This window comes from Triticum aestivum, chromosome 1B (assembly GCF_018294505.1).
Source record: "Triticum aestivum cultivar Chinese Spring chromosome 1B, IWGSC CS RefSeq v2.1, whole genome shotgun sequence".
Classification (NCBI taxonomy): domain Eukaryota; kingdom Viridiplantae; phylum Streptophyta; class Magnoliopsida; order Poales; family Poaceae; genus Triticum; species Triticum aestivum.
This window is the reverse complement of record NC_057795.1, coordinates 43,250,980-43,323,068: the sequence shown is the minus strand read 5'-3', so window position 1 is coordinate 43,323,068 and position 72,089 is coordinate 43,250,980. Positions and strand designations below refer to the sequence as shown.

Genomic DNA, 72,089 nt, shown 5'->3' with positions numbered 1-72,089 from the left:
AAGAGGCAGCTAGAGGAAAGTCAAGGTACGTAATACCCTGCCTGTATACTTATAAAGGATGAAAAATTTCTGCTGATAAAAGCGTTATAAACTTTTATAGGGGCCACGACCGAAGTGGCGGCCCTTAAGAAGGCGCTGGCCGAGGCCGAAGACAAAGCAGCCAAGGAACGCGCCGCGTGCAAGAAGCAAGAGGCCCGGGTCAGCGAGGTCCAGCAAGAGCTCCAGGATTTCGTCCAGAAGTATGAGTCCTTGGAGCGTGACTCTAAGACTCAAGAGTCCGAGCTTGCAAAGGCCCTTTAGAGCGCACAAGACGCCAAAGCCGAAGCCCAGAGGGCCCTCCAGGAGATCCAGATGGCCAAGAAGATTGCGGCGGGTAAGGCATTTGTTATGCAAAGCAAGCATGCGAAGGAGACATTCTTTTTACTTACCCGAATTTGGAGTTCTCCAGGAGCGTTTGCGGATCTGCCGCGCAGCATATCAGATGCCGCAGAGTTCTACCAAGCTGAAGAAGGGAGCTCAACAGAGAAGTTGTTCTGGTCTCAATATCTTGGGACAGAACATCCGATGCCCTTGAGCGACCAGCTGAAGCAACTGGTCGAGCTACACAAGGCAACCGAACTGGCCATGAAGGACTTCATAGGCTGACTGTGGCCTGCCAAGCCTATGCCCAGCAGCTACTTCAGTCTCGTGAAGCGGCTTGTGAGTGCCTGCCCACGACTTGAAGTCATAAAGTGATCGGTTTGCATTGAAGGTGTGTGGATGGCCTTTGCCCGTGCAAAGACGCATTGGGCGAAGATGGATGCCATGGCGCTGATGACCGAGGGGCCACCGAAGGGAAAGGAGCACCGCCGACCCGAATATTATTATGACAGTGTCCTGAAGGGCTCCCGCCTTGTGGCAGAGCAATGTACCAAGGATGTAATCTTTGAATGAATACATTCATTTTATCCTGTAATATGAAACAAGTTCATTTGCGCAATATAATGCTTGTTGATTTAAAATTTTACCTCCTGTGCGGCCGTTTATAAAATCTGAGAGTTGGCCAGTCGTCGGCTTATGCCCCCATGTAACTAGTACAGGGGTGTTCAGGATAAATCTAAACACTCATTATCCAAGTTTTTAGTCCTTTAAGGAGGTGTCTAGCGCAACGAACAAGGCAATCGGACTATACAGCTTTATCACCCTCACTTAGCCATAGAAGTTCTATAATTTTAAATTTTGGTGTAGCCCCTGGTATTCGGAAGGCTGAACTTGGGGCGCTATACATGCCTAAATTGGACAAAGACCGATTCCTCGCACAAAGCAGAAAAAATCTTTAAGGATTTGAGACCTCTCGAACAGCGACCAGCTCTCGCCGCATCATGACAGTCAGTTTTCGGCTTTCTTTACTGAGGTGCTCGTCCAGAAGAACCGGGACACAATTGCAGTAGTTCTCCCTTTACTACCCTAGCCGATATAGTGGAACGTAGGGTAGCAAGCACAGGAGACGGGCAACCCAACTATTGACCCAAGACATGATTCAGAGCTGATGCATATAATGCTATAAGTTTGGGGTGCCGCACTGTCAAAAGTGTTCGGACTTTCCTGCCGTGTTATGGGGTACACTGAAGCCCCTGGCAAACTAAATGTACCAGAATGTACGGGTGCAATTTTTTAATAAATAAACGGTCAAGGAAAAGAAATGAAATAATAAGCCGACGCTGTAAATTGTTTTCCATTGTTATTTGAATGATACGTCAAGGCATATGTATACAAGAAGTGTGATAAGAAAGTGGGGCTATTTGACATGCCCTTACCAAGAGTGAGCTGCGTGTGGGTATGTAAAATAGGTATAATGATCATTAGCAGAGACCACCTGGTGATTCCCTTGTACGTAAAAGCTCCTTGATTCCTTGGAGTATCCGTCCCGCAATGGGTCCGATGATCAGGTTATCGAAAGAGCCTCACGAAGAAAAGAACCTGAAAGAAATAAAAAAGGTGAAGGTATGCGGACCCCGGGGCGGTTGAGCCGCATTGTGGACCGAGGTCTAGTTGTGCCTCCGTCTATGCCCATGGTATTTTAAGTGCGTAATTATGTACTAGCGGCACGAATTTCACCACTTGACTGGGACTAGGACAGAGGCCGAATTGCTAGGCGAGCTTTGGATGGTCCGGACGATCCTGTTGCAGAGTACTTCGGACTCGCTTGACGGTGTCCGAGGGCTTTATTACTGAATTGAGAGTCTGCCCAAGGAGGCTGCTCTATACTTTTGCTGCAAGGGTCACGGTGTGTTACTCTGTACGGAGGGAGCGCTCGGTATTTCCATTGACTGTTATAACACCGCGAGGTCCGGGCATCTTGAGCTTGAGGTAGGCTAGTGTGGCACCGCATTGAATCGAGCGAATGCGGTTCGTCCAAGCAGTGCATGATAACTACTGCGGAAAGGGACGATATCGAAGATTAACTCCTTGCTTCGGAAGTTGTCCGGGGATCCGAAGACCACTTCCAGTGTGATTGAGCCTGTACAACAGGCCTCTACACCTGGTATGACACCATTGGAGGTGGTTTTGGTGGGTTTGATCCTCGAGGGATCAATGCCCATTTTGTGCACTGTATCCTGATAAAGTAGGTTCAGGCTGCTGCCACCGTCCATAAGGACTCGTGTAAGGTGGAATCCGTTAATGATAGGGTCAAGGACCAGTGTGGCTGAGCTGCCATGACGAATACTGGTCGGATGGTCCCTGCGATCAAAGGTGATCGGACAGGAAGACCATGGGTTGAACTTTGGGGCGACTGGCTCCATCGCGTAGACGTCCCTTAGTGCGCGCTTCTGCTCCCGCTTGGGAATATGGGTGGCGTATATCATATTTACCATTTTTACTTGGGGAGGAAATTTCTTTTGTCCCCCTGTGTTTGGTGGCGGGGGCTCCTCGTCGTCATCACTATGTGACCCTTTTCCTTGTTTTCGGTATTTAGCTTGCCGGCCTGTTTAAATACCCAACATTCTCTGTTGGTGTGGTTGGCTGGTTTATTGGGGGTGTCGTGGATTTGACATGAGCGATCGAGTATGCGGTCTAGACTGGATGGACCCGGATTGTTTCTTTTAAATGGCCTTTTCCGTTAACCGGACTTGGAGCCATTGAATCCGGCATTGACGGTTGTGTCTTGGGCGTTATTGCCATTATTGCAACGCTAGTGTCTATTGCGTCGGGGCTTGCCGTTGCTATCTCTGGCGTCTGAAGTGCCAGGATTTCTTTATGTGCTGTTGCTACGAGCCAACCAGCTATGCTCGCCCGCACAAAAGCGGGTCATGAGTGTCGTGAGAGTTGCCATGGATTTTGGCTTCTCTTGGCCAAGGTATCGGGCGAGCCACTCGTCATGGATGTTATGCTTAAAGGCTGCTAGAGCTTCTGCATCCGGACAGTCGATGATTTGGTTCTTTCTAGTTAAGAACCGATTCTAGAATTTCTTGGTTGACTCTCCGGGCTGTTGGTTTATGTGACTTCGGTCATCAGCGTCTAGTGGTCGCACATAAGTGCCCTGAAATTTGTCGAGGAATGCATCTTCTAGGTTCTCCCAACTGCCAATGGAGTTTTCTGGCAGACTATTCAGCCAATGCCGAGCTGGTCCCTTGAGTTTTAGTGGGAGATACTTGATTGCATGGAGATCATCGCCGCAGGCCATGTGAATGTGGAGAAGGAAATCTGCAATCCATACCGCAGGGTCTGTTGTCCATCATATGGTTTGATGTTTACAGGTTTAAACCCTTCTGGGAATTCATGCTCTATTACTTCGTCAGTGAAGCATAGGGAGTGTGCGGCGCCTCTATGCCGGGCTACATCGCGACATAGTTCGGATGAACCTGGTATGCGGTATTCGTCTCGGAAGGATTTGTATTTAGTATATCCGGCATGGCGGTCATCGTCACATGTTGGGGGGCGCCCCCGCGATCTGTAGATCGATCTTGACTGTCTTGCTTTGTTTTCCAACTTGTCTCGCAGGTCATGCGTGTAGCCCCGGGCCTTTGTGTTTTTGTTTGTTCGGCAACGGGGTGCAGGCTGGTGTTTGGACTGATAAGCCGCTTTGTCTCGGCCACGAGATGGTCGGTCAGCTGCATCCTGCGCTGGTAGTATAGGCTCTAGTGCCTCGTCCTCGAATTGAGGTAACAACCTGTGCCTCGGGTAACTTTTGGTTGGGCGCTCGAGTATGTATTCCTCGGCCACCAGGACCTCGGTCCATCTATTAGTGAGCAGATCTTGATCAGCTTGAAGCTGTTGCTGTTTATTCCTCAGGCTTTTTGCAGTGGCTATAAGCCGGCGCTTGAAGCGCTCCTTCTAGACGGGATCCTTGGGCATGATAAATTCTTCGTCGCCGAGGCTCACCTCATCTTCGGAGAGGGGCATGTAATTTTCATCCTCCGAGTCTTCATTCATTGTCTGTTCATCATGGCTAGCTTGCCCGTCCTCCCGTCCGGCCTGTTCGAAGCTTGGCTGGGCGGGATTGTTTTCGTCTTCGGCATCATCCGGAGTGCTATTGTCTCTTGTGCCGGTATCGCTGCTTTTGCTATGGCGTGGTTTAGAGCGGTGCCGCTGACGTCTGCGCTTTGGTTGCTTCTCAAGAGGATTATCGTCCTTTGCATCCTTTTGATCCTCGCCATTGTTTTCTTTGGGTGTGTCCACCATATATATGTCATATTATGAGGTGGATGTCCAGCGCCCTGTGGGCGGTGGTTCCTGTTCTTCTCCGGCATCATCGTCCATATCGTCGATGTCTTCGGAGTCGAAATCAAGCATGTCAGTTAAGTCGTCGACAGTGGCTATTAAGTGGGTGGTGGGTGGGTAACGAATTCCTTCGTCGTCTGCTTCCCACTCAAGCCGGACATAGTTTGGCCGAGAGTCTCCTGACAAGGAGAGAGATTTTAATGAGTTTAGCATGTCGCCCAAGGGCGAGTGCTGAAAGATATCTGTGGAGCTAAACTCCATGATCGGTGCCCAATCAGATCCGATGGGCACAGATGCACGCGGTTCGGAGCCTATGGCCGGAAACAAGTCCGAGGGTCCGATGACACAGACCTCATTGGAAGTGAAATTTGTGTTTGGCGCTACCGCCGTTGAGTGTGCGGCTTCCATGGCAGGGTCCATCCTCCTGTCCTCGGATGACACAATCTGCGCTAGATTTAAAGCCAGGGCAGCTGCAGGCGTGATCTCCTGAACACCGTCCGATGACAGATCTAGGTCTTGCTCATCATGACTGTGGGGTGTACCTGTCATGGGCTCGAATCCGTCGAAGATCAAATCTCCATGGATGTCGATAGTGTAGTTCAGGCTTCCAAAACCTGACCTGATGGCCAGGGGCGTAGCTATCGATCTGCTCCAGAAGGCCAAGCGAGTTGGCCTGCAGTGCGAATCCGCCAAATACGAAGATCTGTCTGGGGAGGAAAACCTCACCCTGGACCGCATCGTTGTAGATGATTGAAGGAGCCATCAAGCCTTATGGTGACGACACAATGGAACTATCAATGAAAGCACCAATGTCAGTGTCAAAACCGGCGGATCTCAGTTAGGGGGTCCCGAACTGTGTGTCTAAGGCTAATGGTAACAGGAGGCGGGGGACACGATGTTTACCCAGGTTCGGGCCCTCTCTATGGAGGTGGTAATACCCTACTTCCTGCTTGATTGATCTTGATGATATGAGTATTACAAGAGTAGATCTACCATGAGATCGTAGAGGCTAAACCCTAGAAGCTAGCCTATGATTATGATTGTTGTTGTCCTACGGACTAAACTCTCTAGTTTATATAGACACGAAGGGGCTAGGGTTACACAGAGTCGGTTACAGAGAAGGGAATCTACATATCCGAATTGCCAAGCTTGCCTTCCACGCAAAGGAGAGTCCCACCCGGACACGGGACAAAGTCTTCAATCTCGTATCTTCATAGTCCAACAGTCCGGCATAGGCATATGCTATGTCTTGAGCTAGCGTTGGTTTTCCCCGAAGAGGAGAGGGTGATGCAACAAGTGTAGCGTAAGTATTTCCCTCAGTTTTTGAGAACCAAGGTATCAATCCAGTAGGAGGCTCCTCAAAAGTCCCACAAACCTACATAAACAAAACGAGAACTCGCAACCAACGCAATAAAGGGGTTGTCAATCCCTTCACGGCCACTTGCGAAAGTGAGATCTAATAGAGATAGTATGATAAGATAAATATATTTTTGGTATTTTATGATATAGATGCAAGAAAAGTAAAGATGCAAATAAAAGTAGATTGAAAGAAAATATGATAAGAGATAGACCCGGGGGGCATAGGTTTCACTAGAGGCTTCTCTCGAGAGCATGGGTATTACGGTGGGTGAACAAATTACTGTCAACCAATTGATAGAAATGCGAATAATTATGACGTTATCTAGGCATGATCATGTATATAGGCATCACATCCAAAACAAGTAGACCGACTCCTGCCTGCATCTACTACTATTACTCCACACATCAACTGCTATCCAGCATGCATCTAGAGTATTATGTTCATAAGAATGAAGTAACGCATTAAGCAAGATGATATGATGTAGAGGGATAAACTCATGCAATATGATATAAACCCCATCTTGTTATCCTCGATGGCAACAATACAATACGTGTCTTGCAACCCTTTCTGTCACTGGGTAAGAACACCGCAAGATTGAACCCAAAGCTAAGCACTTCTCCCATGGCAAGAAAGATCAATCTAGTAGGCCAAACCAAACTGATAATTCGAAGAGACTTGCAAAGATAACTCAATCATACATAAAAGAATTTAGAGAAGATTCAATTAATAACCATAGATAAATCTGAACATAAACTCACAATTCATCGGATCTTGACAAACACACCGCAAAAAGAGATTACATCGAATAGATCTCCACAAGAGAGGGGGAGATCATTGTATTGAGATCCAAAAAGAGAGAAGAAGCCATCTAGCTAATAACTATGGACTCGTAGGTCTGTGGTAAACTACTCACAACTCATAGGAGGGGCAAGGATGTTGATGTAGAGGCCCTCCATGGTCGATTCCCCCTCCGGCAGAGTGCCGGCGAAGGCTCCAAGATGGGATCTCGCGGATACAGAAGGTAACGGTGGTGGAAATTGTGTTTCGTGGTGCCCCTGGATGTTTTCGGGGTTCGTAGGTATATATAGGAGGAAGAAGTACGTCGGTGGACGCCCGAGGGGCCCACGAGACAAGGGGCACGCCCTCCTATCTCGTGGGGCCCTTGGAGCTTTCTTGACTTGCACTCCAGGCTCCCCAGATCAGATTTGTTCCAAAAATAACGCTCCTGAAGGTTCCATTCCGTTTGGACTCCGTTTGATATTCCTTTTCTTCGAAATACTGAAATAGGCAAAAAACAGCAATATGGGCTGGGCCTCCAGTTAGTAGGTTAGTCCCAAAAATGATATAAATATGTAGAATAAAGCCCATAAGCATCCAAAACAGGTAATATAATAGCATGGAACAATCAAAAATTATAGATACGTTGGAGACGTATCAAGCATCCCCAAGCTTAATTCCTGCTCGTCCTCGAGTAGGTAAATGATAAAAAGAGAATTTTTGATGTGGAATGCTACCTAGCATAATTCATAATGTAATTTTCTTTTATTGTGGCATGAATGTTCAGATCCAAGTAATACAAAATAAAAGTTCATATTGATATAAGAAATAATAATACTTCAAGCATACTAAGCAAGTAATCATGTCTTCTCAAAATAGCATGGCCAAAAGAAAGTTATCCCTACAAAATCATATAGTCTGGCTATGCTCTATCTTCATCACACAAAGTATTTAATCGTGCACAACCCCGATGACGAGCCAAGCAATTGTTTCATACTTTAATAATCTCAAACTTTTTCAATTTTCACGCAATACATGAGCGTGAGCCATGGATATAGCACTATATGTGGAATAGGACGGTGGTTGTGGAGAAGACAAAAAAAGAGAAGATAGTGTCACATCAACTAGGCGTATCAACGGGCTATGGAGATGCCCATTAATAGATATCAATGTGAGTGAGTAGGGATTGCCATGCAATGGATGCACTAGAGCTATAAATATATGAAAGCTCAACAAAAGAAAACTAGTGGGGTGCATCCAACTTGCTTGCTCACGAAGACCTAGGGCATTTTGAGGAAGCCCATCATTGGAATATACAAGCCAAGTTCTATAATGAAAAATTCCCACTAGTAAATGGAAGTGACAACATATGAGAATCTCTATCATGAAGATCATGGTGCTACTTTGAAGCACAAGTGTGGTAAAGGATAGTAGCATTGTCCCTTCTCTCTTTTCCTCTCATTTTTTTATTTGGGCCTTTTCTCTTTTTTATGGCCTCTTTTTTTATTTATTTTTTTTATATTTCATCCGGAGTCTCATCCGGAATTATGGGGGAATCATAGTCTCCATCATCCTTTCCTCACTGGGATAATGCTCTAATAATGAAGATCATCACACTTTTATTTTTTTACAACTCAACAATTACAACTCAATACTTAGAACAAAACATGACTCTATATGAATGCCTCCGGCGGTATACCGGGATATGCAATTAATCAAGAGTGACATGTATGAAAGAATTATGAACGGTGGCTTTGCCACAAATACAATGTCAACTACATGTTCATGCAAAAAGCAATATGACAAAAGTAATGTGTGTCATATGAACGGAACGGTGGAAAGTTGCATGGAAATATATCTCGGAATGGCTATGGAAATGCCATAATAGGTAGGTATGGTGGCTATTTTGAGGAAGGAGTTTGATAGGTGTATGGTACCGGCGAAAGTTGCACGATACAAGAGAGGCTAGCAATAATGGAGGGTGAAAGGAGTGCGTATAATCCATGGACTCAACATTAGTCAAAAGAATTCATATACTTGTTGTAAAAAAATTAGAAGTCTCAAAAACCAAAGCACTACACGCATGCTCATAGGGGGATAGATTGGTAGGAAAAGACCATCGCTCGTCCCCAACTGCCACTCATAAGGAAGACAATCAATAAATAAAATTGTGCTCCAACTTCATCACAAAGCGGTTCACCATACGTGCATGCTACGGGAATCACAAACTTCAACTCAAGCATTCTTTAAATACATAATCACCCAACTAGCATGACTTTAATATTACTACCTTCATATCTCAAAACAATTATCAAGCATCAAATTGATCATAGCATCCAATTCACTTCCTATGATAGTTTTTATTATACCCAACTTGGATGCTCATCATTCTAGGACCAACTTTGTAACAAAAGCAAATACCATGCTTTTCTAAGATACTCTCAAAATAATATAAGTGAAGCATGAGAGACTAGCAATTTCTATAAAATTAATCCACCACCATGCTCTAAAAGATATAAGTGAAGCACTAGAGCAAAAACTATCAAGCTCAAAAGATATAAGTGAAGCACATAGAGTATTCTAGCAAATTCTAATCAAATAGGCTTCTCCAAAAAGGTGTATTACAGCAAGGATGATTGTGGTAAACTAACAAGCAAGGGCCAATATAATACATGACGCTCCAAGCAAAACACATATCATGTAAAGAATAAAAATATAGCTCCAAGTAAAGTTACCAATGAACGAAGACGAAAGAGGGGATGCCTTCCCGGGGCATCCCCAAGCTTAGGCTTTTAGCTATTCTTGAATATATTGGGGTGCCATAAGCATCCTCAAGCTTAGGCTCTTGCCACTCTTTATTCCATAGTCCATAAAAGCTTTACCCAAAACTTGAAAAATTCACAACACAAAACTCAACAGGAAATCTTTAAGCTCCGTTAGTGAAAGAAAACAAAACCACCACATAAGGTACTCCAATGAACTCATTCTTTATTTATTTTTGTGTTAAACCTACTGTATTCCAACTTCCTTATGGTTTATAAACTAATTTATTAGCCATAGATGCATTGAAATAAGCAAACAACACACAAAAAACAGAATTTGTCAAAAACAGAACAGTCTGTATCAATCTATAACTAACGCAAACTTATGGAACTCTAAAAATCCTACCAAAATAGGACGTACTGGAAAATTTGTTTATTGATCCTCAGCAAAAATAATCAAAGCAAACTCTCTTTTCTGTGATTTATTAAAAAAATTCTCGTGAGCGCAAAGTTTCTGTTTTTCAGCAGAATCAAATCAACCATCATCATAGTTTATCCTATAGGTTCTACTTGGCACAAACACTAAACAAAAGATAAAAACACATCTAAACAGAAAGTAGAAACAAAATTTAACACTAAACAGGAACAAAAACAAAGAACATAAAGAAAATTGGGTTGCCTCCCAACTAGCGCTATCGTTTAACGCCCCTGGCTAGGCATAAAAGTAAGGATAGATCTAACGAGTGCCATCTTTGGCACTTGATTCATAGGTAGCACGCATGATAGATTCATAAGGTAATTTGACTCTATTTATTGGAAAGTGCTCCATGCCTTTCTTTAAAGGAAATTGGAATCTACTGTTCCCTTCCTTCATATCAATAATCGCACCAATTGTTCTAAGGAAAGGTCTACCAAGAATAATAGGGCAAGAAAGATTGCAATCTATATCAAGAATGATAAAATCTACGGGCACCAAATTTCTATTAGCAACAATAAGAACATCATTGATCCTTCGCATAGGCTTTTTAATGGTGGAATCCGCAAGGTGCAAATTTAAAGAGCAATCATCAAGATCATGGAAGTCTAGAATATCGCATAAAGTTTTCGGAATTGTGGAAACACTAGCACCCAAATCACACAAAGCAAAACACTCAAAATCTTTAATTCTAATCTTTATAGTAGGTTCCCACTCATCATTAAGTTTTCTAGGTATAGAAACTTCCAAATTAAGTTTTTCATCATAAGATTGCATCAAGGCATCAACAATATGTTTGGTAAAAGCTTTGTTTTGACTATAAGCATGAGGAGAATTAACAACGGATTGCAACAAGGAAATACAACCTTTTAAAGAGCAATTATCATAATCAAATTCCTTGAAATCCGAGATAGTAGGTTCAACATTATTAGAAGTTGAGGATTCTTCGATCTCTCTTTTACCAAATTTAGCATTGAGATCTAAAGACTCCGAATTTTTGGGACGCCTTCTAGGCAAAGTTGATTCATCATCAGTCCCATAATCATAAAAATTCATATTGCAAAACATAGATCTAATAGGAGATGTATCAATAACTTTAAGATCCTCATCATTATTTTCATGTAATTTTTCTGGTTTAGCGGCCATCTTATTGACTAAGGTGGCTTGCTTGTCAGAAATTTTGGCTATAGCATTTTCAAGTCGAGTAATTTGAGCGTTAACACCATAGAATTCTTTATTCATATCATCAAGCTCTTTGTTCATAAATTCCAAAAAACTTCTTTGTTCCTTAAGCTCTTTCCTAAAGAAATTATTGTGCTCAAATTGCAAATTCATAAAACTTATAATATTCAATTCAATCTCATCCATCCTTCTGAGAAGGTGTTCAGGCCCCTTAGGCGTAGCCATAAGCTCAAACAGCAAATAAGCACACAAAAGGAGGCAAGTGAAAAAGAGGGGAGAAGATTGGGAAAGAGATGGCAAATAAAACGGCAAGGGTGAAGTGGGGGAGAGGAAAACGGGAGGCAAATGGCAAATAATGTAAATGCGAGGGAGATGGGTTTGTGATGGGTACTTGGTATGTCTTGACTTGAGCGAAGACCTGCCCGGCAACGGCGCCAGAAATCCTTCTTGCTACGTCTTGAGCTAGCGTTGGTTTTCCCCGAAGAGGAGAGGGTGATGCAGCAAGTGTAGCGTAAGTATTTCCCTCAGTTTTTGAGAACCAAGGTATCAATCCAGTAGGAGGCTCCTCAAAAGTCCCACAAACCTACACAAACAAACTGAGAACTCGCAACCAACGCAATAAAGGGGTTGCCAATCCCTTCACGGCCACTTGCGAAAGTGAGATCTAATAGAGATAGTATGATAAGATAAATATATTTTTGGTATTTTATGATATAGATGCAAGAAAAAGTAAAGATGCAAATAAAAGTAGATTGAAAGCAAATATGATAAGAGATAAACCCGGGGGCCATAGGTTTCACTAGAGGCTTCTCTCGAGAGCATAGGTATTACGGTGGGTGAACAAATTACTGTCAAGCAATTGATAGAAAAGCAAATAATTATGACGTTATCTAGGCATGATCATGTATATAGGCATCACATCCAAAACAAGTAGACCGACTCCTGCCTGCATCTACTACTATTACTCCACACATCGACCGCTATCCAGCATGCATCTAGAGTATTATGTTCACAAGAATGGAGTAACGCATTAAGCAAGATGATATGATGTAGAGGGATAAACTCATGCAATATGATATAAACCCCATCTTGTTATCCTCGATGGCAACAATACAATACGTGTCTTGCAACCCTTTCTGTCACTGGGTAAGAACACCGCAAGATTGAACCCAAAGCTAAGCACTTCTCCCATGGCAAGAAAGATCAATCTAGTAGGCCAAACCAAACCGATAATTCGAAGAGACTTGCAAAGATAACTCAATCATACATAAAAGAATTCAGAGAAGATTCAATTAATAACCATAGATAAATCTGAACATAAACTCACAATTCATCAGATCTTGACAAACACATCGCAAAAAGAGATTACATCGAATAGATCTCCACAAGAGAGGGGGAGATCATTGTATTGAGATCCAAAAAGAGAGAAGAAGCCATCTAGCTAATAACTATGGACCCGTAGGTCTGTGGTAAACTACTCACAACTCATAGGAGGGGCAAGGATGTTGATGTAGAGGCCCTCCATGGTCGATTCCCCCTCCGGCAGAGTGCTGGCGAAGGCTCCAAGATGGGATCTCGCGGATACAGAAGGTTACGGTGGTGGAAATTGTGTTTCGTGGTGCCCTTGGATGTTTTCGGGGTCCGTAGGTATATATAGGAGGAAGAAGTACGTCGGTGGACACCCGAGGGGCCCACGAGACAGGGGGCGCGCCCTACAGGGGGGCGCGCCCTCCTATCTCGTGGGGCCCTCGGAGCTTTCTTGACTTGCACTCCAAGCTCCCCAGACCAGATTTGTTCCAAAAACAACGCTCCCGAAGGTTTCATTCCGTTTGGGCTCCGTTTGATATTCCTTTTCTTCGAAATACTGAAATAGGCAAAAAAAACAGCAACATGGGCTGGGCCTCCGGTTAGTAGGTTAGTCCCAAGAATGATATAAATATGTAGAATAGAGCCCATAAGCATCCAAAACAGGTAATATAATAGCATGGAACAATCAAAAATTATAGATACGTTGGAGACGTATCAGCATATAGTCCGGCTGTCCGAGGACCCCCTAATCCAGGACTCCCTCAGTGGGCTCTATGATAGAGACAAACACAAAATGCCCACAAAAGTTAGATAAATGTGAAGCTTTTGAGCGCGTGAGAGGACCTGGTGCGTTGATGTCATCGATGATCTTCTTGATCTGCACTTCATTTGCAACGCAAGGATGTGCAGGTTGACGACTTTGCTTAGGTCCAGCATTTTCTTCAGGACCAGTTTCTTGAGCAACACCAGCGTGATTTTCTTCACGATCTGGAATGATTTCTTCAGCAGATTCTTCAGTTGGGATGATATCCTCATTAGCTTTGAACTTGATGGATTCCTCAGGTGACATTTCATCTAACACAGGAGGTAGGTGCTATCTTTGTGAGCCATTAGTTTCATCGAACCGCACGTCTACAGTTTCAACAATCTTGTGATGATTTAGATTGAAGACTCTGTAGTGAGTCCGCTCCGTAACTAAGCATAAAACCCGTGTGTGCTTTCGGTGCAAATTTAGAGTGATGGTGAGGATCTCTAATCCAGCATTTAGCACCGAAGACTTTGAAATAACTTGCATTGGGTTTCTTGTCAGTGAGGAGTTCGTACGAGGTCTTTTTGAAGAATTAGTGAAGATATACCCTGTTGATGATGTGGCACGCAGTATTGGTTGCTTCAGGCCAAAAACGCTGAGGCGTCTTGTATTCATCAAGCATAGTGCAAGCCATCTCAACAATAGTTCGATTCTTCTGCTCCACGACGCCATTCTGCTGAGGAGTATAAGGAGCAGATAACTCGTGAGTAATACCAAGTATATCAACATATTCATCAAGTCCAGTGTTCTTGAACTCAGTTCCATTATCACTCCTGATATGCTTGATCTTCACATCGAAGTTGGTGGAAGCCCTTGAGGAAAATCGTCTGAAGACTTCTTGCACTTCATTTTTGTAAGTGATGATATGCACCCATGTGTAATGAGAATAGTCATCAACTATGACAAAGCCATATAATGATGCAGAACTAGAAAATGTGGCATAGTGAGTAGGGCCAAAGAGATCCATATGAAGTAATTCAAAAGGACGAGAAGTGGTCATGATAGTCTTCGAGGGATGCTTGGCTCTGGTGATCTTTCCAGCCTCACAAGCCCCACAAAGATGATCTTTGAGGAATTTGACACCCTCGATGCCAATGGCATGCTTCTTCTTCACGAGAGTATGCAAGTTCCTCATCCCAGCATGACCAAGTCGCCGATGCCATAGCCAGCATTCTGAAGCTTTTGCAAGTAGACATGTGGCAGGTTGTGGTCCTGCAGAGAAATCAACAATATACAAGTCTCCTTTCCTAAAGCCTTCGAAGACTTTAGAGTTGTCAGATTCCATTAGCACAAAGCAACGAAATTTGCCAAAGACAACAACCATATCAAGATCACAAAGCATAGAGACAGACATAAGATTGAATCCTAAGGACTCAACAAGAATGACTTCGTCCATGTGTTTATCCTTTGAGATTGCAACCTTACCTAGACCCAATACCTTGCTTTTGCCTTTGTCAGTGTAGGTGATATGCTTCAGATGAGATGGTGACAAATCAATGTCCATCAACAAGTTCCTGTCACCAGTCATGTGATTTGTAAATCCACTGTCGAGGACCCACTCAGTAGCTTTGGGTTGCTCATCCTGCAGATGAATTAGTGCAACTTACGAACCCATATACTTCATCATTGAAGAATATGATATCAATTTCATCAACAGTAACAGATATAGCAATATGAGGATGTGAGAAATGAATGATTCATTTCTTCATGATTAGCTTGCGTCCTTTCAAGCACATTCAGGTCTCCAGCAAATTCTTTAGACGAGTAAGTTCATCTGGAGACCTGACTCTGCATAAGAGATTAATTCTTTTTCTTCACCACCCACATCTGGAGGGGTGGCAAAGAGTTCAACATTCGGCGAGCTCCATAAGAAAATGATGGCATAGAAGCCAGTGCACTTTGTTTCACAGAAGAGTGGTTAGGATAAGCATATGAATAAGCAGAGAAATTCTTTGAGGACTTATGAACATAATGGTTTGAAGAATAATGCACATATTCATGACCCTTAGACTTTCCCTGCGAAACAGAAGTGTTAGTACGATGATGTTCATATGAGGATTTTGATCCGCTTGAGGAATTTGATCCATATGAGGACTTGGATCCATAAGAAGAATTTGGTCCATATGAAGAATTTGATCTAGGGTTCCTATTCTTCATGGGTGGTGTCATGATGACATTTACCTGAAGACTTTCAAGGCATCTTTTAGGAACCCGGATTTTCTTCATAGGAGGACTGTTCCTGCAGTTAGTTCCAACATATCGAGCAAATACTTCACCGTTCTGATTCTTAAACAGTTTATAGTTGGAGTCAAATGACTCATCAGAGGAATATGAAGAATCAGAGAGGTAAAGCCAGATAAAGTGCATGGATCTACAGGAGGTCCTTTTGCAGCAACCCATGAGGTTTGGGGGTACTGCTCAGGTTTCCAGTAGGTCCCATCAGCATTGAGTTTCCTTTCAAATGCAATACCCTCTTTCCTAGGGTTCCTGTTCAAGATCTGCTTTTTGAGAACATCACATAGAGTCCGATGCCCTTTGAGGCTTTTGTAAATGCCTGTCACATACAATTCCTTCAGACCTGCATTATCGTCAGTGATACTTGTGGTATCCTCACATGAGGAATTTGTGACCACAGAGATAGTTGAAGAATTTGCAGCAATAGAAGCATTTGAACATTCAGGTGATGAATTAGCAGATTCTCGTTCAATGCATTTCAGACATGGTGGAATAAATTCTTCTTGAGCGGAACTGGTCTGTTGAGCAAGCAATGAATCATTTTCCTTCTGAAGATCTTCATAATTCACTCTTAACTTCTCAAGATCTTGCTTTCTCTGAAGAAATTAATAAGAAAGTTTCTCATGATCAGTTAAGAGAGTGTTATGATGATTTTGAAGGTTGTCAAACTTTGACTGAAGTTTTTGAATACTATCAGTTAAAGCCTTAGTTCGATCCAATTCCTCACCCAACATATCATCGCTTTCATCTAGCATGTTTTGAACTTTTTCAAGAGCTCTTTGTTGTTTAGTAACAAGGGAAGCAAGTTCGACAAAGTTGGTGCCAAATTCATCACCTGATTCATCATCACTAGGAGCCAGTTCTTTTGGCTCAATTGTGAAGAATTACTGCCTGGGGAATCAAAATTAAAAAAGAACTCATCTCTGCCTCAGGAATCATCCAAAATCATCTCAGAATTACAGTGCAATCTAGAATCACCTCAACTTGGCAATTCTCGTCATTCCCGCAAAGCAAAACGGTTCGCTTTGAACCAATACCCCTATTGGCAACTGTATTTACAGCCAGAATGCCACCAGGGAGGGCCAACCGAGCGAGGCAAAGAGCAGGGGATTTCTCACGAAGCGCTTCGTCCTCCCCGCACACCCGTCGTCTCCAGCCAAATCGAGCTAGGGTTTGGCTCGCACCAGCCAGCTCCCCGCCCCGGCATCGTCAGATCCGCCGGCGGGAGGCCCCTACGACGCCGCCCCAGGCCGGCCGCCCCTTCTCCTTCACTCCTCCTGGACCGGCCGCCCCTCCTCGACTCCTCCCCGCCCGCCCCGACGTCCATCCTCGCCCTACAGCAGATGCCCCCGGCCTCCGCCCGCCTGCCTGGCCCTCCCTTCCCTCCGCCCGACAGCAGGACGCGCCCGGCCTCCGCCCGGCCAGGATAGCTGGTGAGTGCCTCCACCACTGTCTCTCTTCTTCATCATGATTCCTCATTGTATTGCTGCTGCTACAGGAGGCAAAGCAGGGGAATCTTGTACGGTTTCTTGTTAGTTAATTTGTATGTTGCTTTGGATGATGCAAACATGTGATTGATGGCATGTACTGTAATTTAGCAAAAAACATTGTATGAAAATCTGCAAGGAATGTACTTCTATATGATTGATTGCTTACTTTTAATTTTGTGTTGGTATGGATTGATGTCTGCTTAGTAAAAAAGATTGTATATATTAAAACATTGACATGTGAATGTTGTAGATGGAAAAAGTGAAGGGTCCGAAAGAAATTTGGGATGCTGCGGCTCATTCCATTTATATGGATGTGTGCGTAGAGGAGGTGCGAGCCAATAACCGCGCTCCAGGACACACCACTTTGTCTGATGTAGGCCAAGTTAATTTGCTTACTAAGTTTAATGAGCGCTCCGGGAGAAATTATCCGCACCAACAATTAAGAAACCGGTGGGATGCATGTAGAAGTGATTATGCCATATGGAAGACATTGCTTCAAAAAGCTTCACGCATCGGAAGAGATCCTTATACAAAGACCATTGCTGCTACGGATGAGTGGTGTGCATTGGAGTTGAAGGTGCCTTTTTGTTTTGTCATTTTACCGAGTTATGTTGCTTCTTTTATTTCATTTCATTTAACATGGATACATGCTTTTTCATTGCAGGCACGTCCGCAGGCTACCAAGTATCGGCATGCTCCACTTGCAGAGGAGGACAAAATGGAGGAGGTGTTTGATGCTTGTTGTGTCACAAACGAGCATGCGAGAGTGCCAATTCCCACATATCAAGGTTCTACATCTCGAATCAATTTGGATGATGAGTCTGGTTGTGAAGGTGACAAAACTGAAGTTACACCTCGTGCGAATCGTGCAAAGGGTGGGAAGAAGAGGGCATTTCCTTATTCCCCAAGTCCTAAGGCAAATGAAAAGTGGGCAAGTGAGCAGGCAAAGAATGAGGCATTTGTTCGTATGGTGGACCTCTTTGATTCAAGGAACAAGAGAGATGAGACTCAAGTTTCAGCAAGAGAAGAGATTCATGAAATGATGGCCATGGTAGAAGCAGATGGTGGTGCACCTGGGAGTGATGTTCATTTCTATGCTTCACAACTATTCAAGGATTAGACAAATCATGATGTTTCCTCTGCCTTCAAGACTCACGAGCCTAGTGCGAGGCTGATATGGATAAACAAAGCATGGGAGTTCAACAATAAGTAGAACCTCTATGTTTCGAATGCTTTCAACTTGTATCATAGTGAACTATGTTCTGATTGCTTTCAACTTGTATCGTACTGTCCTATATTATTCGATTTGAACCCATGTAGTTCCTTTGAGGCTATTGCCGTCAGCCTTGTACCCTGAGATCATCCATCTGTTTGTAGTTTGCAACTCCCTTTTAACTTGTAATATAATGCAATATATGATATTTCCAACTCTGGTTCTAAATTGTAATGGTAAGCACTTTATGATATTTATTATATAGTTTATGAGATTTGCATCTCGTTTTTGTGTTCACATTACACATGAAACCGTCAGTAATAGCCAAGTATTACCAATTCAACACCCACTTGAATCTAAGGGCATTCCAGACATTTCAACAGACAACTCATAGAACAATCACAGGCTAGAATTACAGAAAAGAACTGGACAGATAATTCTGTGGGCAGACAATTCTGTGGGCAGCATCCCAGAATCATATTCTGGAGAATTATGAGGGGAAAAGAACTGGCCCTAGATTCAGAAAGGTAGCATTCTGTTACCTTGGCACCCTTTGCCATAAGGCATGGTGAAGAGGATGATGATTCAGGTGTGAAAGTCATCTCCTTGAGTAATTCCTTGAAATCCTCAAACCAAGGATCATGACGAGTACGATGGCCTTCGTAGACCTCAGAGAGTTGGTCCCAGATTAGCTTCGCATGGTTGAGATGCATGATGTTCCTGGACTGATTTTGGGATAAACAGGAGAAGATGACATCCTTCGCTGTGAGGTTGAGTAGAATGTACTTGCGAATGTCATCAGCCTCCGCCATCTTGCATAGATCGGTAAGACCAATCTCAGTGACGGTCCACAGTTCGTTGTTCATCGCCATGAGTCACTTTATCATCATGGCCTTCCACTTGGGATACTCATGACCATCAAAGATGGGGCAGGACACACTCCTCATTCCTGCAGTCGACATAACTAAAACTCCAGGCGGCTAAACCAAAATCAAACAGAACAAGGGAGTACCTTGCTCTAATACCAATTGAAAGTGCATTATGTTGACTAGAGGGGGGTGAATAGGTGATTTTTATGAATTCTTCACTGAGGAATTTCAGGGTGAGGTAATTCCTAAGTGAAGAACTACTTGCAGCGGAATAAGTACTCAGGTATAAGCATAACAGAGCAACATCATAGTCATCATGATGAAATGAAAGACAAACATAGAGTACAGAAAGCGTAAACACACGATAACAAGATGAAGACAAACGGACTGAAGAAATAGGATTGAGGAAATAGAGAAAGTCTTCAGTCAAAGTCTTCAAACAGTAATGATCAGGTTCATCAACACATAATTGAGGAAATGAAAGGGTTGGGGAAATAGAACCAGTAGGCTTGGTGAAGACAATGATTTGTTCGACCAGTTCTAATTGTTGTGACAGTTGTACGTCTGGTTGGAGTGGCTGAGTATTTAAACTCGAGGACACACAGCCCCGGACACACAGTCCTCACCATATTCTCCTTGATCTAAGATCACGCAAATCTCGCCCAATAGTAGTGGTAAGTCTTCATAGGTGACTTCCAAACCTTCACAAACTTGGTTACTCAGCAATCCACAATTCCTCTTGGATGCTCAGACCATGACGCCTAACCGTCTGGAGGATACACAGTCCTCAAAGGTAACAAGTGTCGGTTCCACACAGGAACAATCTCCTCAGTGATGCTCAATCACTTTGGGGTTTGTAGGTTTGGGTTTGGGATTTGGGTATTTCCTCACTTGATGATTTTCGCTCAAAGTCCTCGAAGGATGGGATGCTCTCAAATGACAAGTGTCAGTTTCTCTCGGAGCAGCCAACCAGCTAGTGGTTGTAGGGGGCGCCTATTTATAGCCTAGGGAGCAGCCCGACATGATAAGACATAAAATGCCCTTTGCTGATATGACCATTTGGTGGTAGATATTTTGGAATAGTTGGCGCGCGGCTCAGCAACGGTCGGATATTTGAGGTTCAGAATCCTCAGGGCTATCATGTTCCTCACTGTGTAGGCAATCCCACTGGTGAATTCCTAACTCCTCAGTCAGAACAAATTCCTCAGAGACCAAAAGATCTCCGTCTCTGTCACTGAAGAAATTGGCTGAACTGATATGAGATTTCCAATGGCTTCACTCGAAGGATTGGGTTGGTGTAGGATTTTGAGATGAGCATCACATGGAAATCAGTTTCCTTAGTATTACCTCGACCCCCTTTAACAGTACGGTGTTTCCTATGACTCAAGAAAGATAAAATGAAACTAGAAAAACAAAAGTCTTCACACTTCATATTCCTCGCATGAATATCCAAGTCTTCAAGGTCGCACCAATTTCTTCACTTTCAAAGTCTTCAGGAGAACCGAAGTCTTTAGCTGAAGACATTCATTTTTAGGGGCCGACTTTCACTATAAATATCAAACTCCTCATCAACTTATAGAGCCTGTGTACACTCACAAACATATTAGTCCCTTAACCTATAAGTCTTCAATACACCAAAATCAGTAAGGGAAACTAGATGCACTTACACTTTCCCTGAGCGATTTCATGTCAGTCGCGAGTCACCTCGCGGATCTCGCGTCTGTTAGTGTTGCTGCCGGCCAACTATAGGCGCGTACTTCAAGACTCCAGCATACCTGCCTGTGTCGGACAGAATTTTTTTGAGATACATCAGCAGGGACTGCACACAACACTAGGGAAGCACCAAATTGTCCATTTGATAACAATAGCCTAATACATGTACATATCTGCTCGCTTGATCTTGTAACTATGTATCATACTTTTTTGTAGAAAAGGAGGATGTACCCCCGGCCTCTGCATCTAGACGATGCATGCAGCTATATTATCAATTATTCACAAAGACCATACAAGGTCATACAGCAATAAGCCTGAAGCCACCATCTTGGCAACATCGTTGCTACTCCTATCCCCTTGATGAAGATGTGCCGAATGTCCCGGCCTAATACCAAACAGACATCGCATCAAAGCATAACATCTAAAGCCAGGTGTCCCATCCAAGCCACTAACTGGATTGGGTCCCACACTGGTCTGTCACACTCCCAGTAAGCACCGCACGCTGCAAGGGCCGTCACCTCCATCATCCCTCGATCCATCCTCAGAGCAAACTGAAGCACTGACCTCACCGGGCCTCTCTGCCATCAACCCACCATGACGCCAGACAGCTTCCTCCTCATGCGCGAGTCCATCTCCGCGCATCAGACGCCGAGTATCTAGAGCGCCACGCTGCCGAGATCCGCCACCATCAATGTGTAAGATGAAGCACCGCTCCACCAAAGTCGTCGTCCTTCGATCCCTCAAGCATGTGCGCACCTCCAAGAATGACGTCCCCAAGGGGGAAACAACACCAGAGAGCCGCCATCATCCAATCTATTGATCTAGGGTTTCCCCCAGAGGTAGCAGAGAGTGGCCTTGAACTTCTCCACAGCGATGCCTTCAGTAAGGGAACAACGTAGACAGCGTCGCTATCGCTGGCATTGGCAATATCCAATAGCAAGTTTTCACCCAGATCTGATCGAAGACCTCCATCTCTCGTGCACGGGTCGCCACCATCCTTGCCGGGATCTAGATGATCCAGGCCGCCGCTGCTAGATCTCAGCAAGGAGAAGTCCCCCCACTAAGACCCGCAGGCTGAGCAGGGGAGGCCGAGACCGCACCCGCAGGACCAGATCCGTGATGGATCCGTGCCCACGCCGCCGCCCCGAAGCCAACCCCGTGCGCAACCACCACGGCCTGGCCGCCCGCTCGCGCCCTCGCCGCATCAGCATCAAGACTCCGTCGCAGTGTCGCATCTCGCGCTACAGCCGCACGCCGGGAGGAGAAGAAGGGCCCCGCCGCCGCTGATGCGCATCGGGCTTCGCCCCTCGACGCCTTCTGACGGTAGCAAGGGGAGGGGATGGTGTAGGAGGTGGGCATATCATACTAATGACGATTATGACAGACTGAGCCCACTCCGTGGTAACATGGCGTAACAGTTCATGATAAACGGCATTAGACAGGGTCTTTTTGTCAAAAGCTCCTTAGCTTTCTAAAAAAATCTCTTTGCGTCCCGGATCCAGATCGGGATCCAAATCTCTCTCGTAGCAGCACTAGCTCCACCTGCTACTGCTGATGCCATGCTCGACCTGCCCAAGGCCGACGACGACACCGCCTGTCAGGACCCTGCTGCTCTACACTGCTTAACTGAAGAAATCGACAGTGATTCTGAAGCTATGGACAGCGAGACCGAATCGGTACTCACTTGGGAAATGGACGGCCGTGATGAAGCGAGCAGGCGATCAACGGCTACACTATCTTCCTGCTCACTGTCACGCCGTTGCCGCCACACTCTGGAAGGCTACAATAACAGAACGGCCGACGATGACGTCTCCACCAACCCCGCCAGCTATTAAACTCCTCCTCCATGTGTCTGGAGCTATCTTTTCCCCTTTCTACAAGTTGTAATACCTAGCGTAGCTCTAGAACCCTAGACTACTTGTAGAAATCCTGGATTTGATCCTTGATCTGTACCCTGTAACTATGATTCTTCCGTTAAATTTATCCAAGTCGGGGCTAGTTCGAGTACTGTGAATTTGTCTTATAATTTTATTCTTGTCAATTGGTATCATGAGCCAGTGAATCCTTGGAGGCGAATTGGATCTGACCATGATTTAGGGTTGGGATCTCTCGTAAAATCCCTCGATTCAGCGTCAGGTCCTGGCGACGGTGCAGACTACCAGATCGGAGGTGGCCTAGAGTAGGCATCGTTCGGCTACAAATTGGGGAGAAACTCGGTTGCATTCGGAACAATTCCACCGTGGTAAAATTCCATAGCGTATCCCTGATTCATGCAACATCGGAGGCGAGAGCGGCGTAAAGTTTTCTGGTGCTAGTGAGTGGTCACCGGCAAGGGTTTCAAACAAGTGCTGCTGTAAAAGTCCGGGGACATGGTGACCGCCATGCCTACTCGAACGAAGCACATGGAAGAGATCTCTGACAAGCTCGAGGCTCTGCAGACCGAGCTCTCAGCGCTTGGCCTGAAACAGGACAAGATGCAAGACCAAATCGACCAAGTCAATGCGCGGTTGCAGACAGTTGAGTCCCTGGAAAAGCAATTGGGCAAGGTCGAACTCCTAGTGGAGAACAACTCGAAGGTGCAGCAAGAGATTTTTTCCATCCTGCAAGAGATGAGATCAGGAAATCCCAACCCTCCCACCCCTGATTCTCCAGGATCTGTTTCCGTGGTGTTGCAACCAGATCCTTCCAAAGAGCAACAAGAACAGGGGGCACAAGCAACCAATCTCCAAGGGCAAACAACTGTTGTCCCACCTGTGCAGCAAAAGCAATTGCAGAACATTCCTCCTGAACGACCAGTAAACCAACCAACACAACTTCCAATCAGCAATGCTATGCAGTACCAAACTGACAGAGCAACACAGTTTATGAAAAGCATTTCCAAGGGCCCTAAGCTGGATTTTCCTACCTTCAATGGAGACAATCCTCTCGGCTAGATTCGATAAGTTAAAAAGTACTCCCGGCTTGCTCAAACTCCTGATGAATGCAAGGTGGATCTGGCTCTAACTCACATTATTGGGAGAGCTGACAACTGGGTTCAAAGTGCTCAAATGGATAACCACAAGTTGCCCCGGCCAGACTTTTGCAGAGCATTATGTGACAGATTTGCTGATTCTAGCATCTATGAAATTTTGGAGAAATTCCACAACCTGAAACAAAATACACTCTCTGTGGCTGCTTATACTGACAAGTTTGAGGAGATTATGGCAATAGTCAGAGATGAACATTCATACCTGCAAGAGAACTATTACATAGTGAGTTTTGTCAATGGCTTAAAACCAAGCATCAGGTGCAACTTAAGACCACAAAGACCAACCACCCCTAACCAAGCATATTGGCTACCAAGGGATTATGAAAGTGGATTACAAGCAAAATATCAATCATATATCAACCACCAAGACAAACAGTTACAAATACATGCTGGGCATCAAAAAAGTAGTGTACCTCCTGCCCCTAATTTGCAACTCCCTCCAGCAGCACCAACTATAAAAAAACCTGTCATTTGTTGGAGATGCAATGGACCTTGGGCCCCTAGACATAAATGCAAACAAGCACCAGCACTTCATGTCATTACTAGAGACAGTAATACTAATGAAATGTCACCTGAAGAAGAAGCTCAACTAGCAGTTTTAGCTGTTGAAGGCCAACTTTCTGAAGATCCTTCTGGATGTATGCACATATCTGCACAAGCAGTTGCAGGTAACACATCTGAGTCAACTCTAGCAGTGCATATTATAGTTGGGGGTAGAAAAGGAGTAGCCATGGTTGATACTAGAAGCAATAACACATTTATTAACATGAAGTTTGCTTTAATATCTGCTTGTCAACTGATCAACAACCCAACTCAAACAGTTAAGGTAGCTGGAGGTGGATCTTTAACTACTGGAGCACATGCCCCTGGCACAATCTTTAAGATTGGCAGTGAAAATTTCACCAATGATTGGTAGTCTTGGATCTGTAGGGATATGATGTGGTAATTGGCTGTGACATGCTCAAAAAGCATAATCCAATCTCCTTGAATTTTGATGCAAGAACGGTCACCATAACAAAAGATAAGGTGAAAGATGTTACATTCATAGACTGCACAATGTCAGATACTCCTAAATTAATTTCAGCAGAGAAATTGAACAAGTTGTGTGCTGAGGGAGCTGTAGGATTTGCTATGAGCTTAAACTTCATGACAGCTATTCCTAGCAACTTGGGACTTCCTTCTCAACCAACCAAAGAGATACAACAAGTGCTGGAACAGTATGATGTATTATTTGAAGAACCCACTACCCTCCCTCCTCCTAGAGAATGTGATCACTCTATTCCACTCAAGGAAAATTCAACACCCCCCAATGTCAGACCTTATAGAGTCCCTCACTTGTAGAAAAATGAGATGGAACAACAGATCAAGCTCTTAATGTCCAGACACATAATCCAACACAGCATAAGCCCTTATGCATCTCCTACCATACTAGTCAGAAAAAAAAGGAGGAACATGGAGACTGTGCATTGATTACAGGAAATTAAATGCACAAACAATCAAAAATAAATTTCCTATACCTATCATTGAGGACTTGTTGGATGAACTAAATGGAGCAGCAGTTTTCAGTAAATTGGACTTAAAATCAGGCTATCATCAAATCAGAATGAAACCTGAAGATGTCCATAAGACATCATTCAGAACTTACTTAGGTCACTATGAGTTTCTAGTTATGCCCTTTGGGCTAACTAATGCACCAGCCACATTTCAGGCCCTCATGAACAAACTCTTTGCCCCATACTTGAGAAAGTTTGTCCTGGTATTTTTTGATGATATCTTGATATTCAGCAGAAATCCAGAAGAGCACCAACAACACCTCACTTTAGTCTTGGAAATACTAAAGGCTAACAACCTTCTCCTGAACAGATCTAAATGCATTTTTGGCACCACTACTGTGGAATATCTAGGGCACATTTTGTCTGCAGAAGGTGTTGCAACAGATCCTGGAAAGATTGAGGCAGTGCAACAATGGAAGATACCAACAAACACTACTGAACTGAGAAGCTTCCTAGGTTTGGCTGGCTATTACAGAAGGTTTATCAAGGATTATGGGGTCATATGCAGGCCTCTACATGATCTCCTCAAAAAGGATTCCTTCCTATGGTCTGACAGCCAAACAACTGCATTTGATAAATTGAAATTCAGTTTAACACATGCACCAGTCCTAGCACTGCCAGACTTTACTATTCCTTTTGAACTGGAGTGTGATGCTTCTGGTACTGGCATTGGAGTTGTCCTCATGCAAAAGCACATACCTATAGCTTATTACAGCAAATCATTGGGCCCTAAAGCAGTTGCTCTATCAACATATGAAAAAGAAGTTGTGGCTATTCTGGAATCACTCAGGAAATGGAGATATTACTTCTTGGGGTCTTCTCTGATAATAAAAACTGGTCACCAAAGCCTGAAGTATATAACAGATCAAAGGATCTTTGAAGGTATTCAACACAAGTTGATGCTCAAGCTCCTGGAATTTACTTATACAATAGAATACAAAAAAGGGAAGGAAAAGAAAGCTGCAGATGCACTCTCCAAGAAACCACAACTCATGGAGATATCCATGGTAGTACCTAGTTGGACTGAGAAAATTGAAAGCTCTTACAACTCAGATAACAAGTGCAAAAATCTCATAGCACAGTTAGCTGCAAGCAGTACTACACTTCCTCTGTATAGTTACACAGTTGGTATACTCAGATATAAAGACAGAATTTATATTGGAACAGATACAGAGTTTCAACAACAGGTAATATCAACATTCCATTCTTCTCCCATTGGGGGCCACTCAGGAGTGAGAGCTACATATCACAGCATCAAGAGGATCTTTTATTGGACAAACATGAAAAAGGATATTGAAAAATTCATCCAGGAATGTCCTGTTTGTCAGAGAGTCAAGGGTGAACACTGCCACTACCCTGGGTTACTTGATCCTCTCCCTATACCAGACATGGCATGGAGACACATTTCCATGGATTTTGTGGAAGGCCTTCCTAAATCTCAAGGCAAGAATGTGATCTTGGTAGTTGTGGATCGATTCACCAAGTATTCCCACTTTATTGCTCTGTCACACCCCTTCACTGTCCACACTGTCCTTCAAGCATTCATTGACAATATATTCAAATTGCATGGGTTGCCAGTGTCAATAGTGACTAACAGAGATACAATATTCACCAGCAATTTTTGGCAGACATTGTTTAAATCCTTGGGAGTGAAACTTAACATGAGCACAGCTCATCATCCCCAGTCTGATGACCAAACAGAACGAGTGAACCAATGTATGGAAGCATACCTGAGGTGCATGGCTTTTAATGAACCGAAGAAATGGTATTCTTGGTTATCTATGACAGAGTGGTGGTTCAACACTTCCTACCACACGGCTACCAAATATACCACATTCCAATGCCTGTATGGATGTCCTCCACTCTTTGGAGAAGTTTCAATCCCTGGGCCAAAAGATGTGGATGCAGCTACATTCTTGCAACAGAGAGAGCAAATGCAGCAACAACTCAAACACAATTTATTGGTAGCCCAACAACGGATGAAGAAATATGCATATATGAATAGGACAGACAAGAAATTCCAGGAAGGAGAGATGGTTTATCTAAAAATGCAACCCTACCGTCTGGCAACCTTTGATATCCGCACAGGTCTCAAACTTGCAACTAAGTTATATGGGTCTTTCCGAATATTGGAGAAGATTGGCCATTCAGCTTACAAACTGCTCCTGCCAGAAGGTGTTCAAATCCATAATGTCTTTCATGCCAGCCAATTGAAATGCCATCTCGGCCCGAATGCTATACTAGCTCCTGGATTACCACTGGTGGATGAATCCGGCAGGATAAAAATAGCACCAGTCCTAGTTCTACAAACTCGAGCTATACCCAGACACCCTCATCTGGTCACACAATGGTTAGTTCAATGGCTCAGCATGTCCCCGGAAGAGGCCACTTGGGAAGACGCAGATTTCATCAAGCGCACATTCCCGGATTTCTTCAACAGCACCATTCGCTCCTGGTATCCATCGAAAGACCCTCGAGGGCAAGGATTGTCTTTAGAGGGAGGCAATTGTCTGGACACTGCTACCCTACACTGCTTAACTGAAGAAATCGACAGTGATTCTAAAGCTATGGACAGCGAGACCGAATCGGTACTCACTTGGGAAATGGACGACCGTGATGAAGCGAGTGGGCGATCAACGGCTACACTGTCTTCCTGTTCACTGTCACTCTGTTGCCGCCATACTCTGTAAAGCTACAGTAACAGAACGGCCGACAACGGCGTCGCCACCAACCCTGCCAGCTATTAAACTCCTCCTCCACGCGTTGGAGCTATCTTTTCCCCTTTCTACAAGCTGTAATACCTAGCGTAGCTCTAGAACCCATTTGATCCTCGATCTGTACCCTGTAACTGTGATTCTTCGGCTGAATTTATCCAAGTCGGGGCTAGTTCGAGTACTGTGAATTTGTCTTGCAATTCTGTTCTTGTCACCGCCCAACCGCCGCGCGCCCCGGTCGCGGCCGCCTCGCCGAGAGGGCTCGCTCTCGTGTGCGCCGACCTGCTGCACCGCACCTCGCCGAGAGGGCTCGTCCTTGCGTGCGCTCCTCCTACCGGTCGCGGGAACTGCTAGACCGGCCGCGGCGGCGTCCTGCGCTTGTCCTACGGCGAGTCCCCTCACTGCCCTCCTCCCACCGGTCGCAGGGTTGCCAGACCACGGCGGCATCCGCCTCCCTCTCCCCCCACCCCCCGCGATGCTGGCCGCAATGGCCGACGCGCAGACCTGCTCGTCGCCGGTGACCTGCTTGCCTTCGTGGCAGGCGTCGCGGTGCACGGGCATAAGCAGTTCTCCATGCCCAGCCTGGTGCTCGACCTCGACGCCGGCGAGGTCCATCTGCCGGCTTGGCCGCCGCCCCAAGCTGGCGACGAGAGCCCATGGGAGCCGTGCTGCAGGTTCTGTGCACGGGGTTTAATTGCGTTTTTGCTTTATGATTGAGGGGCGTCTATGTAAAATTTCAGGGACTAGTTTGTAATATTAGATCAGACGCCGTCTAATTGGAGCCGTTATGCCACAACATGAAATGTGAGCCCCACATGTCACAATTGAGGTTAAAATGACCAAAGCGACCGTTTAGTGTTTTCTGTTAAAAAGTTAGGCCAAAGATCAATGGTTTATGTCAGAGATTCATAAAACGGTGTTTTCTGTAAACCTAAACGTCAATGTAGTGGCTTTTTTGAGATTCACTCAACATGCTACCATAATGGTCTCGATGGTAGTGTTAGGTACAGTTCTTCCAACACCACTCCTCCAGATCGGTTGCTGCAATGTTTTGTTTTCAACAACACATTTTTGTGATAAGCAGTTAGTGTTATCTACTGCTCCCCCGTTCCAAACTAAATGTCTCAATTTTATATTAGCTTTAGTATAAACTTGTACTAAGCTCAAGACATTTAATTATGTTGGGACTCTGCTGGTATCTCAGCTGTCAAATACTATACCTGAAATATATAGATGCAAAATATTCATCAATCCATTGTCGTCCAGCCCGGTTAGGATACCTGGCTTTCACCCAGGCGACCCGGGTTCAAATCCCGGCAATGGAGCCTTTTTTTTTCTTAACTGCTGCAGCATTTCTTTTTCTTTTTATAAACTTCTGCAGTGTGCTCTGTTTTATTTTGAATATATACCCGATCCCGGCAGTGAAGCCTTTTTTTTCTTTTTATAAACTTCTGCGGTGTGCTGCGTTTTATTCTGAATATATACCCAAAAATTAGCCATTGCTAAGCTAAAAAAATATGTGGTTTGAACTTGTTATTTGTACGAGAAAACTTACATGGTTTAAACTTGTTACAATGGAGCATTTTTTTATAAACTTCTGTAGTGTGCTGTGTTTTATTTTGAATATATACCAGATCCCGGCAATGGAGCCTTTTTTTTTATTTTATAAACTTCTGCGGCGTGCTGAGTTTTATTTTGAATATATACCCAAAATATAGCCATTGCTAAGCTTAAAAAAATATGGTTTGAACTTGTTATTTGTACGAGAAAACTTACATGGTTTAAACTTGTTATTTGTACAAGAAAACTTGGCTGATTTTTATTGACTAGTAAGCTTACATGTGCAACATATGATAACGCATTAGAAAATTATTTTCTCATTCATCTAGTTATTATGTAGGACATTTACAAGCCAGACCCGCAAACCTCCCGCAACCGTTAAAGACAGCGTTGCCCGAACAGGGGAAGCCATCCAATGCGGGTTTGTATCGGTCCGCGAAGCGGTCCAGATGCGTTTTATTCCGCAAACCGGAGACAAACGTGGGGGAGGTTTGCGCGAGTCGGAATCGATCCCAAGTCCGCTTCTGACCGTCCTGACCCACCAAAGCACCTCCTTCCGCGCCCACGCGCGTTCCTGCCCGATGCCAACAGCCCACATTCATGCCGCTGTAGAGCGCGCCGCTCCACATTGAGCGGATGCAACCTCTCACTGGCGCCAGCGTTGAAGTGGCTCGTCGGCCCAGGGCGCCGCCCGCGACGCGTCTCCGGTGTCCGCGCTTGTTCAATGCCAGAGACGTGTGACTGGACGAGACGGAACGGATGTCTACCACCCCCGTCCAATGCCCCGTCCGTCTGTATGCCGCCATTAAACAGGCCCGCCGGCCGAGAAACTCACTCCGCCGCCCCGCATGGATGCACCCAGACGCCTGGCCTCACCGGAATCTGCTATTTATGCACGGCCAAACCCGGCTGTCTCCACATCACAACACATCCATCCCACATCCTCCTACTTTCCTTCACATCCGCCATTACCGCCAGCAGGAAAGCACTGTGGGACAGTCTGTCGTCGGAGATGAAGCATGTGGTAGCCGCCCTTGCCGCTGCCATGGCATTGCCGTCGTGCTAGGCGGATCGAGGCCGACTTACCGGGCAGCTCACCCGAGGTCTCCGACAACGAGGATGACACAACGATGGAGACGGTCTCCGATGACTCCACCCCGGCTCCCGCGCCTACTGCGCACGCCGGCTTCACCATGGAGCAGGCGCACTTTAATGCTGCCATGGTGGAGGTGCTGCTGTTGCCGCCGATGCATTTATCAGCGTTCCAGCAGGCGCAGGAGGAACAATGGTACAACATGTTCCTCCTGGAGCAGCACCGGCTGGCGGAAGGTCAGGTCTACGGCGAGAGCTGCTACTTGTTGGGCTGCGTTGGAATTTCCTTGAAGAGGAAAGGATGATGCAGTAAAGTAGAGATAAATATTTCCCTTAATTAAGAATAACGGATACCTGTAATATGTAGCGCCAAAATAGTCATCAATCCATTGTCGTCCAGCCCGGTTAGGATACCTGGCTTTCAGCCAGGCGACCTGGGTTCAAATCCCGGCAATGGAGCCTTTTTTTCACTTTTCAGAAATACAGTACCTACCTATAAGGCTATAAACAATGCGTGTTTCATCATAACATCATAAGGCGAAGGGACACGATGCTAAACAGTACTCCCTCCGTTCCAAAATAGATGACCCAACTGAACGGAGGGAGTATACTCGAAGCAAATATTCTGATGGCCAGCATGGTCTTCACTTGCTACTAAAAGTAACATAATCATTGTCTAGCCTTACTGGAAAACACGCACAAACTGTTGCTGTTGCTAGTACTAAAAGTGTGGATTCTCTTGTTTCATAATTTGTCATGCGCGGTCAGTTTAGTGCCTAAAGTTGCAGAATACATAAAACGGATGCCCGAACTTGTTCGGCTGTGCAAATACGGTGCCTCCATTCGTATCCGGACGTACGCCCAGCCCATGTGGCGTGCCAATGTGGCGGTGGCCCAACTGTCAGTAGCTGGGAGCAGGGAAGTCGCTGGGTGGCCCGACATGAGGATTTAAAAAAACCGCTCAAATTTTATTTAATCACATGGGAAAGCCCCACAAATTCTTGTATATATTTCTATCTCCTATAAAGTTAAGGTACGCGATTGCGTACTCTCAAAAAGGAAAGCCCCGCAAATTTATGGATTATGTTGCACGCATAGGGGGTCCACCGGGCCATACTGTGTTAGTAGATATGGACTAAGTTGAACTTTATATTGCGTTGTTATGCAAAATGTAATTTTGGAGCGCCGGCACATTCTGCCCATTTTTTCAAGGTCAAAGAAACAGATTTTTACAGCTAAAAAACTTTTGACATTTTTGTACATGCACACATAGAAATGTAATATATCCGCGTGTTTCTTTTTCAAAACTGTATTTGTATGTGAGAGATACAAAAAGGACAAATACATGCAAAAATCAGCTAATTTTTTTGGCCAGATTATTGTACTTTTTTGCAGGGTAAAATATAACAAAATTTCAAACAAAACTTGAAAGTCACTTAGAGCACATGCATACATTTTTTTGTGAAATTTTTAAATTTTGTATGAAACTTTTAGCCAGTTTTTAAACTTTCAAGAAAAAAACATGCTCAGTGGCCACCGTGCTCCAAAATTCCTCTTTGGTTGCTATGTACCCCTCAAACATGTTCAGTTGCTGCATATATATGGCCTCGTATGGGTCTGCACACTTAATATTCAAGTTCATTATTTTCATTTTTCATATTGTTTTCACCATTTGGAAAAGAAACGTAAGAACAAAATACAATTGCCATAAACTTTAAGAAAATGTTAGTGCATTTGAAAAATGTTCAGCATGTTGTTGGAAAATGTTTCACCTGTATTAAAAATTATAATGCAATTTTTAAAATGTTTGGCGTGCGTTAAAAAAGTTTACAACATGTATTTCTAAAAGAGTTCAACGTGAGTTAAAAAATTATTGTGTAAATTATCATTACATTTCTGTAAACACAACATGTTCGATACATTTCTCAAATTTAATATTATGCACATAAATTAAGTTCAGCCTCTTCGAAGTACACAATATAATAATGGAAAATATTTGCATATTGATAATTGTATTTTTCATATGGGAAAATTTATGCGTTATGAAACTAAAGAGGAACTTGCAAAAAAATTAAAAATAAAGAAATTTGTAGAGCGATGCGTGGATTGTATTTAGTATTTACTTTACTTTGTAGCAAATAGTTGAATTCGAAGCATACTTCGGCCGGCTGGCCAGGTCGTGCTGTTGTTGAACATGATGTGCCAGGTTCGATACCTCTCTATTGAGTTTTTTTTAATGTCATTTCTCGCTATCATACAATGTTTTGATGGCTATTCTATTTATTAAATAAAAATGAGAAGGATTTTTGTAAAAAAAAAACCCAGGTGCGGGCCACCCAGCACATCTTACACTGATAGGCAGGCCACCGTCACGTTTGTACGCCACGCGGGCTAGATGTACGTCCTGATACGAATGGAGGCGCCGTATTTGCGCGGCCTGACAAGTTCGAGCACCAATTTCATGTATTTTGCAACTTTAGGCACTAAACTGATCGCCCAGGACAAGTTGAGGCACCTCCAGCGTATTTAACTCACATATTAAGGATGGCATTTGTTTCATAGCATAATCAGTGGAAGTGCACAACTTTACTCACCAACAAGCAGACAAGCAGTCATCATGCGCCACGAGTAGGGCACCGGACGGCACACGCACTCTCTGGGAAGCATTGTGGGGGTGTCCTGCCCCTCCAAAGGTAGGCGTGTTTACTTGACGGCTTGTCACAAACTACTGGCTACGATGGAAAATAAGACAAATAGAAAGATCGAGACTTCTGACATATGCACGATCTGTGGTGTGGAACGCGAGGATACTTTCCAAGCTTTTTAAATATGTCCGACGGAGCGTTCATGGAGGAGGACGGGACAGGACGAGCCGGTATGATACTGCGGAACCGTGAAGAACATATCGTCTTTGCATCATGTCGTTTTCTTCGTACATGTTCTTGCGCCCTTGAAGCGGAAGTTTCAGCATGTGCAGAAGGCATTGCACTCGCCTTGGAGTGGAGCACATAGCCTTTTATCGTCAAAACAGACTGTTCTGTGGCTGCTCAAATGCTTATGGATGATACGCCAAATAGATCTTCAGTGGCTGCTTTAGTTGAGAAAGGGAAACTACTACTTAAGTCTGGGCGTGATTACTCTATAGCACATGTTAGGAGAAGCCAAAATAATGTAGCTCATGCTTTAGCACAAATGGGTGATCATCTACTCGCACGGTTGTGCGGCTCTGCCATGGCCCAGGCGAAATTGGCACTCTTTGCCAAAAGGATTGTAATGAACCACCTTCATTGAAATGAAATTAATAATTTTTCGCAAAAAAAAAAAGCAGACAAGCAGTGGACTGCTTGTACTGCTACTTCAAGTTGTCAGCTACACTTCCACAAAAATCAAGATTTTACCTTGCTATTTTAACGATACCCTTTTTAAGAACTTGGTGTCAGAGAAGATAATGCAAAAAAGAGAATATAATGTCAAGGTTCGTAGGCTGGAGCTAACATGCTGGCTGCTGCTATTCAGTGATCAACATAGACTCCGGAATAATGCAGTTTCAACGAAAAAAACCAGAACCATGATGTACCAAAATAGCATTATACATGACCAATGATGAACCAAGGTTGCATTGTACCAAGCATATACTATTCTCAACTAATTTTCATTTGGAAAGTGGGCTCAAGCCCTATACTATTCTCCACTAATTTTCGTTTGGAAAGCATGGCTGGATACTTTCCGCGACATATCATGGACAGTTAGCAGAACTAGGCACTTGCAAGTTCAGAGTACATACCAGCAACTAGAAATCAATCTCAAAATAGAGATAACTGTCCATTACTAACTAGCATCCTGAAGCCTTTAGTGATGAATGAGGTTCCGATTCAGGGTGACAAGTTTTGTTTTGTTTTTTTGCAAATCAAGAGCTTTCTTACTCAACTAGAAGGATTACGACATTCAAAAAGTTAGAAGGATTACATGGGAGCTGAATACAATTAGCTAAGAAAGGAGGCATATAATTTATCCACAAACATCTCCTCCTCTCTTCTGTGGCTTGCTTTGCACACCGGTTCAGGGTGACAAGCTATCTTTCCTATATCAAGCAGGGGAGTCCAAATGGTCAGGTAGTGCAATTCAAATTGTGGATAACAGTGAGCATGTAAAGAGAAGGAGGTTCCATGTGATAGCACATTATCAGATATATTTATCCTTCACTAAGTGGCACGTCGGCAAAAACGGTCAGTCAACTTTTTTTTTGCGCAAATGGTCAGTCAACTTGTTACGTTATTTTACATAAAAAAATCAAGTAGTTTCGTTCCTATCGAAGAATCAGATTCGATATAAATAAGATTGTTGAGGAACTATACTAGCTACTGCTGGAAGACTTCTAATTCAAGTACCACCTACATTTTCTTACTACTCCTCCGGTATATAGGAAGGGAATCTTAAAACTTTTCATCAATCCATTGTCGTCCAGCCCGGTTAGGATACCTGGCTTTCACCCAGGCGACCCGGGTACAAATCCCGGCAATGGAGCTCTTTTTTCCCCTTAACTTCTGCGGTGTGCTGCGTTTTATTCTGAATATATAGCAAAAAAATAGCCGTTGCTAAGCTAAAAAAAATATGTGGTTTGAACTTGTTGTTTGTACGAGAAAACTTACATGGTTTAAACTTGTTAACTTACATGGTTTAAACTTGTTATTTGTATGAGAAAACTTAGCTGAATTTCATTGACTAGTAAGCTTACACGTGCAACGCATGATGACGCATTAGAAAATTATTTTCTCATTCATCTAGTTATTACGTAGGACATCTCCAAGCCAGACCCGCAAACCTCCCGGAACCGTTAAGACAATGTTGTCCGAACAGGGGAAGCCATCCAACGCGAGTTTGTATTGGTCCGCGAAGCGGTCCAGATGTGTTTTGTCCCGCAAACAGGAGACAAACGTGGGGGAGGTTTGCGTGAGTCGGAATCGATCCCAAGTCCGCTTTTGACCGTCCTGACCCACCAAAGCACCTCCTTCCGCGCCCACGTGCATTCCCGCTCGGTGCCAACAGCCCGCATTCATGCCGCTGTAGAGCGCGTCGCTCCACATTGAGCGGATGCAACCTCTCACTGGCGCCAGCGTTGAAGCGGCTCGTCGGCCCAAGACGCCGCCCGCGACGCGTCTCCAGTGTCCGCGCTTGTTCAATGCCAGAGACGTGTGACTGGACGAGACGGAACGAATATCTACCACCCATGTCCAATGCCCCGTCCGTCCGTATGCCGCCATGAAACAGGCTCGCCGGCCGAGAAACTCACTCCGGCGCCCCGCATGGATGCACCCGGACGCCTGGCCTCACCGGAATCTGTTATTTAAGCACGGCCAAACCCGGCTGTCTCCACATCACAACACATCCATCCCACATCCTCCTCCTTTCCTTCACATCTGCCATTACCGCCAGCGGAAAGCACTGTGGGATAGTATGTCGCCGGAGATGAAGCACGTGATAGCCGCCCTTGTCGCTGCCATGGCATTGCCGTCGTGCTAGGCGGATCGAGGCCGGCTTACCGGGCAGCTCACCCGAGGTCTCCGACAACGAGGATGACACCACGATGGAGACAGTCTCCGATGACTCCACCCCAGCTCCCACGCCTACTGCGCACGCCGGCTTCATCATGGAGCAGGCGCACTTCAATGCCGCCATGGTGGAGGTGCGGCTGTTGCCGCCGATGCCTTTATCAGCGTTCCAGCAGACGCAGGAGAAACAGTGGTACAACATGTTCCTCCTGGAGCAGCACCGGCTGGCGGAAGGTCAGGTCTACGGTGAGCGCTGCTACTTCTTGAGCTGCGTTGGGATTTCCTTGAAGAGGAAAGGATGATGCAGTAAAGTAGAGATAAGTATTTCCCTTAGTTAAGAACTAAGGTTATCAATCCAGTAGGAGAACCAAGCAAAATCTCGTGAACAACACCCACACATAAAAGAACAAATATTTGCACCCAACGCGATCAAGGCGTTTGTCAATCCCCTCAGCGGTTAATTGCAAGGATCAAGTCTGATAATGATAGATAGATAAACAAAAACACAAAATAAAATAACGGTAGATAAATTGCAGCAAAGTATTTTCAGTTTTTATAGATAATAAAGAATACACCCGGGGGCATAGTTTTCACTTGAGGCTTCTCTCTCGATAGAAAGCATATAGTGGGGTAAAGAAATTATTGTTAGGCAATTGATAAAAAAGCGCATAATTATGACGTATCCAAAGCAATGATCATGTATATAGGCATCACGTCCAAGACAAGTAGATCGACTCCTGCCTGCATCTACTACTATTATTCCACCAATCGACCGCTATCCAGCATGCATCTAGGTTATTAAGTTGATAAAAATAGAGCAACGCCTTAAGCAAGATGACATGATGCAGAAAGATAGATCCAAGCAATACGAATAAACCCCATCCTTTTAGCCTTAATGGCAATAATACAAATACGTGGCATGTCCCTTTCTGTCACTGTGATTGAGCACCGCAAGACTGAACTCATCACAAAACACCTCTTTCATTGCAAGAAAAATCAATCTAGTTGGTTAAAACAAACGGATAGATAGGAGAGAAATACAAAGATATAACAATCATGAATAAAAGAGTTTAAAGAAAACTCAAATAATATTCATCGATAATCTGATCATAAACCCACAATTAGTCGGATCCCAACAAACACACCACAAAAGAAGATTACATCGAATAGATCTCCAAGAGAAACGAGGAGAACATTGTATTGAAGATCAAAAAGAGAGAAAAAGCCATCTAGCTACTAGCTATGGATCCGTAGGTCTGTGGTAAACTACTCACACATCATCAAAAGGACAACATGATTGATGTAGAAGCCCTCCATGGTCGAATCCCCTTCCGGCGGAGTACTGAAAAAGGCCTCCAGATGGTTTATGTCGAGAACAGAAACTTGCGGCGGCAGAAAAAGTGTTTCGGGCGGCTCTCTTTTGGTTTCCCGATTTTAGAGAATTTATAGAGTCAGGATTAGGTCAAACGGAGCCATGGTGGGCCCACAAGGTACTAGGGCGGTAGGCGCGCCCTGGTTCCTTGGCCTCTTCGTTGCACATATGGTCTCCTCCCGAAGCTTCTAGGGTCTCTCAAAATCGTCAAAAAGTTTCGGGGCATTTGTACTTTGTTTGGTACAGTATTCCTAGAAAATCAAAAATAAGAAAAAAAACTGACACTTGTCACTAGGTTAATAGGTTAGTCCAAAAAGATGATATAAAATTGCCTGTAATTGCATGCAAAACATCCATGATTGATAATATAATATCATGGAACAATAAAAAATTATAGATACGTTGAAGACGTATCAAGTGTGTGAGTGAGGAGGCCATGGCCGCGGCGAACCTCAATGTCGTTGCGGAGCAGCGTGCCATCTACGATGTCGTCCGTGCTCAAGCCGCCGCTCGTCGGGAAACGGCCACCGCCGAGGCGCAGCTTCGGGGGACCGCGGAGGATAACAACACCAGTTGTGCCTCCTATGCGCCGCCGCGGAACCATCCGGCGGCCCGGTGGGACGATGACAACGTGCGTTCCATCATTTCCATCGTGGTCCTCATGTCCACCGGCGAAGGACAAGCTTGTTTCTTACTACTGCTTCGGTATATAGGAAGGGAATCTTAAAACTATTCACAAATCCATTGTCGTCCAGCCCGGTTAGGATACCTGGCTTTCACCCAGGCGACCCGGGTTCAAATCCCGGCAATGGAGACCTTTTTTTTCCTTTTTTTTAAACTACTGTAGCATACTGCGTTATTTTGAATATACCGAAAGTTTAGCCCATGCTAGCTACACAAAAACACAAGTTCAAACTTGCCTTTTATACGAGAAAAAACTTCGCTGATTTCTATAAATGTAGACACTTCAGCCGACCAAGATAATCGTTTGCCCCTCCAACTGAATTCAATGGCTATCTTGGGCAAAAACAGTTTCTCATGACATGTGTCACAGCCTCAGCAGCGACAGCAGGACATCACACCGAGGTTACAGTAGAAGGCTAGAGCAACGAAGGTACTACACAAGATACACGTACACATGGGTTTTACTGAGCAGCAGACTGGACAAGATCACAAAGATTCTTGCTTTGGTTGCGCGAGCACAAATCGGGGTGGCTCTACTTGCGCCTTGCCAATATAGGCACAGCAGTCCTTGCACTTCCAGAACCGGCGCTCTGCCGCGACCATGACGACGGCTTTGCCCTGCCCGCCATCAGCGCCGACGCTGCACTGGCTTTTATATTCCGCCTTCTCAGCACGAGGTCTAGCTTGTCTTTCGAAGCTGAGCCTGATGGCTCCGGGAAGATGGAGGAGGCCTTGATCGCTGCTCTCTTGTCTTTTCTGTTCTTCTCAAAATTTGAGGCGAACCTCACACGAGCTGCTGCGGCCGCATCCTCTGCGGAGGGTGGCAGAAGGCGTACTCCGAGTCCCATCTTCCTCGCTGATTTCTTCTCTTCAGCAACTCTCTTCTTTTGGCTCTACATAAATAATAGGACAACAAGTGGATAAGAATCCTGACAGTTAAACAACTTACTGATGAAATATTATACAAAGGAATTCACTGGATGACCCTAAGGCGGTCGCGGAGGGTTCTGTTCAGGGAATAATCATCCGAATGACGGCTATCAGAGAGGCGTTGAAGCCGAACTAAAACAGGTTCCTCTTCTTTCTTCTTCCGAATATCCTCTCCCTGGTGTTCGAGCTTATACATAGGATCCGCAAGCTTGTCTCTTTCTGAAGCAAGTAGAATAAAGCGTCAGGCATTCAAAACACAAGAAAAAGCATAACAAGAAATAAATCTGTATTATGTGTCAGAACCTTCATCAGCGGGCAGCAGGAGCGTCTCTGCATCTTCAACATCAAAATCTTCAGTCTTACGCTGAGCTCCACTGACTATAACATATTCAGTATTCTTCGGGTCTGTATGTATGACTATCTCATGCTGGCAACACGGTGATTTCATACTGAAGCTCCATATCTAACATGGTAAACAGTTGTGAAACAATATCAGGACAGCATACGGGTAAAGAATTTAAGTAGAATGTGTTACAACTGTGGAATAGAAAATAGTAGTACTTCAGTTTCTCAGGGAATGAACACCAAATATATACAAGACCCTAGGTCATTATAACTTATTGGGGACACTTTAACACAGACATTCTGATGCTAGAAGAAGCAAGCACAACCAAGTTCTTTTTCTAATAATATTAGCATGGCTAAGGAAGCAGCATAGAAGCTATTCGGAAATATGTGGGTTCAATTCAAGCTATTTTAACTTATCTACAATCAAAACAAATACTACCTCTGTAACTTTTTTAAGACATTTTTAGAGTCTATGACAGAGTCAAAAACGTTTTATATTAAGTTACAGAGGGAGTATTTATTTAAATGCCAACAACCCCTTAAACATTTTATGATTACCCTCAATACTCTTTTGCGATTGTACACAGCAAAATGCAATAAGAAGTACTCCGTATAAGGCAGGAGCTTTCTGAGGAAAACATAGGGTTATTTAGTTTTAAAAATCGAAGGACAACACAATAGACCTTTTCTGAATATTGACAATGCTCCACAAGTTGCTAGAAAATCCAAAGAGCAGAAATATTTGTCAAGGGGCCACCCAATGAGCATAACTTATTCTTGGATACATTACATGTATGACAATGCATTACAAATACTACTTGGGACGACAATATACTTTGTTATTATTTTTGATGTAGTTAATTGAGAGCATCTTTTTAGGTGTAACAGAAAAATCCTGGAATTAGAACAGATTCCAACTATCTAGGTTTCAGAGCGCTGTTGTGTTAATCTTGTTGCGCTGTTATTTAGTCATGCACTAGGTGAGTCATGCACATAAGAATTCTGTTTATGTCATGTAGTTGAGTCAGCCAGCGGAAGCTGCGGCAATGTGCACCCGTAGAGATGTGATCACTTGTGTTACATGCAAGCTTATAGTTGGTTTAGCTAGGAATAATTAGTTATGACGATAAAGATGTGTGTGCCCAACGTGAGATTAGCTCCAGGAATGAGTTAAGATGAGCTGCATGCATCCTCACTTGTACTCCCTCCGTTCCTAAATATAAGTCTTTTTAGTTATTCCAATGGGACTACATACGGAGCAAAATGAGCGAATCTATACTCTAAAATATGTCTATATACATCCGTATGTAGTCCTTATTGAAATGTCTAAAAAAGACTTATATTTTGGAATGGAGGGAGTAGCTGCATGCATTTGGCCAGTCGTGTGGCTGTTTGAGGAGCTGCATAAGTGCTAAATATGTTCATGCGCAGCTAGTGGAGTGATTAGTGGAGCAAGCCATTAGTGGCTTGACCATGTGTGAGTGTGTGCATGCTAGTTAGTTGGTAAGTGGATGTGTGTTAGCCGTGTGTGCATGCTAGTTAGTTGGTAAGTGGATGTGTGTTAGCCGTGTGTGTATGGCTATAAAAGCCCCATGTAATTGCCCTGTGGTGTGAGAAGTGAACAAGAGAAAAGGCAAGTGCGTGTGTGGCACAAAAGTCTCCGTGTGTACTTGTGTGTTTTCCTGGGCAGTCCCAACAAGCGCAGCAACCACAAACTAGCATTTACAGTGATGACAAAAATCTCATAGATCTATCTTCACTTTTGTGGGGAAAAAACCCAGCTGTGTAGAAAAACAACACATAAAAATCCCAAGGCAATATCAGGTCGAGAAGCTATTTGGTTTGTAACTAAACACAGTATGCATCCTTAACATTGTTTCAATTCACATTGGCTTGGATGCTGATGCCAGTTTAGAATACGAAATTTTCTCCAGAATTCACCAACTCACTTTTTAATTATTTTCTCCAATTAGCCTTACAACGTATGCGCACAAATTGTAGTTTAGGATATGATTTGAGGATGGTGCAGATCAAATAATGAGTGAGTTTTGATCAGCCGAGGCTGACGCTGAACCAATTTACAAATTTTTGCATTTAGACATGGCATAGCTAGAAGAAACATAATATTATGCAACTAAATTGAGTAAAGATGGTAAACCATAAAACCAAGATTCAATTGCTCTGATAAGTGATAACATGGGGGGAGGCTTTCAGAAAGAAAGAAAAGACACAGGGAGAGGATATACTGCGCTAATTCAAGCACAAACAGCTTCCACCATTCACGGAAGATTAAGTTAAATGAACAGCAGTGATGATGCAGTACATGTTAAAATCGGACACAAACCTTGGTAGAGTAATAATTTCCAACTTGTTTCTTTTCAGCATTAAACCTTACTCCCTTCCCTATCATGGAACTGCATCCACCACACCAGACATTGAAAGGCATCTCGAATCTGCAGGACAGAGCAAACCAATTGAGTTAATAAACACTTCAACAAGATGTTTCTATAATTGAGTTAATGAATTTGCGCCAGATAAAACATATGAAGATAGATATGTGCCAAACTGGGCAGAAGGATGGGTTCATACATGATCCTAGCACTCAAGGCAATCAAGCGGACTGCCAAATCAACCAAACCGTATTTCACAATTCTCAATAAGACTGGCTAACTAATTGGTATATGACCAAGAAAACTAACAAAATTGATTTGCAACACAGATATTTTGAGATGAATCTATCTTCTCAGCACGGTTTGATAACAGAATAATGTCAACAGTTGTCGTAATATGTGAAAAATACAAAGCATGGCCCAATTTTTTTGGTGGGGCAGACTCCTCCCCTAATCCTCCTAATCCACACCCTCTTACTTTGGCATCCTAGCATTCTTTAAACCTCATCAACCCACATAACTGCAACTTCATTGCCCAACCATCCACATTATAATCTTGTTTAGATAGAAGGCCCCAGGTCCGACACATTTCTAGCTTCACATCATCATGTTGTGTAGTATTAATGTACAATCATATACGAAAGCAGGTAATATCACAGGAACCAGACCTTATGATCAGGATGCCCTGGTCCAGCTTCCTCGCCCGCTCCCTGAGGGCATGTTGGCCGTGGAACTTGTTCAGCCCACCCTGAATTAATCGAACAGGGACAAAAACATGAGCACACAACGGCATCAGCAAGCACAAGTAGAGCAAAAGAAAGAGCTGCACGAATTCGCCGAGGGAGATCCGTAGTACCTTCTTCGGGCTCCATTCGGGCGGGTAGTAGAAGTTGTCGGCCCTCGCCGCGGCAAGCGTCGACTGCAGGAAGCAACACGCAACAAATCAGTCGAATCGTCTCGGCGGAGATGAAGGATCGTCAGCCGGGCTGCCCCAGAAGCCCCCGGATTCGGGAAACCCTAGGATTTGGGGGCTGAGGAGAGGTCGAATCGAGAGAGGGGCGAATAGGGCTGATCGTACCATGTTGTCTCCGGCGAGGAGGGGCGGAGGAGGATGATACGAGCGGAGGTGCGGTGGCTCCGGGAGATCGGCGGCGACGGGGAGGTCTCGGGTGAGCGGCGGCGGCGGCGGCGACGGGGAGGTTGCGGGCAGAGAAAAAGGAGATTTGTGTTTTCTTTTGACTCTTCTTGTTTTGACACGACGGCGGGGGTCTGTGGATGCGTCGGTTCAGGCCTTCAGGGACGTGTCGGTCCAAGTTTACGGACTGTTTGCTAGGATTGAGTAGACAACGAATAGAAAGCCATCACCAATCCATTGTCGTCCAGCCCGGTTAGGATACCTGGCTTTCACCCAGGCGACCCGGGTTCAAATCCCGGCAATGGAGACCTTTTTTTATTTCTTTTTCGTTTCAACTTTTATTTTTGGAATACACCCAAATTGCAACACTAGCTAGCAATAAAGAAACCATGCATATAAAAAAAAATGCTGCTAACTTTAAGCTTGGCGCATTCTCCTTTTCTCTCCTCTTTTCCCTTATATATGTGGCCCGACCATATACTGATCCTTGAGTAGGTTATCACTTTATGAACTACTCCCTTGTCCAATGGAGGGAGTAGATGATACCCCGCGTGTTGTGGCGGAAATATGTTGCAATATATTTCAATAATATTTGCCTTATTTGGTTGTACGGAACATTTGGACTAATAATATATAGAAAACCTAAAAATACTTATTATATATGTATATTAAACAATATTTATTGAGTATAGGTAGTATAATAAAATAGTTTTTTTTCATGCATGTTGAGTGGGCCTTTGATGAGATGGCTTATATGTGCATGTTTGAAATAAATAGAAGTAGTTGGATCAACTAATAATGAAAAATAATTCCAATACATGTTCTGATGGGTATTTAATGAGGTGGCATGTATGCATGTTAAGATAACTAGATATACCCCGCGCGCTGTTACGGCAATTCTTAGTCTATAAACATGATGGTAAATAATTGAACAATTTTTTTTCCATAGTGTATTTAAGATTAAAAATCCCATGGACACAATACTTGGTATAAATATAAATATTGGAAAACATGAATTATGCAATCATTTTTTTACTAAATACATGACATAAGTAATCTCATGTAACTTACATGAATATTAATGCATATCATTGTAACTGTTGTTGTAAATCAATCTTCATATTTGCATGCTTACGGTCTACACAAAGAATGACAACTAAACACAAATATTGGCCATTGTAGTTGCTTGCAATACGTGACAATGAGTGGTTGACAAAACTCCCCTGTTTTTTGCCAAAGTGAGTACAAATTCTCTTGTCTCAAAGCATTTGTCTGAAGAGAGCATGAGTAATTGTCATAGGCACCAAGATCCAAATTATCACATCGAAGTAAGAATTTTTTTTCAATAAAAAGAAACTATGCATGAAAACTTGTAAGCCACACTTCTTGGTGCTAACGATGCACCCAAGTAATACACAATGCATCAAATCCTTTTGTGTTCTCTTCACGGGCAAGTCGATCCTTAGTTGCAAACAATACGTCCCTAGCATCAGATGCATCAAGAACACTCAAAACAGGTCCACGTTAGTAACCAGGTAGTACATGTGAAATATTTGTAGAGTTAGAATTGGGGCATAATGATAAATTCACCTTTAATCACTGAGACACCATTAGCTAGCGCCTCGTTTCGATGAACGACAACACCAAAATAAAATACTGTGCCAAGTAAAATACCAACACCAAAATGGCTTTGATTGACTGTTGTGAAATGAAGCTATAACCCCAGGTTTGAACTGTGTCAATCTCCATCTGAACTCCGACGTGCATTCAGTTTGATCCATTCCTCGGCTTGTCTTCTAAACATTCCTCTCAGTCATTAGAGAAACAGGGATATAAGAAAAGATCATCATATAGTGTGTGTAGGCATCATAGGAAAAAATGTGTCCACATTCCTTCATTTTCCTCATAGTAGAAAATATTATAAGCAGGAGAATTAGGAGCGGCATGTATACATGCTGAAGTAACTGCGGATATTAACATATGAAAATCATAGAAAGGCATCTCTAGTCGTTTTTTTTTCTGTTCTTCCTCCTCCACCCCGTGGTCGCCTCGCAATCTGGCTCCAGTCGTCCCACGTTGTTGGCTGGGCTCCTGCCCATCCTTTTGGCTGAATGTAACCGAATCTCTCTCGTGCAATAAAGCTCCTTAATTTCGCGTCAAAAAAAGTGACAAGGCGCACCTCATTCCGATCTCCTATGCGAAGCATCGATCGGCACAAATTTGGATTGACATATTGACGAGTTGACATATGTATACGAACCAAATTGACGCACAAGCGAGAGAGCAACTAATTAACGAGCGCTCCTTCGGGAGCCTCGCAATGATCAGCGCCACTTGGCGCGCTTTTAGCCATTCGCCATGTGTCGTGCTCTGGACGCTTCCTCTGAATTTTATTTTTTACTTTTTTACACGCATGTTCGGCTTTTTTAATGTTTTTTTCGACATTTTGGTTTTTCACCGGCATTCCCTAGCTTTTCGATCTAAAAAAATTTCAGGGAAAATTTTTTTTGGCGCAAAAAAAGTGTTTTTTTTTCTTTCATGAGAGTCACGGTTTTGCTTCCGCGAGTTTCTGCACGCGTTTTTGGCTTTTTTAACGAGTTTTTTTGTCGTTTTGGTTTTACACCGGTATTCCCTAGCTTTTCGATCAAAAATAATTTCGGGGAAAAAAATTTGCGCAAAAAAACGTGTTTTCTTTTTTTTTCTTTTCTTTCGCGAGAGTCACGGTCTTGCTTCCGCGAGTGGCACGGTTGTGTTTTCGCGAGAGTCACGGCCGTGCCTCTCAGAATAAAAAAAACGAGTTTTTTGTTTTTTTTTCCTTTTGCGAGAGTCACGGTTTTGCTTTCGCGAGAGGCACGGTTATGCTTTCGCGAGAGTCACGGCCATACCTCTCTGAAACCGTTTTTTTTTTCACGAGAGCCACGCTTTTGCTTCCGCGAGAGGCACGGTTGTTTGCTTTCGCGAGAGCCACGGCCGTGCCTCTCGAAAACGGAAAAAAAAATGCTTTTTCTATTTTTTTTCTTTTGCGAAAGTCACGGTTTTGCTTTCGCGAGAGGCACGGTTGTGCTTTCGCAAGAGTCACGGCCGTGCCTCCTCGAAAATGAAAAAAAATGTGTTTTCTCTTTTTTTCGCAAGAGGCACGGGCGTGCCTCTTTCAGAAAGGAAAAAAAACCCGTGCTCCCGGTTGGTTTTTTCGTCCGGTTTTTTCGTGAAAAAAAACTTCATTAAAACCTATCAACATGTGATCTAGTTTTGAAGATCTCGACGCAAGGGATCCAACGGTGAAAGCGATTCGAGATTTGAACACATGGTTTAAGAGATAAAACGTTTTGAATAAACGGATCTACAAAAAAGAGGAAACCCTCATGTTGCGACAAGTGACACACATGTAGCACGCCACTTGTCACAATCTGAGAGAGTTGGAGTGATCTTCGCAGCGAGTACTCCTCATCCTCAACTAGTGATTTTGCACAAGCGAGGAGCTGCTGGGTGCGCACTGGACGGCTGGGCAAATCCTTACCTAGTGATTTTGTATTTGACGCATTCAACGTTTTGCATAAACGAGGAGAACAGGCAATGTAAATAGGCCAGCCCATTTTTGTACCCCCTCCGTTTCATTTACTCGTCGTGGGTTTAGTTCAAATTTGAACTACAACCACGATGAGTAAATCGGAACGGAGGGAGTACATAGCTAACGTGGACCCAGTTTTGGAAACTACCTGATGTTTTTCTTTTTTTGCGTGGAACCTGATGGTTTTCTTGTTCATTTGTTTCTTATTTTACAGATTTATTGAGGGTTTTATTTTATATATTTTTCTCTTTTCTACTTTTCAAAATTTTCAAAAAAATAAAAAATATTCAGAAGTCCTAAAAATGTTCAATTTTTAATAAAGTTAGTGTGTTGTTCAGTTTTAAAGAATGCTCGAAATTTGAAAAAAAAACTTCAAAATTATGAAACAGGTTCAAGGTATCCAAAACCAAATCGTGCTTTATACGTTTCTTTCAGAAATATCGTTTTATAAACAGTTCAATTTGCCAAAAATTCAAATTTTTGAATGTCTCCATTTAAAAAACCTATACTTTTCTAATTTTTTTGGCATTCCCAAATAATCGCAAACTTTGAAAAATGTTTCTGAGTAAGAAACATCATCAGAACTATAAAAACACGTTAATGTTTACAGAAAATCTTCACAAGTTGAAGAATATATGAAAATATTTGAAAACAAATATATTTTCAAAGAAATTAAAACTATAAAAATATATTATTTCTATATTGTCAAAAAATAAAAATAATAAAAATGATAGAAGAATGCAGCCGCTATAGACAGCTGGCTACTGGACCTGGGTTGCTAGATGCTACATAGGCTGGACGAGACTTGCCTGCTCCCCCGGCGTGTGCCCATCCGTGCTCCAGCATACGTGGCTTGTTTTGATTGGAACAAAATAAGGCCCGGCCCCACCCCCTTAAAATCAAGGGGGAGATGATTAGATTAGAAAGAGAAAAGGAAAAAAGACAGCCGTAGGATGAAGTGGGAGCATGAGAAGGGAGCAGGCAAGCCGGATCCACATAGGCTGGCCCAGTTGGAGGACGCATGTTTATCCAGCTGTCTCTTTGACGTAAATAAGCATCAGGGGCGCGAATATCTCTCTCTTATAGTGAGTATAGCATTCCTCTCGCTAGAAGCGCACATATTGATATGTCTTCAACGTATCTATAATTTTTTATTATTCCATGCTATTATAATACCAACCTTGAATGTGTTATATGCAATATTATATTATTTTTTATGACTAACATTTTAACTTAGTGTCAAGTGTCAGTTGTTGTTTTTTGCCTGTTTTTTGTTTTCCAAGAAATCAGTATCAAACAAAGTCCAAATGCCACAAAACCTTTTCATGATTTTTTTTCTGGATATAAGAGACCCTACAAGCTTCGGGAGGGGGCGAGAAGATGAAGGAGTAGGCCACATGCCACATTGGCGCGCCCAGGGGGTATGCGCGCCCATGTGCCTTATGGGCCTCTCGTTCCTCCGTTTGACCTAATTTCAGCTCTATAAAATCTCTAAAATCGGGAAACCAACAGAGAGGCACCCGAGACACTTTTTTTCGCTGCCGCAAGCTTCTGTTCTCATGAGACCCCATTTGGAGGCCTTTTTCGATACTCTGCCGGAGGGGGAATGAACTACGGAGGGCTTCTACATCAACCTTGCTGCACTTCCGATGATGTGTGAGTAGTTTACCACATACCTACGGTACCATAGCTAGTAGCTAGATTGCTTCTTCTCTCTCTTTGATCTTCATCGGTATAATCTTCTTATGCGGCTTGTTTGTTGGGATCCGATGAATTGTGGGTTTATGATCACATTATCTATTAATACTATTTGAGTCTTCTCTGAACTCTTTTATGCATGATTATTATAGCTTTGTATTTCTCTCTGATCTATGGATTTGGTTTGGCCAACTAGATTGATTTATCTTGCAATGGAAGAAGTGCTTTGTAATGGATTCAATCTTCTGGTGCTCTATATCCCAGTGACAGAAAGGGACAAGACACGTATTTGTATTGTTGCCCTTAAGGATAAAACAATGGGGTTTATTCACATTGATCGAGTTTAATTTGTCTACATCATGTCATCTTGCTTAAGACATTACTCCGTTCTTTATGAACTTAATACTCTAGATGCATGCTGGATAGTGGTCGATGTGTGGAGTAATAGTAGTAGATGCAGGCACGAGTCGGTCTACTTGGCTCGGGCGTGTTGCCTATATACATGATCATTGTCTTAGATATCGTCATAACTATGCGCTTTTCTATCAATTGTCCAACTGTAATTTATTTACCACCGTATGCTATATTCAAGAGAAAAGCCTCTAGTGAAAATTATGGCCCCCGGTTCTATCTTTATCATATATTAAAATCCAAAAACATTTTGCTGCCACTTATTTATCGTTACTTTATTTTGTGTTTTTGTTTATCTACCTACCATTATCAGACTTGATCCTTGCAATTAACTGCCAAGGGATTGACAACCCCTTGTTTGCGTTGGGTCCAATTATTTGTTTTTTGTGTGTAGGTTCTATTCACGAGGTATTGCGTGGTTCTCCTACTGGATTGATAACCTTGGTTTTTAATTGAGGAAAATACTTATCTCTGTTGTACTTCATCATCCTCTTCTTTTCGGGGAAATCTCAATGCAGCTCACAAGTAGTAGGAAAAATTTCTAGCGCCGTTGCCGGGGAGACATCACCAAAACCTACCAAGTAGCATGCATAAACTTTCATCTCCTTGCATTTACTTTATTTTCCATTTTCCTCTCGTTTCCATCTCTCCCACTTATAAAACGTTTCACAAAACACATTTTTTATGTCTGCCTTTTTGTTTGTTTGTTTGCTTGCTTTTATTGTCTTCATGTCAACACTAAAAAGAACAGAAAAGAAATAAGATGCAACCTCACCCTCTTGCTATCTTTTTAAAATATAGAATTATAATGAACCAATTGCTAGTGAGTTGAGTGCACTCGATTATCTTTGTGAAGTTTTCATTAGTTTTCTCTTTTCCTATGTTTTTGTTGATTTTTCTCAATTTTTATTTTGTTCAACACATGCTTTTTTGTTGGGGAACGTTGCAGAAAACAAAAATTTTCCTACTCGTTTCACCAAGATCATCTAGGAGTTCATCTAGCAACGAGTAATTAGATGCATCTACATACCTTTGTAGATCGCGCACGGAAGCGTTCAAAAGAACGGTGATGATGTAGTCGTACTCGACGTGATTCAAATCATCGATGACCAGCGCCGAACGGACGGCACCTCCGCGTTCAACACACGTACGGAACAGCTACGTCTCCTCCTTCTTGATCCAGCAAGGGAGGGAGGAGAGGTCGAGGGAGATGGCACTAGCAGCAGCACGACGGCGTGGTGTTGATGGAGCTGCAGTACTCCGGCAGAGCTTCGCTAAGCACTATGGAGGTGGAGGAGGTGTTGGGGAGGGAGAAGGAGGCAACCAAAGGCCAAGGCGTTCAGGTATGAAGTCCCTCCTCTCCCCCACTATATATAGGAGGGCCAAGGGGGGGTGGCCGGCCCTAGGAGATCCAATCTTCTAGGGGGTGCGGCGGCCAAGGGGGGTTTCCCTCCCCCCAAGGCACCTAGGAGGTGCCTTCCCCTCCTAGGACTCTTCCCCCTTCAAACCCTAGGCGCATGGGCCTATGTGGGGCTGTTGCCCTTGGCCCATTAGGCCAAGGCGCACCCCCTACAGCCCATGTGGCCCCCCGGGACAGGTGGACCCACCCGGTGGACCCCCGGGACCCTTCCGGTGGTCCCGGTACAATACCGATAACCCCGAAACTTGTCCCGATGCCCGAAACAGGACTTCCCATATATAAATCTTTACCTCCGGACCATTCCGGAACTCCTCGTGACGTCCGGGATCTCATCCGGGACTCCGAACAACATTCGGGTTACTGCATATACATATCCCTACAACCCTAGCGTAACTGAACCTTAAGTGTGTAGACCCTACGAGTTCGGGAGACAAGCAGACATGACCGAGACGACTCTCCGGTCAATAACCAACAGCGGGATCTGGATACCCATGTTGGCTCCCACATGCTCCACGATGATCTCATCGGATGAACCATGATGTCGAGGATTCTATCAACCCCGTACGCTATTCCCTTTGTCTATCGATATGTTACTTGCCCGAGATTCGATCGTCGGTATCCCAATACCTCGTTCAATCTCGTTACCGGCAAGTCACTTTACTCGTACCGTAATGCATGATCCCGTGACCAGACACTTGGTCACTCTGAGCTCATTATGATGATGCATTACCGAGTGGGCCCAGTGATACCTCTCCGTCATACGGAGTGACAAATCCCAGTCTTGATCCATGTCACCCAACAGACACTTTCGGAGATACCCGTAGTCTACCTTTATAGTCACCCAGTTACGTTGTGACGTTTGGCATACCCAAAGCACTCCTACGGTATCCGGGAGTTACACGATCTCATGGTCTAAGGAAAAGATACTTGACATTGGAAAACTCTAGCAAATGAACTATACGATCTTGTGCTATGTTTAGGATTGGGTCTTGTCCATCACATCATTCTCCTAATGATGTGATCTCGTTATCAATGACATCCAGTGTCCATAGTCAGGAAACCATGACTATCTGTTGATCAACGAGCTAGTCAACTAGAGGCTCACTAGGGACATGTTGATGTCTGTTATTCACACATGTATTACGATTTCCGGATAACACAATTATAGCATGAATAAAGACAATTATCATGAACAAGGAAATATAATAATAATGCTTTTATTATTGCCTCTAGGGCATATTTCCAACAGTCTCCCACTTGCACTAGAGTCAATAATCTAGTTACATTGTGATGAATCGAACACCCATGGAATTCTGGTGTTGATCATGTTTTGCTCTAGGGAGAGGTTTAGTCAACGGATCTGCTACATTCAGGTCCGTATGTACTTTACAAATCTCTATGTCTCCATCTTGAACATTTTCACGAATGGAGTTGAAGCGACGCTTGATGTGCCTTGTCTTCTTGTGAAACCTGGGCTCCTTGGCAAGTGCAATAGCTCCAGTGTTGTCACAGAAGAGCTTGATCGGCCCCGACGCATTGGGTATGACTCCTAGGTCGGTGATGAACTCCTTCACCCATATTGCTTCATGTGCTGCCTCCGAGGCTGCCATGTACTCCGCTTCACATGTAGATCCCGCCACGACGCTTTGCTTGCAACTGCACCAGCTTACTGCCCCACCATTCAAAATATACACGTATCCGGTTTGTGACTTAGAGTCATCCAGATCTGTGTCGAAGCTAGCGTCGACGTAACCCTTTACGACGAGCTCTTCGTCACCTCCATAAACGAGAAACATTTCCTTAGTCCTTTTCAGGTACTTCAGGATATTCTTGACCGCTGTCCAGTGTTCCTTGCCGGGATTACTTTGGTACCTTCCTACCAAACTGACGGCAAGGTTTACATCAGGTCTGGTACACAGCATGGCATACATAATAGAACCTATGGCTGAGGCATAGGGGATGACGCTCATCTCTTCTATATCTTCTGCCGTGGTCGGACATTGAGCTGAGCTCAATTTCATACCTTGCAACACAGGCAAGAACCCCTTCTTGGATTGATCCATATTGAACTTCTTCAATATCTTATCAAGGTATGTGCTTTGTGAAAGACCTATGAGGCGTCTCGATCTATCTCTATAGATTTTGATGCCTAATATATAAGCAGCTTCTCCAAGGTCCTTCATTGAAAAACTTTTATTCAAGTAGGCCTTGATGCTGTCCAAGAGTTCTATATCATTTCCCATCAAAAGTATGTCATCTACATATAATATGAGAAATGCTACAGAGCTCCCACTCACTTTCTTGTAAACGCAGGCTTCTCCATAAGTCTGTGTAAACCCAAACGCTTTGATCATCTCATCAAAGCGAATGTTCCAACTCCGAGACGCTTGCACCAGCCCATAAATCGAGCGTTGGAGCTTGCACACTTTGTCAGCATTCTTAGGATCGACAAAACCTTCTAGCTGCATCATATACAATTCTTCCTTAAGGAAACCATTAAGGAATGCCGTTTTGACGTCCATTTGCCATATTTCGTAATCATAGAATGCGGCAATTGCTAACATGATTCGGACGGACTTCAGCTTCGCTACCGGTGAGAAAGTCTCATCGTAGTCAACCCCTTGAACTTGTCGATAACCCTTAGCGACAAGCCGAGCTTTATAGATGGTCACATTACCATCCGCGTCTGTCTTCTTCTTAAAGATCCATTTATTTTCTATGGCTCACCGCTCAACGGGCAAGTCAGTCAAAGTCCATACTTTGTTTTCATACATGGATCCTATCTCGGATTTCATGGCTTCTAGCCATTTGTCGGAATCCGGGCCCGCCATCGCTTCTTCATAGTTCGAAGGTTCACCGTTGTCTAACAGCATGATTTCCAAGACAGGGTTGCCGTACCACTCTGGTGCGGAACGTGTCCTTGTGGACCTTCGAATTTCAGTAGGGGCTTGATCAGAAGTATCTTGATCATTGTCATTAACTTCCTCTCTAGTCGGTGCAGGCACCTCAGGAACATTTTCTTGAGTTGCGCCATTTTCCAGTTCAAGAGGTAATACTTCATCAAGCTCTACTTTCCTCCCACTTACTTCTTTCGAGAGAAACTCTTTCTCCAGAAAGGACCCATTCTTGGCAACAAAGATCTTGCCTTCGGATCTGAGGTAGAAGGTGTACCCAATAGTTTCTTTTGGGTATCCTATGAAGACGCATTTTTCCGACTTGGGTTCGAGCTTTTCAGGTTGAAGTTTCTTGACATAAGCATCGCATCCCCAAACTTTTAGAAACGACAGCTTAGGTTTCTTCCCAAACCATAATTCATATGGTGTCGTCTCAACGGATTTCGACGGAGCCCTATTTAAAGTGAATGCGGCAGTCTCTAAAGCATAGCCCCAAAAAGAAAGCGGTAAATCGGTAAGAGACATCATAGATCGCACCATATCTAACAGAGTGCGATTACGACGTTCGGACACACCATTACGCTGAGGTGTTCCAGGCGGCGTGAGTTGTGAAACTATTCCACATTTTCTTAAGTGTGCCCCAAACTCGTGACTCAAGTATTCTCCTCCACGATCTGATCGTAGAAACTTGATTTTCCTGTCACGTTGATTTTCAACCTCACTCTGAAATTCCTTGAACTTTTCAAAGGTTTCAGAGTTGTGTTTCATTAAGTAGATATACCCATACCTACTTAAATCATCAGTGAGGGTGAGAACATAACGATAGCCACCGCGAGCCTCAACACTCATCGGACCGCACACATCAGTATGTATGATTTCCAATAAGTCGGTTGCTCGCTCCATTGTTCCTGAGAACGGAGTCTTGGTCATTTTACCCATAAGGCATGGTTCGCATGTGTCAAATGATTCATAATCAAGAGACTCTAAAAGTCCATCAGCATGGAGCTTCTTCATGCGTTTGACACCTATGTGACCAAGGCGGCAGTGCCACAAGTATGTGGGACTATCATTATCAACCTTACTTCTTTTGGTACTCACATTATGAACATGTGTAGCATCACGTTCGAGATTCATAAAGAATAAACCATTCACCATAGGAGCATGACCATAAAACATATCTCTCATAAAAATGGAACAACCATTATTCTCAGATTTAAAAGAGTAGCCATCTCGAATTAAACGAGATCCCGATACAATGTTCATGCTCAAAGCTGGCACTAAATAACAATTATTAAGGTTTAAAACTAATCCCGAAGGGAGATGCAGAGGTAGCGTGCCGACGGCGATCACATTGACCTTGGAACCATTCCCGACGCGCATCGTCACCTCGTCCTTTGCCAGTTTCCGCTTATTCCGCAGCCCCTGCTTTGAGTTACAAATGTGAGCAACTGCACCGGTATCAAATACCCAGGAGCCACTACGGGCACTAGTAAGGTACACATCAATTACATGTATATCACATATACCTTTCGTTTTGCCGGCCTTCTTATCCGCTAAGTACTTAGGGCAGTTCCGCTTCCAGTGACCGCTTCCCTTGCAATAAAAGCACTCAGTCTCGGGCTTGGGTCCATTCTTTGGCTTCTTCCCGGCAGCTTGCTTGCCGGGCGCGGCAACCTCCTTGCCGTCCTTCTTGAAGTTCTTTTTACCCTTGCCTTTCTTGAACTTAGTGGTTTTATTGACCATCAACACTTGATGTTCCTTCCTGACTTCTACCTCTGCTGATTTCAGCATAGCAAATACTTCAGGAATGGTCTTTTCCATCCCCTGCATATTGAAGTTCATCACAAAGCTCTTGTAGCTTGGTGGAAGCGACTGGAGGATTCTGTCAATGACCGCATCATCCGGGAGATTAACTCCCAGCTGAGTCAAGCGGTTATACAACCCAGACATAGTGAGTATGTGCTCACTGACAGAACTGTTTTCCTCCATCTTACAGCTGAAGAATTTGTCGGAGACTTCATATCTCTCGACCCGGGCATGAGCTTGGAAAACCATTTTCAGCTCTTCGAACATCTCATATGCTCCATGTCTCTCAAAACGCTTTTGGAGCCCCGGCTCTAGGCTGTAAAGCATGCCGCACTGAACGAGGGAGTAGTCATCGAAACGTGCCTGCCAAGCGTTCATAACATCTTGTTCTGCAGGGAGAACGGGTGCGTCACCAAGTGGTGCTTGTAGGACATAATCTTTCTTGGCAGCTATGAGGATGATCCTCAGGTTCCGGACCCAGTCCGTATAGTTGCCGCCATCGTCTTTCAGCTTGGTTTTCTCTAGGAACGCGTTGAAGTTGAGGACTACGTTGGCCATTTGATCTACAAGACATATTGTAAAATATTTAGACTAAGTTCATGATAATTAAGTTCAACTAATCAAATTATTAGTGAACTCCCACTTAGATTAGACATCCCTCTAGTCATCTAAGTATTACATGATCCGAGTTAAACTAGACCGTGTCCGATCATCACGTGAGACGGACTAGTCAACATCGGTGAACATCTACATGTTGACCGTATCTTCTATACGACTCATGCTCGACCTTTCGGTCTTCTGTGTTCCGAGGCCATGTCTGTACATGCTAGGCTCGTCAAGTCAACCTAAGTGTTTGCATGTGTAAATCTGTCTTACACCCGTTGTATGTGAACATCTGAATAAAACACCCGATCATCACGTGGTGTTTTGAAACAGCGAACTGTCGCAACGGTGCACAGTTAGGGGGAACACTTCTTGAAATTATTGTGAGGGATCATCTTATTTACTACCGTCGTTCTAAGTAAACAAGATGCAAAACATGATAAACATCACATGCAATCAAATAATAAGCGTGACATGATATGGCCATTATCACATAGCTCCTTTGATCTCCATCTTGGGGCTCCATGATCATCTTGTCACCGGCTTGACACCATGATCTCCATCATCATGATCCCCATCATCGTGTCTCCATGAAGTTGCTCGCCAACTATTACTTCTACTACTATGGCTAACGCGTTTAGTAATAAAGTAAAGTAATTTACATGGCGTTTCTTGATGACACGCAGGTCATATAAAAGAATAAAGACAACTCCTATGGCTCCTGCCGGTTGTCATACTCATCGACATGCAAGTCGTGATTCCTATTACAATAGCATGAACATCTCATACATCACATATAGATCATTCATCATTCATCACAACTTTGGCCATATCATATCACAAACCACTTGCTGCAAAAACAAGTTAGACGTCCTCTAATTGTTGTTGCAAGTTTTACGTGGCTGAATTAGGGTTCTAGCAAGAACGTTTTCTTACCTACGTTAAAGCCACAACGTGATTTGTCAACTTCTATTTACCCTTAATAAGGACCCTGTTCATCGATTCCGCTCCAACTAAAGTAGGAGAGACAGACACCCGCCAGCCACCTTATGCAACTAGTGCATGTTAGTCGGTGGAACCGGTCTCACGTAAGCGTACGTGTAAGGTTGGTCCGGGCCGCTTCATCCCACAATACCGCTGAAGCAAGAAAGGACTAGTAACGGCAAGAAAGTTGACAAATCTACGCCCACAACAAATTGTGTTCTACTCCGCAAGAAGAACTACGCATAGACCTGGCTCATGATGCCACTGTTGGGGAACGTTGCAGAAAACAAAAATTTTCCTACTCGTTTCACCAAGATCATCTAGGAGTTCATCTAGCAATGAGTAATTAGATGCATCTACATACCTTTGTAGATCGCGCACGGAAGCGTTCAAAAGAACGGTGATGATGTAGTCGTACTCGACGTGATTCAAATCACCGATGACCAGCGCCGAACGGACGGCACCTCCGCGTTCAACACACGTACGGAACAGCCACGTCTCCTCCTTCTTGATCCAGCAAGGGAGGGAGGAGAGGTTGAGGGAGATGGCACCAGCAGCAGCACGACGGCGTGGTGTTGATGGAGCTGCAGTACTCCGGCAGAGCTTCGCTAAGCACTATGGAGGTGGAGGAGGTGTTGGGGAGGGAGAAGGAGGCAACCAAAGGCCAAGGCGTTCAGGTATGAAGTCCCTCCTCTCCCCCACTATATATAGGAGGGCCAAGGGGGGGTGGCCGGCCCTAGGAGATCCAATCTCCTAGGGGGTGCGGCGGCCAAGGGGGGTTTCCCTCCCCCCAAGGCACCTAGGAGGTGCCTTCCCCTCCTAGGACTCTTCCCCCTTCAAACCCTAGGCGCATGGGCCTATGTGGGGCTGGTGCCCTTGGCCCATTAGGCCAAGGCGCACCCCCTACAGCCCATGTGGCCCCCCGGGACAGGTGGACCCACCCGGTGGACCCCCGGGACCCTTCCGGTGGTCCCGGTACAATACCGATAACCCCGAAACTTGTCCCGATGCCCGAAACAGGACTTCCCATATATAAATCTTTACCTCCGGACCATTCCGGAACTCCTCGTGACGTCCGGGATCTCATCCGGGACTCCGAACAACATTCGGGTTACTGCATATACATATCCCTACAACCCTAGCGTAACTGAACCTTAAGTGTGTAGACCCTACGGGTTCGGGAGACAAGCAGACATGACCGAGACGACTCTCCGGTCAATAACCAACAGCGGGATCTGGATACCCATGTTGGCTCCCACATGCTCCACGATGATCTCATCGGATGAACCACGATGTCGAGGATTCTATCAACCCCGTACGCTATTCCCTTTGTCTATCGATATGTTACTTGCCCGAGATTCGATCGTCGGTATCCCAATACCTCGTTCAATCTCGTTACCGGCAAGTCACTTTACTCGTACCGTAATGCATGATCCCGTGACCAGACACTTGGTCACTCTGAGCTCATTATGATGATGCATTACCGAGTGGGCCCAGTCATACCTCTCCGTCATACGGAGTGACAAATCCCAGTCTTGATCCATGTCACCCAACAGACACTTTCGGAGATACCCGTAGTCTACCTTTATAGTCACCCAGTTACGTTGTGACGTTTGGCATACCCAAAGCACTCCTACGGTATCCGGGAGTTACACGATCTCATGGTCTAAGGAAAAGATACTTGACATTGGAAAACTCTAGCAAATGAACTATACGATCTTGTGCTATGTTTAGGATTGGGTCTTGTCCATCACATCATTCTCCTAATGATGTGATCTCGTTATCAATGACATCCAGTGTCCATAGTCAGGAAACCATGACTATCTGTTGATCAACGAGCTAGTCAACTAGAGGCTCACTAGGGACATGTTGATGTCTGTTATTCACACATGTATTACGATTTCCGGATAACACAATTATAGCATGAATAAAGACAATTATCATGAACAAGGAAATATAATAATAATGCTTTTATTATTGCCTCTAGGGCATATTTCCAACATTTTTTTCCAAAACGCTTTCAAGATTTTTCATATAAATGAAGATTTTTTTTATATACAAGTTATATGAAACATTAATTTTATGCATCTTCAACATTTTAAAAATATACACTTAAAATGAATATTTTGATGCTTACATTTTTGTATAAATCAAGAATACTTTTTATACATGTTTAAAAAATATAATACATGGTTACCATTTTGAAATACAATGATTACCATTTGTTTGAATTACATGTTTTCATATCTACTTTGTGCCACCAAAATTTGTACATTATTAATATACAACTTTAATATTTATTTTATATAGGTTTTAAAATTTTCAAAGACATGATAAACATTTTTTCAACACACATGTTTTTCAACATTGTTGCTCGAATCTGTATTAAACAGTTATTTAAATAAGTGTTGAAATATTTTTTTGAAATAAGAATTAAATCATTTTTATATATGCTATCAACATTTTTTTATGGTTGCACCAACATGTTTTAACACTACACAAACATTTTCTTCACACCACAAAACATTTTTATCAGATACTATCAACCTTTTTTTATAGTTGCACCAACACTTTTTTTGCACTGCACAAACATTTCTTCAATCTTAAGTTTTTTCTGAAATATGTGTATTTTGGAAAATATAACTAAAAGTGAAAAATTTAAAAAGGAAAAAAGGAAAAAAGGAAAAAAGGAAAAACAAGACCGAGTGAAAGAACGAACCAAAGGAACAAACGAAAAACTATTGAGCGAATAGCGCCACTGGGCTGGCCCATTATCACGTCAGTTCAGGCAAGTGTATGGTTTGTCTCGCTAGAAGCGAGGCATACCCTATTTCACGCTGAAGGCGCCGGTTAAAGGAAATTTTGCCAACCCGCGCACACCCCCGATCCGAGATGGCCGGGTACCGTTTTTCTTCTGCTATTTAAACCTCAAAAAAATATGTGCGGTCGACGGGGAGCTCCTATTGAGTACTTTAAGCGCCGCAAAAGCCAACCGGCGCCCACTACAGTGCCTAGTGGGCCAGCCCATGAAAGGAATACGCAACAAATTGTCTCGCAAAAAAAAAACCCAGCAAAAAAGTGCCGGTACGAGGGACTTGAACTCATGTCTTCCATATGCAGGAATGGTGTAGCTAACCACTGTGCCTTCATAATGCTAGTGGTTGATATCAACGCAAACTATTTAATAAACATCGTAGCCGCGCTATTTATTTATTACGCATTACACACTAGCACTTAGATTTTTGAATTATTTGGAAAAGTTTTTTTTTTATGAAAAATAGTTCATTAATTTTTGGAAGAAGTTCACAGATTTGAATTTTTTTTCATGAATTTGGAAAAAGATTCATCGAATTTGAAGAAAGTTCATCCAATTCGGAAAAAAGTTCACCGAATTTGGAAAATTTCATCGATTTTGAAAAAAGTTTACAAAAGTAGAAAAAAAGTTCACCAAATTTGAAAAAAGTTCATCAAATTCGAAATAAATCATCAAATTTGAAAAGGAAAGTTCATCATCTATTAAAAAAATCATCAAATTTGAAAAAAGATCATGATTTCTGAGGAAAATGGTGCATTTCAGAAAACAAAAACAAGAACAGGAAAAAACAAAAAAACAAATAAGAACGTGCATCCTAGGAAAACTAGGACGGTAATAAATTAAAGGCAAAAGCAAGGATAAACGAAGTCGGTGGGCTAGCCTATTGGTCAGTAATGATGTCTTGGAATAGTTGGGTTTGGTGTTCGATTCCTGTTGCTTGCGTCTGTTTTGTCTATGGTTTAAACCGAAGAAAAGAAAAAGGTCGAACTCTGGACCTCTCATTCACAGACTAGGGCACAAACCACAGGAAACGTATCACTTTTGACAAGTTATTCTCTTTTCCCTTTTATTCTTTATCCAGTTCGCATAAGCCGACACAAGACTCACCTAACTGCCTACCCGCTCGACACCTACTCCCTCCGTTTGGAATTACTTGTCTCGGAAATGAATGTATCTAAAATATTTGACAAGCGACGGACTGGTCGCTGAGGTGGAGAGGTAGTGGGAGTTTGCCGGCATGAAGCTTGTCGAATCTACACTTGGCGATATGTAGCTTGCCGGCAACCACCTTGATTTTTAGTACTAACTTAGTTCTTCTTGATCACCTGCCTTGATGTCTTCTTCATGGTTTTACCAACCAAGTCTTGAATGTATTGACCCACTCTTCGGCAAGCCCCTTGCCATCGGGTAGACTACAACTGCCTGCACACATGTTTTGGGTACTAAAAGTACACCTACTTTAGTACACCGATAGAAGCCCCCGGGCCTCGGCCGCACACACATGCGAGGCGTCATTGGGCTAGGTCCAAATAGTGTACAGGCATACGGACCACATGTAATTCATAGTGAAATCTATACAAAGATTTATATTTAGAAACATAGGAAGTATCAGATTTTTTATTCTTTCCTTCTCTCTCCATGTATCAATGACCATTAGCGGATCGACGGACTGATGGTGGTCCTGGCTAGGATGAGTGGTGTGTGCATGTGTCGCAGTTGCTTTTTTTTCTGCATGGATGAGAGGATCTTTGTTGAGGAAAGCAAAGTTATGATCATGTCCAAAAAAATTCAAATTATTACTTGATTGATAGTATTGGCTGAGAAGGAAAGGAAACTTATGATTCCATTGAAAATATTACCAGTTATTACTTGTTTTGTCTATGGTTTAAACCGAAGAAAAGAAAAAGGTCGAACTCTGGACCTCTCATTCACAGACTAGGGCACAAACCACAGGAAACGTATCACTTTTGACAAGTTATTCTCTTTTCCCTTTTATTCTTTATCCAGTTCGCATAAGCCGACACAAGACTCACCTAACTGCCTACCCGCTCGACACCTACTCCCTCCGTTTGGAATTACTTGTCTCGGAAATGAATGTATCTAAAATATTTGACAAGCGACGGACTGGTCGCTGAGGTGGAGAGGTAGTGGGAGTTTGCCGGCATGAAGCTTGTCGAATCTACACTTGGCGATATGTAGCTTGCCGGCAACCACCTTGATTTTTAGTACTAACTTAGTTCTTCTTGATCACCTGCCTTGATGTCTTCTTCATGGTTTTACCAACCAAGTCTTGAATGTATTGACCCACTCTTCGGCAAGCCCCTTGCCATCGGGTAGACTACAACTGCCTGCACACATGTTTTGGGTACTAAAAGTACACCTACTTTAGTACACCGATAGAAGCCCCCGGGCCTCGGCCGCACACACATGCGAGGCGTCATTGGGCTAGGTCCAAATAGTGTACAGGCATACGGACCACATGTAATTCATAGTGAAATCTATACAAAGATTTATATTTAGAAACATAGGAAGTATCAGATTTTTTATTCTTTCCTTCTCTCTCCATGTATCAATGACCATTAGCGGATCGACGGACTGATGGTGGTCCTGGCTAGGATGAGTGGTGTGTGCATGTGTCGCAGTTGCTTTTTTTTCTGCATGGATGAGAGGATCTTTGTTGAGGAAAGCAAAGTTATGATCATGTCCAAAAAAATTCAAATTATTACTTGATTGATAGTATTGGCTGAGAAGGAAAGGAAACTTATGATTCCATTGAAAATATTACCAGTTATTACTTGATTGGGAGGAATCGTCGAGAAGGAAAGGAAAGTTATGATTCCATTCAGATTTTTGCAAGTTATTACTTGATTGAGAGGGGCCGACTAAGATATGTTGGAGCGATCGTAGTAGAGTGTGGCAAGGAACTGAATGCCTAACTCCCCTTTAATAGTAGAGAGATATGCCAAAATTGCTTTTGGAGGTCAGGCTCCAGGGAGGCCTCCAAATGCAAAATTTAAAATTCATGAAAATTCATATTTTTACATTAAAAAATGAAAAAATTACAGAGATAGATGAATGCATAATTCACAAGTGTGTAAATTTTCAGGACGAAATACATTGAAATTGAGGGTTGTTCAGAAAAGACAAACCCGAGGCTTTTTAACACATGATACTATTCATCCTCCCATACCATGAATTTGCTTTTTGTACGGGTCGCATTTCGACATATGTATCCTAAAATTTTACACACATATGCCTCACATCCTTGTTTATTTGTACACATCTTTTTTAGATTTTGTTGAAACCAAAATTTCTGAATTTTGATTTTTTTTCAAAAAATTGGCCTCCATGGAGGCCGAGATCCAAAACGCCATTCTTAGAGATATGTATATATCTATATCTATACTAATATAAAAAGACATAAAGGTGCAGATCCAATTAATCTCGGCCATCAAAGATCAATCAACGACCTAATCGCTCTAATGGTGAGTGCTCAACATATTTAGCATGCTATTAATATCATACAAAATATCAACATATGTGTTAATCACATAATTAATGTGTAACTGATATCGTACCGAATGTAAATGTGCAATTAATTTTCTTCCTAATCCTTTTAGTAGTTTGGATTGTTTACTACATTTGTTGAAGGAAACATTGGGTGTATCACCTGCTCCCGGTCGTGTTAAGCCTCTATGTGTGCGCTTGGTTGTCGCCTCTTCTGGCCCTACCAAACCGCCGGCGCACCAAAAAATGAGAGAATTCCTTATTTGGCCCTTCCTTAAAATTTGGTTTTCTTTCTGGCCCAAGTAAAATATTTCTTCTTGTTTTGACACTCAAACTTTATTTTGTTTCTTCTACGACATTTTCGTCAGTTTTGCCAACTAACACCGTTAAATTCAACATGAAAAGTCCATTTTACCCCTAATGTATTTTGTGACCAAAATTATGAACTGGAAGTCAAAAGCAGTGCTGACGTGGGCGCATGGACAGAATGTGTCAGTGCCTTGGATTTGCAACGAAATTATATTACAAGATTGTACTGAGAAACCTATATTAATAAAAACCAGTGCACTAATTAACATGTACGAGCAGTACAGACATTCACAACATTCTCACGGTTTCTCTCTTCACACAAAGCATACAGAAGAGATCCATCTCTTAATTTCTCTATTTGCACACAACACACACATCACATCATGCACACACAAAGAGCACACACTAGACTATGGAAAGCACGCAGCCACGGCGACCCAGCTAGCACCCCCTGCCACCAACGGACCACCGGTGTAATAACCCTAATTTTTAAGGATATTTATTTTAAGTTGTTGAGTTATGTTAGACAATTAAATTTGTATTAGTTGTTTAAATAATTAATTAAGCAAATAAGATATGCTACACCACTGCATCAAAGAAATGTAATAAACAGTTTATTTTTGCATACAATAAAAATTATATGGAATAACCGCACCCTGACCATATGTATGTAGTTATGCACCAGAGCTTAACATCAATGTACGTGCATGTGTGTATTTAACTATTTATACATGAGCCATGCATGACTAGTAATGCTACAAGTTAAAACTAGTACATGGACAATGGGAAGATGTACACGGGTTGAGAAAATTCTCCCAAAGCTAAGTAGTAGTACGTGATACGTCTTCAACGTATCTATAATTTTTGATTGTTCTATGCTATTATATAATCCTTTTGGATGTTTAAGGGCTTTATTTTACACATTTATATCATTTTTGGGACTAACCTACTAGCCGGAGGCCTAGCCCGTATTGCTGTTTTTTTGCCTATTTCAGTATTTAGAAGAAAAGGAATATCAAACGGAGTCCAAACGGAATGAAACCTTCGAGAGCGTGATTTTTTGGAATGAACGTGATCCAGAAGACTTGGAGTGCAAGTCAAGAAGCAACCGAGGCGGCCAGGAGATAGGAAGGCACGCCCACCCCTCCTGGGCGCGCCCCTGTCTCCTGGGCCCCACGAGCGGCCACCGACGTATTTCTTCCTCCTATATATACCTACGTACCCCGAAAACATCCAGGAAGCCAACGAAACACAATTTCCACCGCCATAATCTTCTGTATCCGCGAGATCCCATCTTGGGGCCTTCGCCGGCGCTCCACCGGAGGGGGAATCGACCACGGAGGGCTTCTACATCAACATCATAGCCCCTCCGGTGAGTTGTGAGTAGTTTACCACAGACCTTCGGGTCTATAGTTATTAGCTAGATGGCTTCTTCTCTCTTTTTGGATCTCAATACAATGTTCTCCCCCTCTCTTGTGGAGATCTATTTGATGTAATTCTTTTTGCGGTGTGTTTCTTGAGATCCGATGAATTGTGGGTTTATGATCAAGTTTATCTATGAGAAATATTTGAATCTTCTCTGAATTCTTTTATGTATGATTGAGTTATATTTGCAAGTCTCTTTGAATTATCAGTTTGGTTTGGCCTACTAGATTGATCTTTCTTGCCATGGGAGAAGTGCTTAGCTTTGGGTTTAATCTTGCGGTGTCCTTACCCAGTGACAGAAAGGGTTGCAAGGCACGTATTGTATTGTTGCCATCGAGGATAAAAAGATGGGGTTTATATCATATTGCTTGAGTTTATCCCTCTACATCATGTCATCTTTCTTGATGCGTTACTATGTTCTTATGAACTTAATACTCTAGATGCATGCTGGATAGCGGTCGATGTGTGGAGTAATAGTAGTAGATGCAGGCAGGAGTCGGTCTACTTGTCGCGGACGTGATGCCTATATACATGATCATGCCTAGATAATCTCATAATTATTTGCTTTTCTATCAATTGCTCGACAGTAATTTGTTCACCCACCGTAATACTTATGCTATTTTGAGAGAATCCACTAGTGAAACCTATGGCCCCCGGGTCTATCTTTTATCATATAAGCTTCCAATCTACTTTTATTTGCATCTTTACTTTTTGCATCTATATTATAAAATACCAAAAATATATTTATCTTATCATACTATCTCTATCAGATCTCACTTTCACAAGTGCATGAAGGGATTGACAACCCCTTTATTGTGTTGGTTGCGAGTTCTTTGTTTGTTTGTGTAGGTGTGTGGGACTTTTGAGGAGCCTCCTACTGGATTGATACCTTGGTTCTCAAAAACTGATGGAAATACTTACGCTACTTTGCTGCATCACCCTTTCCTCTTCAAGGAAAACCAGCGCAAGCTCAAAACGTAGCAAGAAGGATTTCTGGCGCCGTTGCCGGGGAGGTCTTCGCTCAAGTCAAGACATACCAAGTACCCATCAGAAACTCATCTCCCTCGCATTTACATTATTTGTCATTTGCCTCTCGTTTTCCTCTCCCCCACTTCACCCTTGCCGTTTTATTTGCCCTCTCTTTCCCAATCTTCTCCTCTCTTTTTCGCTTGCCTTTTTCTGTTTGCTCCTGTGTTAGATCATTTACCTTGTTGTTATGGCTAGTCCTCATATCCTTGTTATTACTCCCAAACATGAAATTCTCAATTTTAAGCAAAGGGAGGGAGAAAATTTAAAAGATGCTTGGCATAGAATTTGCAACGCTCAAAATAAATCTACTAGGAAGCTTTCTACTTCCGTACTTCTTCGCAATTTTTATGTAGGCATTACTCCTTGGAATAGATGTGTTCTTGATACCGTTACCGGAGGGGATTTCTTGAGTAGCCACACATTTGATGCTTATAATTCTATGTTAGATTTGTTTGGCCCACCACCTCTTTTGGTTAATGGAACTATTTTAACTTTGGAACATGTTATGCAACGGCTTGAAATTATTGAAAATAAAGTTGCCACTATTGAGTTGATTGAAAATTTGGATAAAAAGATTCATAATCACATTACCCAATATGGATCTAGGGTTGGAGTTACTTTGAAAAATCTTAAAGAGAAAGAACCTATAGTTAATGAAAAAATAGATCTAGATTCTACAAGAATCGGTAAACTTGAGGATATCATTACTAACTTAGGTTCCGCGTTTTCTTCCATGAAAAACACTCCAAAACCCCCTACCAAAACTGCCAAGTTTATTTATGTTCCTAAACATAAGGGTGAATCTTCTAGTAAGGGAGACGCGGATCTCAAATCCATAAGTGTTCATCCCAATTGTTTCTCTATCGTTAAGGAACCTTTTGCTACAAACGAATTTCTTGAATTTTTGACTAAAGGTTTAATCATTGCTAAAAAGGGAGAAACCCCTAAAGATTATAAGAGCTCTATTGAGGAATTGAGTGCCAAAGATGTCACTACTTAGATCTATCTTCGCTTTTATGCCTAGCTAGGGGCGTTAAACGATAGCGCTAGTTGGGAGGCAACCCAATTTTTTTTGTTTTTTTTGTTTTTGTTTCTGTTTAGTAAAATTTTTGCATCTAACTTATGTTTAGATGTGTTTTTATGTTTTAATTAGTATTTGTGCCAAGTAGAACCTATAGGATAACCTATGATGATAGTTGATTTGATTCTGCTGAAAAACAGAAACTTTGCGCGCACGAAATTAGTTTTATTAAATCACAGAAACGTGATTTTGCATTGAATCTTTTTGATGCTGATCAATAAAAAAATTGTCCAGGACTTCCTATTTTGGTAGGATTTTGAGAGTTCCAGAAATTTGCGTTAGTTACAGATTGCTACCGACTGTTCTGTTTTTGACAGATTCTGTTTTTCGTGTGTTGTTTGCTTATTTTGATGCATCTATGGCTAGTATTAAGTGGTATGAACCATAGAGAACTTAGAATACAGTAGGTTTAACACCAAAATAAATAAAGAATGAGTTCATTACAACACCTTATGTGGTGGTTTTGTTTTCTTTCACTAACGGAGCTTATAAGATTTTCTGTTGAGTTTTGTGTTGTGAAGTTTTCAAGTTTTGGGTAAAGATTTGATGGACTATGGAATAAGGAGTGGAAAAAGCCTAAGCTTGGGGATGCCCATGGCTCCCCAAGATATTCAAGAATGGCAAAAAGCCTACGCTTGGGGATGCCCCGGGAAGGCATCCCCTCTTTCGTCTTCGTTCATTGGTAACTTTACTTGGAGCTATATTTTTATTCGCCACATGATATGTGTTTTACTTGGAGTGTTGTGTATTATATTAGTCTTTGCTTTTTAGTTTACCACAATCATCCTTGCTGTACACACCTTTTGGAAGAAGCCCACTTGATTGAATTTATTAGAATATTCTATGTGCTTCACTTATATCTTTTGAGCTTGATAGTTTTTGCTCTAGTGCTTCACTTATATCTTTTAGAGCACGGCGGTGGCTTAATTTTGTAGAAATTGCTAGTCTCTCATGCTTCACTTATATTATTTTGAGAGTCTTTTAGAACAGCATGGTATTTGCTATGGTTATAAAATTGGTCCTAGAATGGTAGGCATCCAAGTTGGGTATAATAAAAACTATCATAGGAAGTGAATTGGATGGTATGATCAATTTGATACTTGATAATTGTTTTGAGATATGGAGGTAGTGATATTAAATTCATGCTAGTTGGGTGATTATGAATTTAAAGAATGCTTGTGTTGAAGTTAGCAAGTCCCATAGCATGCACGTATGGTTAAAGTTGTGTAACAAATTTGAAACATAAAGTGTACCTGGCTTGTGCATCCTTATGAGTGGCGGTCGGGGACGAGCGATGGTCTTTTCCTACCAATCTATCCTTCTAGGAGCATGCGCATAGTGCTTGATTTTGGATGACTTCTAAATTTTTGCAATAAGTATATGAGTTCTTTTGACTAATGTTGAGTCCATGGATTATACGCACTTTTACCTTTCCACCATTGCTAGCCTCTTTGGTACCGTGCATTGCCCTTTCTCACCTTGAGAGTTGGTGCAAACTTCGCCGGTGCATCCAAACCCCGTGATATGATACGCTTTATCAGACATAAACCTCCTTATATCTTCCTCAAAACAGCCACCATACCTACCTATTATGGCATTTTGATACGTCTCCAACGTATCTATAATTTATGAAGCATTCATGCTATTTTATTATCTGTTTTGAATGATTATGAGCTTTATTATACACTTTTATATTACTTTTGGGACTAACCTATTAATAGGAGGCCCAGCCCATATTGCTGTTTTATTGCCTGTTTCAGTATTTCGAAGAAACGGAATGAAACCTTCGGCAGCGTTATTTTTGGGAAGAATATCATCCTGGAGACTTGGAGTTTACGCCAGAAGATCCTCAAGGAGGCCAGGAGATAGGGGGGCGCGCCCCCTGTCTCGTGGGCCCCTCGAGCACCTCCCGACCGACTTATTTCGCCTATATAAGCCTACGTACCCTAAAAACATCGAATATCAAGATAGATCGGGAGTTCCGCGGCCGCAACCGGTGGCCATCTTCATCATCCCGACGCTCTCCATGATGAGGAGGGAGTAGTTCACCCTCGGGGCTGAGGGTATGTACTAGTAGCTATGTGTTTGATCTCTCTCTCTCTCTCTCTCTCGTGTTCTCTCTCATGTTCCCTCTATGGCACGATCTTGATGTATCCCAAGCTTTGCTATTATAGTTGGATCTTATGATGTTTCTCCCCCTCTACTCTCTTGTGATGAATTGAGTTTCCCTCTTGAAGTTATCTTATTGGATTGAGTCTTTATTTGAGAACACTTGATGTATGTCTTGCCGTGTTTATCTGTGGTGACAATGGGATATCACGTGCCACTTGATGTATGTTTTGGTGACCAACTTGCGGGTTCCGCCCATAAACCTATGCATAGGGGTTGGCACATGTTCTTGACTCTCCGGTAGAAATTCTGGGGCACTCTTTGAAGTATTTTGTGTTGGTTGGATGAATCTGAGATTGTGTGATGCATATCGTATAATCATGCCCACGGATACTTGAGGTGACAATGGAGTATCTAGGTGACGGTAGGGTTTTGGTTGATTTGTGTCTTAAGGTGTTATTCTAGTATGAACTCTTTAGTAGATCGATCCGAAACAATAACTTTCAGGTGGTTTCGTACCCTACCATAATCTCTACGTTTGTTCTCCGCTATTAGTGGCTTTGGAGTGACTCTTTGTTGTATGTTGAGGGATTGTTATATGATCTATCTATGTTATTATTGTTGAGAGAACTTGCACTAGCACTACTAGGGAAAAGCCTATACACAGAATCTTATCAGCAACGCGCTTCAAAATAACTCGCTGTTGCTAACTAGCAGTAGCGCGCACAGACGAAACTCGCTGCTGAGACAAATATAGCAGTAGCGCGTCCTCTCAAAGACGCGCTGCTGCTATAATTCCTACGAGGCCGCCGCGAGGCTAGTTATAGCAGCAACGCGTTATAGCGACGCGCGCTACTGCTACATAGCATAGTAGCAGCGCATTTCTCAGATAAGCGCTACTGCTAAGTTTCCTACAAAAATTTAGTCCCACCTCGCTCCGTGAAGAGAGTTTCTACCACCTTAAATATGTTACTTCTCAAACTTTGACAAGCACTTGATCTTCATTGAACTCTATGTGTAGAATTTGTGGCTGCAATATGAGTCTTCACCTGTTCCTAAACCGGTAAGGACTCATATTGACAAATCAGATTGTACACAAAAAGATCGTTTATGATCAATGTATTTTTGATATATTGAACAAAGTCTATTTTTACATGCTGACACGTAGCAGTAGCGCTTTATTGTGAAAGGCGCTGCTGCTAGATAGCTTAGCAGTAGCGTCTTTTCCTAAAGCGCGCTACTGCTAAGCCATTCATCTCCCCATCTCCTCCATTCCGATCCACTCACACACAACCACTCAATCCTCTCCGTCTGCGCCACGCGCTGGTCCACCCGGCCCCATCGCCCCTCCTCCGTCTGCGCCGCGCGTCGTCACCTCCTCCTCCTTGCTGGACTCGGTACCGGCGTCCTCCTCCATCCTCCCTCTCCACTCACCGCTGGCCGGCCCCTCCTCGCTCCGCCTTCCTCCTCTGTCCTCCCTCAACTGGCCACGCCGGCTGGCCCCTCCTCGCTCCGCCTTCCTCCTCCGTCCTCCCTCAACTGGCGCACCGGCCGGCCCCTCCTTGCTCTGCCTTCCTCCTCCATCCTACTCTCTTCTCCCTCCTCGAGTCGCCCCTCCTTCTCCCTCCTGCTCATATGCAACATTTTGATTTAGTTGATATAATTTAGTTGATTTAGTAGGCTAGTTGATTTAGTTGACTTAGAACATTTTGATTTAGTTGATTTAGTAGGCTAATTCATTTAGTTAATTTAGTTGACTTAGAACATTTTGATTTAGTTGATTTAGTAGGCTAGTTCATTTAGTTGATTTAGAACATTTTGATTTAGTTGATTTATTAGGCTAGTTGATTTAGTTGATTTAGAACATTTTGATTTAGTTGATTTAGTAGGCTAGTTGATTTAGTTGACTTAGAACATTTTGATTTAGTTGATTTTGTAGGCTAGTTGATTTAGTTGACTTAGAACATTTTGATTTAGTTGATTTAGTAGGCTAGTTGATTTAGTTGACTTAGAACATTTTGATTTAGTTGATTTAGTAGGCTAGTTCATATGCAACATTTTGATTTAGTTGATATGATTTAGTTGATTTAGTAGGCTAGTTGATTTAGTTCACTTAGAACATTTTGATTTAGTTGATCGTTAATTCTTTGCTCATATTGCTTTAGGAAGAATGACACCACCACCACCACTATGTCGACTGTGCAAGTCAAGATGCGCCAGCAGCCTTGCAACTGGCAAGCTGTTCGGCATCTACTTCCAGCCGAGTTTTCGTCATGCGGCGGTAAGAAATTAGATGAAATGTAATAACTGTTTTATTTTTAGTGTTGGCATTACTGCATTGTGTCATTTTGCTTATTTTACACAGATCGTCCCATGCAATGTGAGGTTGAAATTCAACAAGCTGACAGGAGACACTGTGACATTTGAGGCTCCTGGGGGTCCGTACGCTATGGAGGTCGAGAAAGGACGCAATATGTCGCAGATTGGAGGAGATGGATGGGCCCGTTTCGTCGCTCGCATGCATCTTACTGGTGGTGAGTTGATCAGCTTCAACTTCCGAGCAGAAAGACCCAAGCTAGCTGTCATTTATCTCAACCTGGTGGAAGATGATGAAGATGACGAAGATGATGAAGATGATGAAGATAATGAGGACCCACTCGATGAAGATGATGAGGACCCACTTCATGAAGCCATCGTAGCTCAAAGAACAAGGCTGAGTGAGGAGGAGGTGTCCAACCTGTGGGGCATAATTCTGCCACGTGCTGACTTTGTCGGGGTGCCATTCGTGACCCGCTTGACAAATACCATGGTTGATCGACATGATATGGTATGTTATACTTACAAATGAAAATTAATAGTGTGAATTACTTAGTGTACAGTCCAATGATATGGTATGTTGTGTGGAATCTAGTCGATGATATGTTTTAGTGTAGAGTTCGATCACATGCTTATTAGTGTAGAATCTAAGGAAACTATTAATAGTGTAGATAATCCATATGTACTTATTTGCGAGGCTATTTATTAATTGATATGTTTTTCTTATTCAGAAATTGGCAAAGAGCATATCTGTGAGTTATGGTATCGAGCCTGATGAAGAAGGCTCAGCTGGACTACGCCTTACTGCAAGGGGCTCCGTCACAACCTGTACTTACCGCGTGGACACGGACGGTCGCACACACTTA

The 72,089-nt window shown here is 43.2% G+C and overlaps 2 protein-coding genes and 3 non-coding genes across 5 annotated transcripts; 4 read left to right on the top strand and 1 right to left on the bottom strand.

The window, feature by feature from the left end:
* Positions 1-16,674: 16,674 nt before the first annotated feature.
* LOC123076672 (uncharacterized) lies at positions 16,675-18,218 on the top strand. The gene is made up of 3 exons (XM_044498800.1): positions 16,675-17,041; positions 17,476-17,675; positions 17,763-18,218. The coding sequence occupies exons 1-3, from the start codon at positions 16,675-16,677 to the stop codon at positions 18,216-18,218; spliced, it is 1,023 nt and encodes a 340-aa protein (XP_044354735.1).
* Positions 18,219-29,439: 11,221 nt separating this feature from the next.
* Positions 29,440-29,513, top strand: TRNAE-UUC (transfer RNA glutamic acid (anticodon UUC)). The gene has a single exon. It is a non-coding gene; the product is annotated as a tRNA-Glu (tRNA).
* Positions 29,514-38,501: 8,988 nt separating this feature from the next.
* Positions 38,502-38,575, top strand: TRNAE-UUC (transfer RNA glutamic acid (anticodon UUC)). Its single transcript has one exon. It is a non-coding gene; the product is annotated as a tRNA-Glu (tRNA).
* A 93-nt stretch (positions 38,576-38,668) lies between these two features.
* On the bottom strand, positions 38,669-43,440 carry LOC123105714 (coiled-coil domain-containing protein 130). Its single transcript, XM_044527836.1, has 7 exons — positions 43,192-43,440; positions 42,970-43,032; positions 42,782-42,861; positions 42,068-42,176; positions 39,679-39,838; positions 39,431-39,594; positions 38,669-39,338 (listed from the first exon to the last, which is right to left on the bottom strand). The coding sequence occupies exons 1-7, from the start codon at positions 43,192-43,194 to the stop codon at positions 38,979-38,981; spliced, it is 939 nt and encodes a 312-aa protein (XP_044383771.1). The 5' UTR covers positions 43,195-43,440; the 3' UTR covers positions 38,669-38,978.
* Positions 43,441-43,481: 41 nt separating this feature from the next.
* On the top strand, positions 43,482-43,555 carry TRNAE-UUC (transfer RNA glutamic acid (anticodon UUC)). The gene has a single exon. It is a non-coding gene; the product is annotated as a tRNA-Glu (tRNA).
* The last annotated feature ends 28,534 nt before the right edge of the window (positions 43,556-72,089 follow it).

Coding starts and splice junctions, on each gene's coding strand:
- LOC123105714 (XM_044527836.1), bottom strand. Junction 42,862..42,969: donor CCGAATGGAGCCCGAAGAAG/GTACTACGGATC, acceptor CGATTAATTCAG/GGTGGGCTGAACAAGTTCCA. Junction 39,595..39,678: donor CCTGCTGCCCGCTGATGAAG/GTTCTGACACAT, acceptor TACTTGCTTCAG/AAAGAGACAAGCTTGCGGAT.
- LOC123076672 (XM_044498800.1), top strand. CDS start 16,675: ATGCCACCAGGGAGGGCCAACCGAGCGAGGCAAAGAGCAGGGGATTTC. Junction 17,042..17,475: donor CCGCCCGGCCAGGATAGCTG/GTGAGTGCCTCC, acceptor TGTCTGATGTAG/GCCAAGTTAATTTGCTTACT. Junction 17,676..17,762: donor GGTGTGCATTGGAGTTGAAG/GTGCCTTTTTGT, acceptor TTTTCATTGCAG/GCACGTCCGCAGGCTACCAA.